This window comes from Ranitomeya variabilis, chromosome 3 (genome assembly GCF_051348905.1).
Source record: "Ranitomeya variabilis isolate aRanVar5 chromosome 3, aRanVar5.hap1, whole genome shotgun sequence".
Lineage (NCBI taxonomy): Eukaryota > Metazoa > Chordata > Amphibia > Anura > Dendrobatidae > Ranitomeya > Ranitomeya variabilis.
This window is the reverse complement of record NC_135234.1, coordinates 746,365,961-746,438,049: the sequence shown is the minus strand read 5'-3', so window position 1 is coordinate 746,438,049 and position 72,089 is coordinate 746,365,961. Positions and strand designations below refer to the sequence as shown.

Below are 72,089 nucleotides of genomic sequence, written 5' to 3'. Positions count from 1 at the left end.
AGACACATGGACAACCGCTTGTGGCCAGGTACACTACATTTCACTGACCATACACTAGGTTAATGCTGTGGAGGCTGGGGCTGATTCCCACCCTGCCACGGCACATGTGCTCCTAATGCAGAGTTTTGCTGGCCCAAGTTCTATCAGCATTTCCGCCATCTCATAAATCAGTTCCTGGACCCTTTCCTGCTCATCCTTCATCCCCGATATATGTCAGATAACGTAGACCACATCAGCTGGAAGCTCTGCAGCACTGCCTCTGTGAAGCTGCAACAGGCTCTACGGAAGCTGATTTGTGTAGGAGATAAACCACACACTGCGGCAGTTAGTTAGAGGAATATCTGACCTGATCTGTGGCTTTTTCTGCTGAACCTCAAACAAGGCATGGTCAAGTGATAATGGCCTTAACTTGGTGGCTGTAAAACTTGGCAAGCTAACACATACCATGCTTAGCACACATTCTTAACTTGGTAGTTCAGCGATTTCCTAAAACCTACCCAGATTTGCGTGTTCTTCTGGTCAAGGTATGCCATGTCAGTGCCAATTTCTGATAGTCTGCTTCTGCTGCTGCCGCTTTGGCAGTACTGCAGTAGCACATGCAAGTGCCAGCTCACTGACTGGTGTGCGACGTGATCATGTGCTGAAACTTCACACTGACCATGCTGGCAAGGCTTTGACCAGCAGATGCCAGTTGTTGAGTACCAGCTCCAACACGCTTGCCCATATTCTGCTCAGCCTCCACACATAACTGAGTGGGCATGGATGTCTGACATTTGTACAGTTCTCGAAGACTTTGAGGACTCCACAAAGATGGTGAGTGGCTGATGCCATAGTCAGTGCAATGATCCTGCTTGTGTGTTTACTTAAACAGTCGCTGATCACAATTAAACATGAAGCTATGCATGCAGACCAAGTGCAGGAAGACATGAGACTGGTAGATGCTACGCTGCCCAGCCTCATCTCATCTGCTCAACGTGGATTGGGTAAGGCTACGTTCACACTTGCGTTGTGCGCCGCAGCGTCGGCAACGCAAACAAAAACGCAGCAAAACGCATGCACAATGCTGCGTTTTGCGACGCATGCGTCCTTTTTTTGGTTGATTTTGGATGCAGCAAAAATGCAACTTGCTGCGTCCTCTGCGCCAGGACGCGGGCGCCGCAGTGACGCATGCGGTCGGGAGCGCCGCTTAGCAACCCCACACATAAGACCCTTCCAGTTAGGCATCTTATGCCACTGTATGCCCTCAACAATCTGGCTCTTAAGTTTGTACCTCTTCCTACAAGGATTTTTATCCTCTCTTCTCTGCGTTTATAAGCGATTGTATGATTAAGGCCCTGGTAGGGCCGAAACGTCATAATTACTTCTGGTCGCTTTCACATCGCATTGTTGTTTCTTTAAATAAATTTTCACGGTTGCAAAATACTTATAGAGTGTGCGGTGTACTATATATTCCATGTATACGGGGCTCCCTACAGCCCACTACACCTGCACCTCGCTCCCTTATCATCCTGAGTGCGCGCCAATTTTCTTCATTCATTTGCAGTGACGCATGCGTCGCAAAACGCAAGTGCAACGCATGTCCATGCGCCCCCATGTTAAATATAGGGGCGCATGACGCATGCGGCGCCCGACGCTGCGGCGCAGACCGCAAATGTGAACGTAGAATAACAGAGTAAGAGTAAAGGTACCGTCACACTAAACGATATCACTAGCGATCCGTGACGTTGCAGCGTCCTGGCTAGCGATATCGTTCAGTGACACGCAGCAGCGATCCGCGCTTAGTAACCCGATGTTTACCCTAGTTACCAGTGTAAAATGTAAAAAAACAAACAGTACATGCTCACCTTCGCATCCCCCGGCGTCCGCTTCCCACACTGACTGAGCGCCGGCCGCAAAGTGAAAGTAAAAGCACAGCGGTGACGTCACAGCTCTGCTGTTAGGGCCGGGCTCAGTCATTGCAGGGAAGCAGATGCCGGGGGACGCGAATGTGAGTATGTACTGTTTGTTTGTTGTTTTTTTTTACATTTTACGCTGGTAACCAGGGTAAACATCGGGTTACTAAGCGCGGCCCTGCGCTTAGCAACCCGATGTTTACCCTGGTTACCCGGGGACCTCGGCATAGTTGGTCGCTGGAGAGCTGTCTGTGTGACAGCTCCCCAGCGACCAAACAGCAACGCTGCAGCAATCGGCATCGTTGTCTGTATCGCTGCAGCGTCGCTAAGTGTGACGGTACCTTAACAGGAATTTTTGGCTCTCAACAGCGGCCAGTAAACACACAACCTTTTGTCCCGTCTGTCCTACATGGATGGGCTGAGGAGGGTAGTTATGACAAGATAAAAATAGTCATCATCCTGTGGAGACAGGGAAATGTTGGTTGTAGGGAGCTTGGCACATATAGCTGACTTTATGTACCGATTGCCATTCCTGTGACCCTCACGTTATATTTATCTTGAAGAAAAAACAAGTACTGGTTGTTCATCAGTTCATCATGCTAGACCCATGCTACAAGAAGACTTAACATCTCTTTCCTGATGCAGAGAGGTCTTTTTAAATGTTGCAGTACCAGAAGGCCATTGTTGAGAAAATTCCCATCAGACAATGCTAGTGGCAGTGGGAAAGCCTCCTCCTTGCCCAACAAAGGAGGAGAGGCGAGGGAGGCGCACAGCAGAGGCAGGGGTTCACTGTCAAAGGCACGTAATCTCCGGTCCTCCCAAGACCTCCTTCTCTCCTCCACACTTATTCGCTCCTCATCCAACCGCCTCCAAGACTTCTCCAGAACATCCCCCATCCTCTGGAATTCTCTGCCCCAACACGTCCGACTATCAACTACATTTGAATCCTACAGACGGAACCTGAAAACCCATCTCTTCAGGAAAGCCTACAGCCTGCACTGACCCCGCTGCCTCCTCATCACTACCGGAGATACTGACTCGCCAACACCGGAGCTCCTGCAACCCTCAACCTATTGTCTCCTTCCCCATAATCGTGTAGAATGTAAGCCCGCAAGGGCAGGGTCCTCGCCCCTCTATCAGTCTGTCATTGTTAGTTTGTTTACTGTAAGTGATATCAGTAACTTGTATGTAACCCCTTCTCAAGTACAGCACCATGGAATCAATGGTGCTATATAAATAATAATATACCTGGGCCAATTTGATGACTGGGTATTTTTGATAAGGAGGGAAAAGTTTTTAAAGATGGTCAAGCAATACCTGACCAACCAAACCACCATTCTCCCTAATTCCTCTGTGACCTTCAATTATTGGGTCTCCAAGCTGGACACCTGGCACGAGCGGTCCTTTTATGGCTTGGAGGTGTGTGCTGCCCTGACACTAGCATCTTGTCTGAGCAGGTTTTGTAGTGCCGTTGGGTGGGGTCACAGCAGAGAATAGACATGCTCACACTATTAGAAATGAATAAAGCCTGGATTAGCCCCCACTTTCCCGCAGCACATACTGTTCTTAATGTTCAATATTTGAATGAGGCCTGACACTTGTTGCCTTCAAGGGTGTTTCCGTAACCATGATTATAATTTTTGGAACGATTTGCACTTGGTGCATAGCCTCTGAGTCTGATAACTTGATCAAAATGTGTGAAGCCCTCCTTGATGTCGAATACAAGGTGTATCAGAGTCCCTAATTTTTGGCAGTCCTTGCTTACTTCATTTTTTGTTGATTACTCACCTCACTTGTCTACAATTAATGAAGACGGCAATAGCAATTGGATGCTGTAAAACTTAACTTTTTAATAGGTTCTTTAAAAATGTAATCTTGAAAAAATACAAAAAAGGGGAGGGAAACCCTGGTGAAATAAGTGCCCTATTATCCGACACAGAAATGGAAGACAAAGCAAAAAACAGAAAACACACAACGTTATAAACTGACAGCACTATTGGTCTTTGAACAGGTGATGTCACGATCAGAGAGCTAAGACCAATCTCTACTAAGGAGGAATAATGTCTCTTTAGACTACTTTTCAGAGATCCAGATTTGAAGAGAAGCTACCAGTTGGACAGGTATCAAAAATGTATTGATCAAAGTTGCATACAGGGTATATCACTGTATGGGCTGATACCCTATCTAATATGTTAAATGCAACCCCGTATCTAATATTCATGCAACATCTTGCAGTCTAATCACCGAGTCTGACCGCCTATGTGTCTTTAGACTCTAATACTGCAGGTTGTTGCATGAATATTAGATACAATACGAGATTGGTCTTATCTCTCTGATGGTGACATCACCTGTTCAGAGACCAGTAGTGCTGTCAGTTTATAACGTTGTGTTTTCTGTTTTTTTTTGCTTTGTCTTCAATTTCTGTCGGGTAATGGGGCACTTCATTTCACCAGGGTTTCCCTCCCCTTTTTTTTTTTTTTTCAAGATTTTATTACCTTTTTAAAGAACCTATTAAAGGTTGGGTTTTTTTACAGCATCCAATTGCTATTACTTCATTAATTGCCCTGAATGTTCCAATTTTTTGATAAAAAAATCTATTTTGGTTTATTTTAAATGTGACATTATTGTTCTCATCACCGATCTGTGAGTCAGATGCCTTGGGTCTCCCCCTGCTGTTCTCCTTCCAGTCAGCACTTTTTCTACCCCTTTCAACATTTTCACTGCCCCACCCCCAAGACCACTGTTGTAGGGTCTGCTGGAAACATACTAAAATTTCCCATTTCATTACTCAAAACAAGCATTCAATCATTTAAAAATTGCTTGGTAAGAGTAATGAGCATCCAAGCACTTTACTGCTCGCTCATCTGTTCTTTACTCTGCACTTATCTTCTGTTTTATTTTTAGGAAATAAGAGGCATATTTTCTAACCGTACATAATTAATCCTGTATTTTGTGGTTCATTTTATGCACTCTAGTATTTTTTTATTTTTTCCTATTTCAGCACACTTTCCCATCTGTAGGTAATTTACACTCTGCTCTTCCCACCTCTTTAGGAGGAACGTGAAGTGCTAGATGGCCTTTCAGGCAGCATAGGTCCATCGTCTAGTCTCTGGTTTTAAGGTGTCTTGGCTCATGCAGAAACAACTAACTTCAGGGTCACTTGCAGTTTTTTCAGCTTTACCTATTTTCCCTGCAGAATTGCTACTGTCATAACACTGAATTTGCCATTTAATAATCGATATCAAGAATCCATTAAAAGTTCACAATTTTTCTGTAGTCTTGGCTTGTATGCTCATTTTGGTTCTTTCAACCACTGTGTTGGCTACTCTAGAGGTTGAAAATCTGTGGATAAATTAAAGGTTATCTGGTCTGAAGTCAGAACTTGAAGAGGGCTCACGGCGGTAAGACCTCAACTGCTATTAAACGTTCTAGAGGCCCAAGCTTTGGAATAGGAAACAAGGTATAGTGGTCCATAAAAATAAAAAATAAAAAAAAATCTCTAATCTCGCTAGTCCTTCTGCCAAGCTGGGTCTCAGATTCCATGGACCTTAGGAGATAATTGAGGCAGTCTGCCTGAAACCTCCTCCTTTTTTAAGATACCCAAAATATTTCAGAAGTCCCTCCTTAAGCCATATCATTCCCAGGTTCACCCAGTCTGAAATGCTCCGTCTCCTGTTTTAGCTAAAGGCAATTTAAAGTGAGGTGCAGTGAATCCTTGATTTTCATATGGTAAGAGTCTGTACAATGTGGTGCATTAAAGGGGTCATGGCCCAGAAGAGGGATCCTGGGTCCCGGCTAGTATTATAAATGCCAAAAATCTAATCGGGAAGTTCCATCTTCAGTTTCCTGGTTCTAAGGGATGGAGGCCCCTCATAAAAGGGAGGGTACTGTCACATCTCCATCTGTCACTATGCGCTGCCATATTCACTCTGCGGGTGGTTATATAATGTCAGAACCAGAAGCTTTGGATGACATGCTCAGTACAGCCACTAAGCATAGTGGCCTGCACCTCTAGTGCCATCTAGTCTGCCCATATAGGTGTGTGCACTGTCCAGCTGAAGTCATCAGCTCCCTGCTTCAGCCAACTGGAGCAGTTCTGATTGTTTGGTTTAGTGTATTCTTGCTCTGACCCTGGCTTGTTTGACTATTCTTACAGATCCTGATTTTTGTCCATGTGACCTCTGCTCTGACCCTGCTTGGTGGCCATTCCTACCTCTGGACGGCAGCCCTTCCATGGCGGCATTCCACTGAGTCCTATTGTAAATCCGGATCCCTGTACAGGGGTTAAAGGGTATTGGGATTTCTCTGGAGTCTGCCAGACGGAGTGGCTTGTGCCACCATTGTCCAAGGCAGTCTTTTGAGCATGTGACCTCAGGCAGATCTTGCAAAATTTTCATAGAATAGTTTGTGGACTCGTATGGAGCCCCTAAATGGCAGAAGAGCAAAATTACTCCTCACATTACACAATTTTTGAAATTGCACCCCCTATGGGAATTAATCTACAGGTGTAGTAATGATTTTTGACTCTATTGGTGGTTTCCACACACAAGCAGCAGTGGATGTTACGGAGAGAAAATTGCAAATCTTTCATTGGATTTCTCTTACATTGTAGTGCCCCGTACGTTGTGCACAGCTCTTGCTTCTGGAGACAGGCTCTCAGTAAATTTAACTATAGAAATGCTAGACACATAGATGTTATGTGGTTTAGGCACACAGGGGCTTAGAATGGATTGGGGCATTTGGATTTGGGAGTGCAGAATTGGCTGCATATATATATATATATTTTTATTTTTTTTTATTTATTTTTTTTGGCGAGGAGCAATGGCACTTTCCAGGATCTTTGTACTACTAAAACAAGGCAGGAGAGGGCAGCATAGAATTAGTTTACCTCCTCCCAAGGCAAGACAAGGAGCCGGTGTCGCAAGTGTAATCATGGAAGGAATAGAGAACACACTTACCATATGATATATAACCTACATTAGTAATGGCTTTCCTGGTCACGACACTTGAACTTCTGGAAAATATTCAGGCAAATGTCCACTTGTCTCAAAAGAAACTTTATAAAGCCCTTGACCAGCATTGTCTTGCAGGAAATAAAAGGAATTCAATGAGAAGTCTCCAGTTCTTCTATTCAAGTCCAGTTTAACCAGTAAACAAATGGTGTTGCCTACACCTGAGGCTTCGCCACCAGCCATAAGATTTTAACTTAACTCTTAACACCCAGGGAGACCCACCTCACCTTATAGATCATGGCATCTCCCCTCCCAGGTAAGAATGATCCACAATGGCCAGGGCCTGAATTGTGCCTTGGGTGAAACTGCTCTTCTTTCCCCACACCCTACTGACTTTTTATTTATTTTTTTTACCCAGTCTCTCAGAACATGAATGAGGGCAGGAGACTTTTTTTTTTTTTTTTTTTTTACCACCCCCAACATGTCTTTTGCGATAAACTCAATGTGCCGTGGAATCTGCATGTCAAACTGCCATCAATGCCACGCCATCTGAACTCCCCGTTACCCATCAGTGGACAAGGGCCCGGTGGGTTTGAGGCCCTGGGATGCCAGCCCTTACTTCAGCTGGATCTGCATCCTCAGTCACACATCCAGCTGAAGTGTATGGCAGCGCACGAATATGCCAGGTCAGTTCTCCTCAAAAGACTCAAAGGATACGATGGCTAGCACTCAACTACAAATTAAAATGACGGTGCTAGTTAAAGGGGCCCAATATAATCCATTATATGGCTATCAGTTTGCCTCCTTGACACTACATTTTGTGCATCCCTCCTTCTGCGCATTCGCTGTAGGGTGAGGTATCTAGGGGCAATGTAGGACTGCTGCTCTTCCTGCAGTGCTGCATCCTCTTGAGGGTTTGTTGGTCCTTGACCTTCCTCCTCTGATGGTCCAGGGACATCTTCCTCACATGGGCATTGAACCGCAGGTTGGGATGGCCCTGCCTCAGAGGCGGTGGCTCTTTCCTGTATGTTGGATTCTGATAGAGATCTATCTCCTCTTTTTTTTTTTTTTTTTTTTAAATCATTTTGGTTTGGTAACTACAAGTGTGGTTTTAAACTTTTTAACAATAAGGCTGAAACAGTACTTGCCATCTTGGGTCCATGACCGACTCATAAACAGGTAGGGACTTTTTTTTTTTTTTTTGCTGGTCCCGGAACCACTATGCTGGCGCTCCCTCCAGTATTTATCATGGCAGCTTCGCCATCTCTGGGTTACATGACTGCTACGACCCATGACCGTTTTACTCCCATCAAGTGACACACACGACAGTTATCGTAACATTTAAAACCTTTATTGGGAAATATACTCAAAACATTTCCATCTTTACTTTGGGTAAATATTTTTGGTCGCAGCTTAAACCGGCAGTATCTGCCAACAACAGGGGTGTAGGGAGATTACTGCCTTCCGGTCTCCCGGGCAGGTATCTTCACCACCAACAAAAACTCCACCCTTCCGCCAAGGAGGAGCGAACCTAGAGAGCTGCGACCCCCCCCCCCCCCCAATGAATGCACCGCCTGAACCACACCTTCTCTAATACCATTGAGGAAAATATCTATTCCCGCCTCGTTCAGATGAACTCCGTCTGGAAGCAAAAAAACGGAATTGTCCCCTTGCAGCCGATGATGCCGAACAACTATGCCATTTTTAAACCTTACAAAACGCGATATCCTCTGATTCAACGTGCGTCTGGATCTCTCCATAGCATTCAACTCCCTGGCCCCCCGCCACACCATCCTTGGGATAACTTCGGACCAGACCAGACGCATCGAAGGGAAAAAACTCGGAAACTTGTCCATGTCTGATCTGATCAGCGTAAGTAGTTCAGCCAGTGGGGACGAAGCCAAGTCATTTCCTCCGGCATGGATGACGACAATGGTGGGGGATGAAGCCACCCGTGCGATATGAACCACCTCCGGAAGGACTTGGGACCACATCATGCCTCTCATGCCACGCCATATCACATCGACATCGTTAAATCCCAGGGATCGCCCTCCTGGGCCCAATTCAGTGCGGCGGGCAGCCCAATAGACGTATGAATGACCCACTATCCAGACACTGGGTCGCACCCCATCTGGGAATAAAATGTATACAGTTAGACAATAACCAACAATCAAAGGAAATTACCCGATGCATTACCAAGGCTGCTCCCGTATTATGATGGTACAAAAAACAACCAAATTTTATAGCAATAAGTCAGGCCTGATGTATCTATTAAAACAGCGAGATCTCCATCTACCCATCCTTTGAATTTCTGAGTCGAACAAACCCGCTCTAGATGCTTCTGTCGCTGCGCCTATTCGAAAAGAGTGAGTCCCAAATTCTGCTGCGGGCATGCCCACCATTGACAACGTACGTCTCAATACAGCTAAAAATTGGCCCGACACTAGGGGAATCCCATTCTCATGTACGAAAAATTGAGAACCATCTTTTCTAACTCGCATGTAATTCAAGATTAGCATTAACGGGCATATGTCCTTGTTGATGGCAAATATAGGAAACCAAGTTCCCTACCTTCTTGATCCGTTTTGGATTTACGTATCCTAATCCTTAGACCGTCGTTGCAAATAAGAATGTCCTCACGCCTAAGGCCACCCGGTTTACTCAAAGCAGTAGGAACAATTTCGCTAACCCTCATGGCCCCCAAAAAAGCTAGGCCGAACGCCGCTGATGTTAGCGCAGCTTCGTACTTGGAATCGCAAACAGATTCCGTTGCCTTGACCAAGTTCCCTAGCAATTCAAAAGATATAGGACGCCTGTTATCGCCGTGTTTATTCGCCCGTCGCCAACCCTTTAGTATCTGGCTGACCAGAAAATGTTTCGTGGAGTCCGGCCAGCCTCGCAGCTTGAAATGAAACGCTAATGCAGACATACGGTTCCGCGCCACTGCACCCGACACTCCCATAGCATACATCTTGGATAAGAACACCATTGTCACCTGCATTTGAGCCGTCTCTGAAGACCCCACTGGTTTACCTTCTGCCAAAAGGCACCACTCCTCCCACACCTTACCATAGGCTTTCCATGTTGACGGGGCTATCGATGATCGTATTAGCGGCATCAGGTCCCCAGGACATCCCAGATCGAATGTGGGCAATCCACCTCCTCCAATTGCTCCTGAATGCGCCGTTCCAGTACATCCTGCGAGTGAAACCCAGTTAGTAACTCAGACACATTCTCATTGCTGCCGATTAGTGCATTCGCTTTAAACCAAACATTAAATGTTAAACATTTCAATACTATGAACCTAATTAAATCTAGCACCAACGATGAAGGAGATGCTAGGTAATTGATGGCATGAGCCCCGCTAACGGTTTTAAGGTGAAGACGAATACGCTTGTTGGCCAATTGTGAACCCCAGATTTCCATGGCCACCGCCACCGGAAGGAGGTCAATCAAGGTTGGCTCTGCATGCCAGTTCCTGGAAATCCAGAAAGCAGGCCAAATTCGCTGAACACAATTTGTTGCCCAGGCGAATGCTGAAACCAGTGTGGCTTGACGCTGCGAAAAACAAACCCATGTCCTCATTGGAGCATTCTGACTCCTGAAAGCAAGTCCTGCCATTGTAGTTAAGGAACAGCTTCCATGTGTTTAAATCAGAGCGTAGATGTGCTGTAATCCTGATTCTATGGTGGCTTTGTTTCACTCCTCTTGTGGCTAACATTAATCTGCGCGAACAGATCCTGCCCGCTGGCATGATCTTACAGGCAAAATTCAAGGAGCCCAGCATTGACTGCATTTGCGTCAAAGTGACTTTTCCAACCGAAATACACCCGCTGATAAGATCCAGCAGTTTTTTAATTTTCATCGGCAACCTAAATTCCATGGCGACCGAATCGATTTCGATCCCGAGGAATGTGATCACCGATACTGGCCCAATCGTTTTCTCAGGAGAAAGTGGGACCCCGAAATGTTCCATGGCATCTTTGAATTGAGCTAGGGTTGTGGAACAAACGTCTGATCCAGCTGGACCAACTATCAAAAAGTCATCGAGATAATGCGTGATGGCGGTTTGCCGAGTGATTTTGCGAGCAACCCATTCTAAAAACGTGCTAAATAATTCAAAATAAAAACAGGAAATAGAACACCCCATGGGAAGGCATGTGTCATAATAGTATCGATCCTCAAATTTAGCTCCCAGTAGGTGGTGACAGTCCGGGTGTACCGGAAGCAGCCGAAACGCGGATTCTATGTCCGATTTTGCCATAAGGGCCCCCGGGCCCGCGCTCCTGACTAAGTCAATCGCTTTGTCAAAAGAAATGTAAGAGACAGCTGTTTCATCCCTGGGTATACCATCGTTAACCGACATGCCCTTGGGGTATGACAGGTGATGAATTAATCGGTATTTACCTGATTCTTTTTTGGGAACTATACCCAAGGGTGAAACCCGTAAGTTAGGGAAAGGCGGGAAATTGAAGGGACCGCGAAAACGACCCAACCTGATTTCCTTGTCCAACTTCGCTGCTAGTACATCGGGTAAATCCTTTGCGGATTGTAAGTTTGTGGCCGATTGTGGCTCCGGGGACCACTTAAATGGGATGAAGAAACCATATGAGAAACCGAAACGCAGTTGCGCCGCAGCCGCCTTATTGGGATATTTGTCCAGCCACGGCTCCATTCTTTTTACGCTCACTGGCATCGTTAACCTCACCTGCAGAGGGATTTTTCCCGGAGTTAGCTTTTTGGGGTGGTCGCGTGCATTTTGCCACAGGGTGGGGGCCTCCGCACGCTGAACACTCGTGTCTATATTTGCAGAGCCCATAAAACTTAGTGTCCTTCATTAAATAACCAGCATGAACCTGGTCTACGCATGACTGTTGCTGCCGCGTTGTTACCGGACCCGGCAGCGGGCCCGTGAAAGGATTGGGTTGTTCTTTGCGCCATCATCAAGCGGAGCCACGAATCCGTGGCTTTCATACCCCAGCCTAATTGGGGGGTTGGCAGCCAAGCGACGGCGAAAATCTTCATCATATTTCCACCAAGCTGATCCCCCGTGTGCCTTATGAGTTGTAGATGCTATCTAGGTATATAAATAGCTCGGAGCACCTTTCAGGGTGCTTCTCCCCCATAACGCATCCCAGGACCGCAAACGCTTGCAACCAGTTATTGATGGTTTTTGCCACTTTTGGTTTACGTTCATATGTTTTTTTTCTCCCAACCGCCTCTCTCTATCTATCGAGTGTTGGTCCGTGGAGACCAGGAACCATATATCATAGCTACATAGTTACATAGTTAGTAAGGCCGAAAAAAGACATTTGTCCATCCAGTTCAGCCTATATTCCATCATAATAAATCCCCAGATCTACATCCTTCTACAGAACCTAATAATTGTATGATACAATATTGTTCTACTCCAGGAAGACATCCAGGCCTCTCTTGAACCCCTCAACTGAGTTCGCCATCACCACCTCCTCAGGCAAGCAATTCCAGATTCTCACTGCCCTAACAGTAAAGAATCCTCTTCTATGTTGGTGGAAAAACCTTCTCTCCTCCAGACGCAGAGAATGCCCCCTTGTGCCCGTCACCTTCCTTGGTATAAACAGATCCTCAGCGAGATATTTGTATTGTCCCCTTATATACTTATACATGGTTATTAGATCGCCCCTCAGTCGTCTTTTTTCTAGACTAAATAATCCTAGTTTCGCTAATCTATCTGGGTATTGTAGTTCTCCCATCCCCTTTATTAATTTTGTTGCCCTCCTTTGTACTCTCTCTAGTTCCATTATATCCTTCTTGAGCACCGGTGCCCAAAACTGGACACAGTACTCCATGTGCGGTCTAACTAGGGATTTGTACAGAGGCAGTATAATGCTCTCATGTGTATCCAGACCTCTTTTAATGCACCCCATGATCCTGTTTGCCTTGGCAGCTGCTGCCTGGCACTGGCTGCTCCAGGTAAGTTTATCATTAACTAGGATCCCCAAGTCCTTCTCCCTGTCAGATTTACCCAGTGGTTTCCCGTTCAGTGTGTAATGGTGATATTGATTCCTTCTTCCCATGTGTCCCATATCAATGAAATCATTGGCCCAAATTTGTTCCTTGATGGCGCTATCCAAGTGGGCTCCTAACGGAGGGACCCCACAGAATAGGCCATCCTTGTATACCTCTGGGCGGGGCGGAGGGGGTTGCCTGCAAGGTCCCGCTGGCTGTAGCAATTTTGGGTTGACATAAATCCTGCCCCCTGTGGCCGCACTTGCTACTGCATCTGAAATGTTGGTTCTCTCCCCTCCCCATGCCCCGATAAAGGGGTACTCACCAATCGGTGCATTGGCCTCCGGATAGCTTACTTCCCGTGCCACGGGAGTTGACGGACCTTGACGTTCCATGCGCTGTATGGACCTACGACGAGAGGACTCCTGCCTGTGTGACCTGCCTGAAGAACTATCAGATGAAGAAGGCGAGCGCCAACGCGAAGCTCTAGACCGTCTACTACGCCGGCTGGACCTAGATCTATATGAACGCCGTTTGCTACCATGACGATCGCGCTTCCTATGCCTGCTTCTGTGACGCTCTCTAGGGGATGACGATGATGACGATCTGCGCGCGGGGCGGATACCCGCACTCTGTCTGATATCCGCACTCTGTCTGATATCCAGAGCCGGGGTGCCAGCACCCTGATTTGGGGTACGAACACCGGTTGCCATCAGGGATATTGATGCTAAGGCGTTCTGGTGTTCCCCTACCGCCGCCTGCGAGGGAATAATTTGCCCGCCCGGTATTTGTGAATACGGTGTGCTAAAAATAAGCGGGTAAGGTGGCAACTGTGAATCGCCCCCTGTACTAGCCTGGGAGTATGCACCGTGCTGACTTGATGTTAATATTATGTGGGATGAGCCCATGTCCTGCTGTGCTACAGCTGCCCCATCCTTGTCCCTGACGGTATTACCATTGGCTTCCCTTGCGTTGCTTGAAAGCGGAGGAATACCTCCCTGCGGAGCCTCAGCCTCCTTTCCTGCCGTGTTCGAGTCCTGCGAGGAAGCTGATGTTCCCTGAACTCCCCCCATGCTGTTCCTAGTTAGGTGCCCAGCTCCGGCTAATACGGCTGGCACCTGCAGTCCTGCACTCCCTCTTATTGTGCCCAGGGCCGAAGAGGGAATAAAGCTTAATTCGCTAGTCCCCGACTCTTGTGTCTCCTCCACCCGCTGCAGTGCACCCGCTGCAGTGCACTTCCTCCCACTGGCGCCGAGAGCAGCAGGGGCGCGCGCACGAGAGCTGCGCGCGCTCTTTTTTGAAATCGCTGGCGGGCTCAGCCGTGCCGGAGGCCGGGTGGCTCTGCGAGAGCGCCGACCCTCCGGCGGCGCCGCCGCCTGCATCATGGCAGGGAAGGAGTCACTCCTGGTCAGCAGAGCTGCTAGCCAAGCGCTGCCTTCCCTGCCGATCCTATCCCTCACCGCACTCTCTCCAGCGGGTCCATCACACCGGCAGCCCAACAGGTCCGGGTCCTGGGATCGGATGTGATATCGGCGCTTCCTGGCGCCAAGAGCAGGGGATAAGCCCCGCCCCTTCCTCGGGGAGTTAACCCCGTATTCAGCCTTGCCTCACTTGATGGGAGATCTCTTACCATCAAGCGTGGGGAAGGCGCAGCAGTCAGGGGACAGCGGCATGCGCCGCAGTGTCCCAAACATTTACTGGCAAAAAACCCAAAAAACCCATTTCTATTTACACATGTAACTATAATACCGTGAAGACCACAATACAAAATGAGAGCTAGTTTAGCTAAACATAAACAGCCGAAAAATTAAAAGATCCAAGGTTTTAGCCCCCCAAAAAAGCATATTGTATAAAAAAATTTACTTTGTCCATCCCCATTTGGCCATCTGGTGTGCAGTGAGCATAATTTTGTAAATTGGTGACAAATATTGGTCCAGGAGGCGTCCTTAACTAGGCGATTTTGATATTTTGAGTCATGAAGATCTCAGAGTTCGGGGTGCCATTTCTCGTTTATATGTTTGGCGTGCCAACCTCCGCTGTCAGGCAGCCCTCCAGCAGAGGGTTCTGAGTGTAGTGAACATAGCGAGCACTATGTTTGCACAGTGATTGTCATCTGCCTATTTATTTTACAAGATGTTCTGAATAAGTTATATTTTTTTAATCAAAAATATATACCAGTGTGTTCTTCTCGTTTCTTTGTGTATTTTAAAATTCTGTAACTACAATCCATAAAAAACAGATGGCATCGGATTGTGTTTTTTTTTTTTTTTTTTTTTTTTTTCTCTCTCCTTGCATTCATTATCACACATTGGCGAGTCTTGTCAGATAGGCAGCATGCTGCAATTTTTTATTTTTTATTTTTTCAAAGTCTCTTGTGTGATGCCTAATGATTGGAAATATAAACGCTGAATCGTGCATTGTGGTGAGGACAGCCCGCGAGGTGGAGACCCCGGTCAGGTCCTTGATTGGTCCTGTTCAATCCGTCTAAGGCTATGTGCACACGTTGCGGATTTATGTGCAGATCTTTCTTCCAGATTTTGAAAAAAAATTCTGCAGGTAAAACGAAGGATTACCGCGAATTTCCAGCATTTTTGTGCGGATTTCACCTGCGGATTCCTATAAAGGAACAGGTGTAAAACGCTGCCGAATCAGCACAAAGAATTGACATGCTGCAGAAAATACAAGGCAGCTTTTCTTTTTTTTTTTTTTTTTTTTTTCTGCAGCATGTGCACTGCGGATTTTGTTTTCTATAGGTTTGCATGGTACTGGAATTCGCAACATGTGCACATAGCCTTAAATCTCTCAAGTAGTTGTATTGCCCACAACGGCGGACGGTATCTTTAAATCAGCCATTCATAGAATCATAGAATGGTAGAGTTGGCAGGGTCCTCCAGGGTCATGGTGTCCAACCCCCTGCTCAATGCAGGATTCACTAAATCAGCCCAGTCTGTCCAGCCTCTGTGTGAAGACTTCCATTGAAGGAGAACTCACCACCTCTTGTGGCCGCCTGTTCCACTCATTGATCACCTTCACTGTCAGTTTTTTCTAATATATAATATGTCTTGTCTTTCAGTTTAATTCCATTGCTGTTTGTGTTCCCATGTGCAAATGAGAATAAGGCTGATTCCTCTACACTGGCATCACTACAGATATTTGTAGACGGCTATTAAGTCTCCTCTTAGTCTTCTTTTTTGCAAGCTAAACATTCCCAGATCCTTTAACAGTTCCTCATAGGACATAGTTTGTAGACCGGTCACCATTCTGGTCGCTCTTCTCTGAACTTGCTCCAGTTTGTATATAGATATACAGAAGATATATCTATATAGATAGATATCTCCCAGAACTGGACACAGTATTCCAGATGAGGCCTGACCAAAGAGGAGTAGAGGGCGATAATGACTTCACGAGATCTAGAATCCATGCTTCTCTTAATATATCCTAGATCTGGATTTGCTTTTTTGCTGTTGTATCACACTTTTGCATAAATGTATCCCAGACCCAAGTTAAATGCCTGTGGGTCACAGCATGACTAGTATTATGTATCAAGTCCATCATGTTACACTCGGGAATTACAGAAACTTTGAAAATCCAAATCATATGAAAACTCTATTTTTGCCAGAGCTGTAGAAGTTACAATTAAGAGACCACCACATCAAAACCCTGTCATGGGCAGCCCAATCTCCAGACCTGAACCCCACTGCAAAGCTCTGGAATGAAATCAAGAGTAAGGCCGGAGACACACTGCTGCGAGAGACGGCCGAGTCTCGCTGGTTAAAAGCAAGCTGTGGCACCGGCACTCCGGAGCGGGCAGCTCCATGTATTGCTATGCGGCTGCACGCTCCGCTCTGGAGTGCCGGTGCCACAGCTTGCTTTTAACCAGCGAGACTCGGCCGTATCTCGCAGCAGTGTGTCTCCGGCCTTAGATGGTTACAAGCCATCAAACAAAACTGCTTACATTTATGCGCCAGAAGCAGTGTGAAACTGGTGGAAAGCATGCCGAGATGCATGAAAGCTGTGATTATAAATCATGGTTATTCCACAAAATATTGATTGCTGAACTCTTCCTGAGCTAAAAACACTAGTATTGTTGTTTCTAAATGATTATGAACTTGTTTTCTTTGCATTATTTGAGGTCTGAAAGCACTGTTTGGTTTTTTTGTTTTTTTTGTTTTGTTTTTTTTTTAATCTTGACTAATTTTCTTTGTCCGAATTTCCAAGCAATAAATTTTGCATTTTTATTAGGAGATATGTGGTCAGTAGTTCATAGAATAAAAGAACAATTTACATTCTACTCAAAAATATACCTATAGAGAGAAAAATCAGACAAACTGAACATTTTGCAGTGGTCTCTTCATTTTTGCCAAAGCTGTTTGTGTTTGGGGACAGTGAGTTACCAAAATTACAGCTCTTCTCCTAAAAACTAGCTCTTTATATAATGAAACCTTTGTGCCTAAAGGTTGCGGCTGTTTCACCTAGGAATGAAGAAACTATTGTCCTGCGATGGGAATAAGTGGATCACAGTCATGTTGTCATTATGTGCATGTTTTATATATTGTTTGTGCATGTGTAAATTTACTGTGTAAATGGGCATATTGTATTGTGCTTCCTGCGAATATACATGTAAATGTTCGTGTTTATATGGGTGGGGATTGATGGTGGGGGGGCTCGGATACAAGTCCTTCACAGGGGCCCTTCAGTCAGTGTCCTCACCTACATACATTTTTTTTTTTTTTTTCCTTAATTTGACTGCACACCTTTGATTTCAGCCATTTTTTTTTCTTTTTTCAATCAACCAGCTGGATGCTCGGCACTACTCTGTAGTGCACAGGTCATTGTGTAGCGCCCCCACTGCCGCAGGGCCGAGGGGTACCCGGTACCGGGCCTGTGAGTCTCTGCTCTGGGGGTTGTCACGGTGGCTAGGCCCGGTCCGTGACCCTGCTGAGGGGCGTACAGTGATAGATATGATGGATGATGGTGGTGGTGGTGCTGTAGTGGTAAATAATGAGGACACCAGGTTGCAGTCTCTTTACCTCTTTACTAGTGTTGAGCATTCCGATGCTGCAAGTATCGGGTATCGGCCGATACTTGCTGTATCGGAATTTCCGATACCGAGATCCGATATTTTTGTAATATCGGATATCGGTATCGAAACAACATTAATGTAAAAAGGTGTAAAAGAAAGAATTAAAATAAAAAATATCGCTATACTCACCTGTCCGACGCAGCCGGGACCTCGGCGATTGTAAGCGGCAGCGTTGTTTCTTTAAAATTCGCGCTTTTACATGCTTACGTGAATTCCCGGCTTCTGATTGGTCAGGGCGGCCATGTTGCCGGGACGCGGACCAATCACAGCAAGCCGTGACGAAATTACGTCACGGCTTGCTGTGATTGGTCCGCGTCCCGGCAACATGGCCGCCATTAACCAATCACAAGCCGTGACGTCACGGGAGGCTGGACACGCGCTTATTTTGAAAAGCGCGCGTGTCCAGCCTCCCGTGACGTCACGGCTTGTGATTGGTCACGGCGCCATATTGCCGGGATGCGGACCAATCACAGCAAGCCGTGACGAAATTACGTCACGGCTTGCTGTGATTGGTCCGCGTCCCAGGAACATGGCCGCCATTAACCAATCACAAGCCGTGACGTCACGGGAGGCTGGACACGCGCTTATTTTGAAAAGCGCGCGTGTCCAGCCTCCCGTGACGTCACGGCTTGTGATTGGTCACGGCGCCATATTGCCGGGACGCGGACCAATCACAGCAAGCCGTGACGTAATTTCGTCACGGCTTGCTGTGATTGGTCCGAGTCCCGGCAACATGGCCGCCCTGACCAATCAGAAGCCGGGAATTCACGTAAGCATGTAAAAGCGCGAATTTTAAAGAAACAACGCTGCCGCTTACAATCGCCGAGGTCCCGGCTGCGTCGGACAGGTGAGTATAGCGATATTTTTTATTTTAATTCTTTATTTTACACATTTATATGGTTCCCAGGGCCTGAAGGAGAGTTTCCTCTCCTTCAGACCCTGGGAACCATCAGGAATACCGTCCGATACCTGAGTCCCATTGACTTGTATTGGTATCGGGTATCGGTATCGGATTGGATCCGATATTTTGCCGGTATCGGCCGATACTTTCCGATACCGATACTTTCAAGTATCGGACGGTATCGCTCAACACTACTCTTTACTGAAGGTTTTAGAGTCCTCAGTCCAGAGCGCTGTCAACAGGGCTGTCTGAGACCGGCCGGTCCAAAGGCACATCAGGAGTTCTCTTTACAGGTGGGAATCAGTGTCTACCTTCTAGCGCTTGTGTGTTGTAGTTCTTCCCTGCTGAGCTCCCGGGATAGTCCTCACAACTGCTTCTGCCTGTCTCTGATGTTCGTTCTCTCTCCGTCCCCCAGGTGATATGGTAGGACGCACCCGTATGACGGGGTTGGCCTGGAGTTCTTCCGGGACCCTAGAGTCGCCCCTCTCCCACAGCTGCCTCCGTTGTCTGCTTAGGTGATTTGTGTGAGACAGCCAACCTATAATTGGCTGTCCTGCCGTGGTTTGCAGTAGTACTTAAAGTCTCTTACTTGCTCGGCGTTCCGGCCACCGACTGTTTGCGCCTCAGAAGGATGTTGCCTCGGTCTAACAGCACGACTCCTTCTGGTCCTAATGCCTCTTTTCTGTATTCCCGTTGTGCACTGGTTAGTTCTGCTCTGAGGAGTCTGCCAGGATCCCATCCCTGACAGGTCCTCTCACTAGCTCTTCCCAGTTACTTCTCTCTCTGTCTTCCTGTCCAACCCCCAGTTTTACCACAGTGTGAGGAGTGGCCTACTAGATAGAACCACCCCCCCTGGTGGCCGGAGTGTGAAGTGTAGTGAGGTGTTACCTGGTCAGAGAAACTCCTTTAGTGCAATCAGACATACCATAGCTCCCCATAGTGGCGGAGCCACAGTACTGCAACGACCAGGACTCTGGGGCGCTGCACTTGCATATAAAAATGTTTCATCATTAAAATCATCCCTTCATTGTTCTGCAGTGAAAATAGAATCTAAACTGTGACGTCCTTCGAGGTTTAAGTGCACAAAATCACCGGACTCCATTTCTCTGATCACTGAGTCCAGCTAATAGCACGGAGCTCACCGCCTCTACAAATGAGTGTAGGGGACATAAAATTCCCAAATCTAAAATGATCAATGTCCATGACTATATATAACAAAAAACAAAAAACAAAACCTAAACACTGATGTGTCATCAAGCCGTACAATACCATCCCGGCTGTCATATTGCGCACTTTCCAATAAATAAGGCAGCACACTGTAGCGCCAAAACCTGCAAACATGAAACATGACTGACAATTGAATTGCATTACTGCACTAGAAATATGAAAAACTGAGCAAGCTTAGAGCATAAATTGGCCAATTCCTGTGTACCTTGTAGCCACAATAAGGCATTTCTCGTATACCAGGGCCTAGCAATGCCTGTCCTCTGAGAATAAAGTCTTCATCTGAATGGAAACCTGTGAGTCCTCTCTTTGACTAATTCAGATGAAGACTCTAATTCTGAGGAAAGGCATCTCTAGGCCCTTGTATACGAGAAATGCCTTATCTTGGCTACAAGGTACACGTAAATTGGCCAATTTATGCACTAAAATGTCTCAATTTTTCATATTTCTAGGGCAGTGATAAAATTCAATTTTAATGTTTCATGTTTTGGCACCAGTGCGCTGCCTTATTTATTTGACTGTGTACAAGTTGGTTACTCTCGGTTCAGCACCTGTTCACACTTAGTCTATGTTTGGATGTGACGGCCATTTTTTTTTTTTTTTATATTGTGCACTTTGTCATGTCGATCTTCCTTTCGATCAGGCTTTCTTAAGTGTAGATTCTGCACTGAATGTTGTGCGTCTCCTTCATTGTCCCCAATCTGTCTTCAGCGTATTCTATCAGCTAATGACCCATTAGTGCTCACCAGCAGGTTTACGGCATAATTTACCCATCGCTCTATTAACCCCTCAACGACCGCCAATGCACCTTTTAATGGCGGTTAAGGGGCCTTATTCCTCAGCGCCACTTTATAAGGGCCCTGAGAAGTGAGGAAGTGGTGCCCCTCAGCATCAGAAAATCTCAGGCATCTCCGCTACCGGGGGTAGCGGAGATCCCAGAGAACACTATTTGGGTCGCTGTTACCATCCATGTTTTTCTCTCCTCTGATATGATCTGACATCAGTGAGGGGAGAAATGGGGTCCCCGAGCCCCCCACGGTACCTTAGGTACCGGATCAGTAATCCTCAGTCCCACAGCCCCTCCTTCCTTCTGCAGAAAGAAAATGGTGGGCACATGCGCAGTGCACCCAGCAACCGAGGAGAATTTTCTTTTGATTACTGTGATTAAAAGTCCCCAATATTTGTAAATATGGCAGCAAGTACCTGGGCTATGTCTCTCGCTCTTCTCTCCTTGTAGTTGTTCTGGGAGAGGAGAGATGCACTACGTCCAAGTGCTGCCCTTTCAGAAACAAAAAAAATCATAAAATTGTCCACAAACCTCCGATTAAAAAAAAACAAAAAAAAAACACCAAGTCTGCGTAATACCTGTTGTCAGGGGATTACAAAAAGAGTTTACATTTTATTTTCTATTTATTTATTTTTTTTATTTTTATTTTTTTTTTGTGGTTAGGCTGAGGGGTAGGCTTGGGCAGTAACAAAAATACTATTGTTAGATTAGGGTTGTTTTTTTTTTTTTTTTAGTTAGGCAGGTAAAGAAGTGTTCTGCAGAACATTTAGCGCTGAGCAAGCGTACAACCTGCTTTGCTCAGACAGTGAAACTGAATCTGCCTCTGAAATAGATCTATTTTCAGTAAGCGTTGATGACTCTTCCTCCACAGGATCCCCCAGCCTGATTGGTAGCGGAGTCAGTCATCACTGCTGAAGCTTCAAACGCAGGACCAAGTACCGCCACCGTGAACGAATCTCAAGTCCCTCAAGAACTGACCCCCAACTATGAATGGCTAAACATAGAGACCCCTAATTATCCTCTTACAACATTAATTTCTTAATAAACCTCAGAGCACAATGTGGCAGTCTGAGTCCTTGATGAGTTACAAGGGCGTCTGTTATTCCGCCAATTTATCCCCTCCAAGCGAGCCAAATACATCGTCCATACTGTATAAAACATGTGAGCGCACATCAGGCTATACATCCATCTTCCCAGCCTGTGAAAGTAGGGACCGCCACATCAACCTCCCAAACTGCCCCCAGACAATTGGCATCCCGGCAAAATTGTCTGGGAGCTAATGTCACCCTTTCTACATCAAGAGTACCACGTCTACAGACAATTACTACACGAGCATCCCCCTATATAAATCCCTCCATGCTGCAAATATAGGGGCCTGTGGAACAGTCAAGAAAAACGTAGTGGGGTTTCCGCCACAGTTGTCCAGACGTTTGTAGAAGGAGGCATCATTCTCACTCGCAAGTGACCAACTTCTTGCAGTGAAGTGGAATAACGGGAAGGACGTCTACATGTTGACCACACTGCATGCGGACACCACTGTGATGGGCAGACGGGTGCCACCAGGGACAAACAGAAACCAATCTGCATCAGACTACACCAAATTTATGGGTGGCATTGACCTGTCAGACTATGTTCTGCAACCATACCTGGTGAAGTGGAAGACCAGGGCCTGCTACAAAAAAGGTATCTATCTATCCAGATTACTACCTATAACCATTTCATACTGTACACCAGCAGCAGACCCCCCCCCCCCCCTCCATCCTAGCCTGCAACGGTACCTGTAAGCGGTATATCCACATTGTAAGACGCACACCCATTTCCCTCCCAAAAATCTTTTGGGAAAAAGTGCATCTTACAAAGTGAAAAATACGGTAGATCAAACTTTTGCCAATGCCAAATACCAGGAAGTATAAAAACAAAGCCTCTTTGTTCAAAACATGACACCGAAAAGACAAAAAAAGCAGCGTCTAAAATTAAACACGTTAGGAAAAAAAAATGCAAGGAACCTAATTTACTTAAGTGCAGGAATGCTGCGACATCAAAAACCAGGGCCGGACTGGCCATAGGGCAGTTCTGGCAAATGCCAGAAGGGCCGGTGGCAGTAGTGGGCCGCTCGAATGTGCCGCTGTCGGCACACTCCCCCCGCTGTCGCGGCACACTCCCGGCCCCGCATTCAACTATACCGGCGTCAGACGCCGGTACAGTTGAATGCAATGATGGAGGAGAGAGCGTCTGCTGACGCCCCCTCTCCCATCATTCCCCGCTCTGCCTGCCGCTGACACTGCGGGTGCGCGATGACGTCATATCATCGCGCACCTGCTGTGTGACCGGGCGGGCAGACTGCGACTGCTGAGACCAGAGCCAGAGCAGCACGGGACACGAGGAGAGAGGTGAGTAGAGTGTTTGGTTTTTTTTTATCAATGAGTGATGACTGGATTGTGGAGCTATTGGGGGGGGCTGCCTGCCTGCATTACTTTCTATGGGGGCTGCCTGCCTGCATTACTTTCTATGGGGGCTGCCTGCCTGCATTACTTTCTATGGGGGCTGCCTGCCTGCATTACATTCTATGGGGGCTGCCTGCCTGCATTACATTCTATGGGGGCTGCCTGCCTGCATTACATTCTATGGGGGCTGTGCTGCATTATATTGTATGCTGCCTGCATTACATTCCATGGGCCTGTGCTGCATTATATTCTATGGGGCTGGCTGCATTCCATTCCATGGGCCTGTGCTGCATTATATTCTATGGGGCTGGCTGCATTTCATTCTATGGGCCTGTGCTGCATTACATTCTATGGGGCTGTGCTGCATTACATTCTATGGGGCTGTGCTGCATTACATTCTATGGGGCTGTGCTGCATTACATTCTATGGGGCTGTGCTGCATTACATTCTATGGGGGCTGTGCTGCATTATATTGTATGGTGGCTGCCTGCATTACATTCTATGGGGGCTGGCTGCATTCCATTCCATGGGCCTGTGCTGCATTATATTCTATGGGGCTGGCTGCATTCCATTCCATGGGCATGTGCTGCATTATATTCTATGGGGCTGGCTGCATTCCATTCTATGGGCCTGTGCTGCATTATATTCTATGGGGCTGGCTGCATTACATTGTATGGTGGCTGTGCTGCATTATATTGTATGGGGCTGTGCTGCATTATATTCTATGGGGCTGTGCTGCATTATATTCTATGGGGCTGTGCTGTATTACATTCCATGGGGCTGTGCTGCATTTAATTCTATGGGGCTGGCTGCATTACATTCTATGGGGGCTGTGCTGCATTACATTCTATGGGGCTGGCTGAATTACATTCTATGGGGCTGGCTGCATTACATTCTATGGGGCTGTGCTGCATTACATTCTATGGGGACTGTGCTGCATTAAATTCTATGGGGCTGTTCTGTATTACATTCTATGGGGCTGGCTGCATTACATTCTATAGGGGCTGTGCTGTATTACATTCTATGGGGGCTGGCTGCATTACATTCTATGGGGGCTGTGCTGTATTACATTCTATGGGGGCTGTGCTGTATTACATTCTATGGGGGCTCTGCTGTATTACATTCTATGGGGGCTGTGCTGTATTACAGTCTATGAGGACTGAGCTGTAATGCTGGATACAGCTGTAATTATATGTTATATAGTCGTGTTACACTCACCCCACTTCTTGTAGCCTACAAGTGTACAAAGATATTATACAGTCACCATGCGACAAGTGGGCCTGTGTGACTTCAAATGCCAGGGCTGAATTTTAGTCCCAGTCCGGCCCTGTCAAAAACTCACCAAATTCTCCTCATCGGAACGTGGACATAAGCTTCTATTTTTTTATTATGCCATTTATTCCATGGCGCTCTACATGTGAGGGGGTACATAATAAAAACAAGAACAATACAAGTCACAAATGGTACAGGAGGAGAGGCGCCCCTGCCCATGAGGGCTCACAATCTACAAGGGGTGGGTGAGGATACAGTTGGTGAGGATAGAGCTGGTCGTGCAGTGGTTTGGTCAATCGGTGGTTACTGCAGGTTGTAGGTTTGCCAGAAGAGGTGGGTCTTCAGGTTATTTTTGGAGGTTTCGATGGTAGTCGAGAGTCTGATATGTTGTGGTAGAGAGTCCCAGAGTAGGGATGATGCGTGAGAGAAATCTTGTATACGGTTGTGGGAAGAGGAGATAAGAGAGGAGTAGAGAAGGAGATCTTGTGAGGATCGGAGGTTGCGTGTAGGTAAGTACCGGGAGTCGATGTCACAGATGTATGGAGGAGACAGGTTGTAGATGGCTTTGTACGTCATGGTTAGGCTTTTGTACTGGAGTCTCTGGGCAATGGGGAGCCAGTGAAGGGATTGACAGAGGGTAGAGGCCGGGAAATAGCGGGGGACAGGTGGATTAGTCAGGCAGCAAAGTTTAGAATAGATTGGAGGAGTGCGAGAGTGTTCGAGGGGAGGCCTCAGCAGGAGGTTACAATAGTCGAGGCGGGATATGATGAGTGAATGGACTAGGGTCTTTGCAGATTCTTGGTTGAGAAATGTACGGATCCATGAAATATTTTTGAGTTGAAGGTGGCAGGAAGTGGAAAGTGCTTTGATATGCTGTTTGAAGGAGAGATCAGTGTCAAGGATTACCCCGAGGCAGCGAGCTTGTGGGACTGGGGAGAGTGGGCAGCCATTTACTGTAATGGATAGATTCGTTGGAGGGGTCGCGTAAGATGGGGGGGGGGGGAAGATGATGAATTCTGTTTTGTCCATGTTACGTTTTAGAAATCTAGCAGAGAAGAAGGATGAAATAGCAGACACACTGAGGGATTCTGGTTAGTAGGGTGGTGATATCTGGTCCAGAGATGTAGATCTGTGTGTCATCAGCATAGAGATGATACTGAAAACCGTGAGATTCTATGAGCTGTCCAAGGCCGACTGTGTAAATGGAGGAGAGCAGGGGCCCTAGAACTGAACCTTGTGGGACTCCAACAGGTAGGTGGTGAGGAGGTGGTGTGTGAGTGGGAGACACTGAATGTCCGGTCAGTTGGGTATGACGAGATCCAGGATAGGGTCAAGTCTGTGATGCCAAGGTATGAGAGGGTCTGCAGCAACAGGGAATGGTCCACTGTGTCAAAGGCAGAGGACAGGTCCAGGAGGAGGAGGAGGATAGAGTAGTGTCGCTTGCTCTTGGCAGTTAATAGGTCATTGGTGACCTTAGTTAGATTCTGTTGAAACTTTATAGAGAAAATGAATATCACGGAATTACGGCAGTGTTATATTCTTGCGATACTCTGTGATCAAAACTCAGTGATTCAAGTTGATAAACTCTGATACACTATAATACTCTGATTTATACACAGTATCGATGTCTATGAATTTGGTACAATTTCATCAATATAATATACCGTTTGACACACATTAAACCCTCTGATACTTTTACACTTTTTGATACTGTGATAGTTTAACACACTACGATACACTTTAAATAGCAAAATCCTATAAAATGCAGGGACAGATGCTGCACTTTGATAGACTTTGGTCAATACATTAAGAAACACATTTATCCACTTTGATAGACCTTAATAAATTTCAATACTTTAAACCCCTTTGCTACACTGATAATTTTGTAAATTAAAGCATATTATCATCAATGCACTGATAGACTTTGATCAATACACTATAATACACAAATACTTTATTATACCTTGCACTTTGATGCACTTTAATACAAAGGATCTACTGTAAGTGTAACAAAGCCTAGCACTTTCATCTACATTGATACACACACTATGATTCGCTTTAAAGAGAACCTGTCACCAGCAGAAACGCTATTAACCTGCAGATATGGGGTTGATCTGTAGGATAATGGCATTGCTTACCTGCCAGGCACTTGCACTTTGCCGAACACTGCGGGGACAAAAATGTTATTCCTCTGGTTGCATTCGGTTTCAGTTATGGGGCAGCACCGGTGCAGGTTCAGTCACTGCTCTGAGTATACGGCTGTACCCCCACCCCCGGCCCTGACTGACAGCCGCCCTAGTGTAAGTCAGGGCCTATTGTCAGAATAAAATATTTCTCCCCGCCATGTTCGGCTATGTGCTGGCATCGGGCCGGTTAGTAACGCTATTAATATGCAGATTAACCCCATATCTACATGTTAATAGAGTTTTTGCTGGTGACAGGTTCCCTTTAATACATTTTGATATGCATTAATAGTTTTATCAATGCACTTTGATTCCCTTTGATAAATCTTGAAACACTTGAGCCATTTTTGTGCACTGTAATAAACATTAATACACTTTGATCAATATTCTTTCATACACTATGATGCACATTAAGGAAAAAAAAATCCTATAAAATGCAGGGACAGACAGACACTGCCAGATGGGCTGATGGGAGAGGGGCGCTGTGTGTGGATGGAGGACAGGAAGACTCGCACTCGCACACAACCCTTTGATACACTTCGATCAGTACACTTTGTTAGTTTTGTGCACTGATACTTTTGTACACTTGATTCACTTTAATATTTTAACTTTGATACTTATAATATACTTTAATAAACTGATGTGGTCCATGATGCGCCTCTGCTCTGACCCTGCTTGGTGGCCATTCCTACCTCTGGACGGCAGCCCTTCTATGGTGGCATTCCACTGAGTCCTATTGTAAATCCAGATCCCTGTACAGGGGTAAAAGGGTATTGGGATTTCTCTGGAGTCTGCCAGACAGAGCGGCTTGTGCTAAGTTTGTCCTAGGCAGCCTTTTGAGCACGTGACCTCAGGTAGACCTTACAAGACCATCAGAGAATTGTATTCGGATTCCATATACAGAGCTCCTAAATGGTGGCAGAGCAAAATTATCCTACAAATTACACCATTATGGAAATTGCACCACTATGGTAATTTATCTACAGGTGTAGCAATTTTTGACTCTATTGGTGGTTTCCACAAACAATCAGCAGTGGATGTTATGGAGAGAACTGCAAATCTTTAATTGCATTCCTTGATGCCCCGTACATTGTGCCCAGCTTTTGCTTCTGGAGACATGCACCCAGTAAATTAGGCGGCTCTCATCACTACAGAAATGCCAAACACATGGATTCTATATGTGATTTAGGCACACAGGGGCTTAGAATGGGGGCATGCAGAATCTACTGGATTTCTTTTGGCGGGGCGAGGAGCCATAGTGTTTCTCCAGAGCCTTTCTACTACCAGTAACGTGGAAGCCCCTCTTATTAACATTGACAGATGACGAACCTGAGTGGGGACTTATTTATTATTTTTTTTGGATTGAGTTGAGGCTTTTATTTATGGGGCCGTGCACATGTCAGATTTTTTTCCTTGGGTACGAAAAATTGCAGCATGCCCAAGTTTGATCTCATAGTGAGTTGCATGGCTGAGTGCAATCAGAATGAGTCTGTAGAAAACATCGGACTGCACTCAGATGTCAGTAGATTGCAGACATTGAAGGCCATCTCCACTATCTGGTTTTAAATTGGAGCAACAAACACCAAATATCACATATAAAAAATGTATACAGATGGATAAATGTATGTGTAATATTATGACTAGTCACACTTACAGTGCATGTGCAAAACATGTGAAGAAATCTCAATGTGCACGATTAAGTGTGGATATATCGAATAACAAATCAAATCATTACCACAAAGTGCAAGAGTGCAAAAAAGTACTGGAGGAATTGGATATGGGGGTAATATACTTTTTAAAGGTCGCCAGGTCAAGTATTCGGCACACCCCAACGTGCGTCTCGGTAAAACTTCCTTCATCAGGGTTTTTTTCCCAAAACGTGCGTGGTTACGGAACCAGGTGACCCTTAAGGGTATGTGCACACGTTGCGGATTTTGCTGCGGATTTTTCCACAGCGGATTTGGAAAATCCGCAGTGCAAAACCACTGCGGTTTTCACTGCGGATTTTCACGCGGTTTCTTCTACGGATTCCTCTGCGGGTTTTCAACAGCACTTTCCTATTGGTGCAGGTTGAAAACCGCTGCGGAATCCGCAGAAAGTGACTTGCTACTTCTTTTTTTTCCGCAGCGAATCCGCACGGAATATTCCGCAGCATGTGCACTGCGGATTTAGTTTTCCATAGGTTAATATTACTGTACACCACATGGAAAACTGCTGCGGATCCGCAGCTTCAAATCCGCTGCGGATCCGCAGCGTGTGCACATAGCCTTAAAGGTATATTACCAGTATTTCTAATTCCTCCAGTACGCTTTTCTTGCACTCTTGCACTTTGTGCATGATTAAGTGTGGATATATCAAATAACAAATCAAACTAGATGGGCATTTCCTGAAGGAAATACATGGTGCTTGAACAGCACTGCCAGCTTTACAGCAGCACTTACTTATCACACAAAGGACGGGGGGGGGGGGGGGGGGGGGGCACTTGCTTATCACACAGGACGGGGGGGCACTTGCTTATCACACAAGGACGGGGGGGGCACTTGCTTATCACACACAGGACGGGGGGCACTTGCTTATCACACACAGGACGGGGGGCACTTGCTTATCACACACAGGACGGGGGGCACTTGCTTATCACACACAGGACGGGGGGCACTTGCTTATCACACACAGGACGGGGGGGCACTTGCTTATCACACACAGGACGGGGGGGCACTTGCTTATCACACAGGACGGGGGGGGCACTTGCTTATCACACAGGACGGGGGGGCACTTGCTTATCACACACAGGACGGGGGGCACTTGCTTATCACACACAGGACGGGGGGCACTTGCTTATCACACACAGGACGGGGGGGCACTTGCTTATCACACACAGGACGGGGGGGCACTTGCTTATCACACACAGGACGGGGGGGCACTTGCTTATCACACACAGGACGGGGGGGCACTTGCTTATCACACAGGACGGGGGGGGCACTTGCTTATCACACAGGACGGGGGGGCACTTGCTTATCACACAGGACGGTGGGGCACTTGCTTATCACACAGGACGGGGGGCACTTGCTTATCACGCAGGATGGGGGGGCACTTGCTTATCACGCAGGACGGGGGGGCACTTGCTTATCACACAGGACGGGGGGGCACTTGCTTATCACACAGGACGGGGGGCACTTACTTTTCACACACAGGACCGGGGGGCACTTACTTTTCACATACAGGACCCGGGGGCACTTACTTTTCACACACAGGATGGGGGGCACTTACTTATATACAGACATCCCCCCCCCCCCTATTTACAGACAACCCCCCTATATACGGACACTGTACATTTGCCTAGCAGCCATCTTTGTAAGGTCAGTGCACCTGTGCTGTGGCTTTAATCCATGTCAGTTGGGGGTCAGGGAAAGGTTGCCATTAATTCCTATGGGAAATTTTTTTTTAATGCGATTTTTAAAAAAACAAAAAAAACCTACAAATCGGATCAACTCCTAAAATACATAGCACACCTGTCCCCACCGAGGGCTTCGAAACGCTGCCTAAACGGGGTCTCTACGCCGAGCGGTTTGGGCCGCATTAATTGCAGAAAACGCGGAGAAGAATAAAATATAAGAAATCGGATTACAATATGTTGCTTGAACCATAATCATTACCACATACATTTTTTATTTTTTTTTAAAGTATTTACAAAGTTTATTAAAATAATTTTATTTTTTTCTGTTTTCAGATGACACTTAAAATAAAAAGATAAAAAGTGCCCGGTGTACATAGTGAGAAGTAATATATACACACAATGTAACAGTTACAATACATTTATTGCACAGAGGTTACTCTTTTGTTTTTGTGAAATCAAAGGGCTTCCACCACTGTGCAAACTGTAAAACCTTTTTCCTCTGATCGTCAAAGTTCTCTCGCACGGCTTTTCTCCAGACTCTGGGCTCCAGATCCAGCATGCCACCGATGATTTCCTTGCCAAGATAATGTGGGAACTTGTTATGGTCTTCGATAATGTGAGCAAAACCTCCTTGTAGTCCAAAATCCACTGAGAAATAAGGCAAGCCTTTTGGAACAGATCGCCGAACATCCTTTGTAGACAGGTCTATTAGCTTCTTATTCATAGACCATTCCTCGTCAGATTCCAGAATTGCTTTCTTGAAATAAATGGGTGCCATATCTCCCACCTCCTTCGGCAGGGGAATACATTCATAGACCAGATGAAAGCGTTTTTTTAAGTTTGTGTTTGTTTCCAGAAAGACGCAGTCCAGTCCGTTATCGGCAAATAGCCTGACTAATGTTTTACGGAACATCTGAATTTCATTCCATAGGTCTTCATCCAGAAGCGTCGCTGCAGTGTAGTGTTGTAAAGGAACGATCAGACAATGTCCCTCCGTGAGGGAAAGGTGGTTGGGAAGACACAAATATACCTTCACTCCTATAGCAATGATCAGGTGCTTTGGCAGCTCAGCATTATCAAAGCAAAATGGACATTTTTCCATTCTGGCAGCCAGTCTCCGATGCTCGGCCATGGCTTGCTGCCTCTCTCTTTCCTCTTCCTCATTTGCTCGCTCTTTCTTTGCAGCTTTTGAGACAAACATATCGTCCAGGGTGTAGTAATCCCGGTCAGTCTTCTCTCTGAGCTTGGCTGCCATTCTCAGGTATAGCTTGTTCTGGTCTTCGGCAGTTCACATCTTTTCTCTCTTGACCAGATCTTGAAGGCTCTGATGGTCGTCATCATGGAAGTAACGCACCCTCTCCTTGTCCACGTGTGTCTCAACCAGTTGTCTTTTTCGCCTTCCTCTCCGCGGCTCTGCAGGACCCACCATGGAGTTCACTGGCCACGCTCTACCAGATAGGTCGGTTTTCACCAGCAGAACTTCTTGCTCTTCTCCAGCTTCGGATTTCTGGGATTTTTCTCTCCTTTCTTTCTCGTAGTCTTCCAGTCGATTTTGCTGACGAGCTTCTTCCAGTTGAGCTTTGAGTTTTGCAGCCATCTCCGTGTTCCCCATTATTTCCGCCTTTACAATCTTAGCACCGAGCTTGTTCATCTCTTCCTCACTGCGTATTTGGACAGGATGTGGTTTTGCTTCGGGTCATGAGGATGTTGGTGGGCTTTCTTGGATGCTTTGAACAATGGCAAGTGCTCCTTCACTTCTGGGATTCACCTGTCTCTCTTCAATAAAAGGCCTAATTAGCCATACGCTTTGGCAATGCTAATGTGTACTTAGTCCTGCCAATAAAGCTCATTTGAATTGAATTGAATGTCCTAATTCTTCAGAAACAGTCTTATTTTATGTAGATTCTCTTGAATGACAAAGAATCAATCAACTTGAACATATGTGCCATGCAAGCTGTAAAAAGTGATTGCCATCATTGCACACAAGCGGGCAGTGACAATTATCTTACATCATGGCAGTAATCAAACAATGCATAAGCAATATGAAAATAATTGTTGCTTTACAATAAGAAAACTAAGCAACAGAAATGAATAATTTGAGAAGAAAAGCATAGTTTAGAAGCCTCATGCCTGTATAGATTTGCATTCAAGGCTCAGATTTCTCCAGATATTCTCTCCAACAAAACTGGGGCTGAAATGGCTAGCTGAACGGATTACTTACTGATTACATAACAAGAGACACCAGACACCACCCCCCCTGGAATGTTGAGATAAGAGGGAAGAAAACAAATAGCTTTTCAGGTTTGCTTTGAACAGTCAGAGAAACAGCACAAGGAAAAAAAAAATTTTCTTTTACAATATCCAATCTTGAGAACTGAATGTATTTATTTTTAGAGGAAAAGCAGGGAAATAACAGAGAAAAAAAAATTGCACAGAACTGTACTGAAAGCCAATGCGTATGGTTTGTACTGAAAGCATGTGTAAATCTGCACCTAAGGCAACTGTTTACTTCATAAACAATAGTAGATTCAGTAAAAATACTGTCACACTCAGCGATGCTGCGGCGATGTAGACAACGAGCCGACCTAAACTAGATCGCTGGAGCGTCGCTGTTTAGGTCGCTGTAGAGACGTCAAACACAGCAACTCCAGAACGTTGCAGGAGCTAACCGGTGACGTAACGGCAACTCACTTCTCGTTCTCGCTGGTTGTTAGCTCCATGTCAAACAGCCGGAGTGTACCGACTGCCTAGAAGGAGACGCTGCGACGCCCCCTATGCTCGTTGCTGGCGTCGTTGCTTTTGATGTCAAACATGACGATACACGCCGACCTGGCGACAAAATAAAGTTCTGGACTTCTAGCTCCGACCAGCGATGGCACAGCGGGATCCAGATCGCTGCTGCGTGTCAAACACAGCGAGATCGCTATCCAGGACACTGCAACGTCACGGATTGTTGTCGTTCTCTTTGCAAAGTTGCTGAGTGTGACGGTACCTTAAGTAAGTAGTCTCAAAAGAAATTATAACTCATTTGTTTTACTCCAAAAATGGCTGAAATTAGCATAAAATGCTATTCGTTCATTTTTTACCGGAAAAGTACAAGTGTAAAAAAAAAAGTGGAGCAAAAACTAAACCAAAAAAAGTACCCTTAGAAAGAACCCCTCTAATTCCCTCTTTGACCGCTTACAATCTGGCTTCCGGTCACACCATTCCACTGAAACTGCCCTAACTAAGGTCACCAATGACCTCTTAACCGCCAAGAGCAAGTGCAGCGCCCCCACTGCCGCAGGGCCGAGGGGTACCCGGTACCGGGCCTCTGAGTCTCTGTCCTGGGGTTGACACGGTGGCTAGACCCGGTCCGTGACCCTGCTGAGGGGCGTACAGTAATAGATGTGGATGGTGGTAGTGGTGGTAGTGGTGCGGTGCAGTAAATAACGAGGACACCAGGTTGCAGTCTCTTTACCTCTTTACTGAAGGTCTCAAAGTCCTCAATCTGGAATACGGTTAACCAGGCTGTGCAAGTCCGGCCGGTCCGATGGCACCTCCAGAGTTCCCTTTGCAGGTGGAAATCTGTGCCTTCCTGCTAGCGCTATGTGTTGTGGTTCTCCCCTGCTGAGCTTATGGGATAGTCCCCACAACTGTTGTGTCTGTTTCTCGTGTTCCCTCACAACTCGATTAGATGATCTTCTGCTAATCCTCCGTCCCTCCCTGGTGTTATGGTTGGGACGCACCCGTATGACGGGTAGGCTCGGAGCTCTTCCGGGACCCTAGAGTCGCCCCTCTCCAAAGGTTGCCCCCTATGTCTGCGTAGGTGATTTAGGTGAGACAGCCCGCCTGTGACTGACTGTCCTGCCGTTGGTTTAAAGTATGGCTTAGAGCTCTGTACCTCCTCGGCGTTCCGGCCGCCGGTTGTTTACGCCTCAGTAGGATGTTGCCTCGATCTTACAGCACGACTCCTACTGGTATTCTCCTTCTTGCTTTGATCTCGTTTCTCACTCAGCACAATAAATCTCGCTTCTTGTCCTTTCTTAGGGCACCGCCGCTATGAAGTACAGGCACGGTCCCGTAGCTTTCTCTGTTTGCCAGGCCTGTCAGGATCCCACCCCTGACAGGGACCCTACCGAATCTTCCCCTACAACACCCTCTGCCACAAGGTGTTGCCTGGTTCCAACCCAGTCAGCGTTCTCTCTAACTTCCTGCCTAACCCCGAGTTTTACCAGACTGTGAGGAGTGGCCTAATGAATAGTACCCTTAGCTCCCCCTGGAGGCCAGACTGTGAAATGTATTGGTGTCTGTGATACCTGGTCAGATGAACTCCTTCAGTGCCATCAGACGTACCATAGCCCCCCTTAGCGGCGGAGCCACAGTACTGCAACGACCAGGACTCTGGGGCGCTGCACAAGCGACACTACTGTCCTCCTCCTCGACCTGTCGGCTGCCTTTGACACAGTGGACCATTCCCTATTATTACAGACCCTCTCATCCCTTGGTATCACAGACTTAAGGTACCGTCACATTAAGCGACGCTGCAGCGATATAGACAATGATGCCGATCGCTGCAGCGTCGCTGTTTCATCGTTGTGTGGTCGCTGGAGAGCTGTCACACAGACAGCTCTCCAGCGACCAACAATGCCGAAGTCCCCGGGTAACCAGGGTAAACATCAGGTTACTAAGCGCAGGGCCGCGCTTAGTAACCCGTTGTTTACCCTGGTTACCAGTGTAAATGTAAAAAAACACAAACACTACATACTTACGTTCCGGTGTCTGTCGTGTCCCCCGGCGTCCGCTTCCCTGCACTGTGTAAGCGCCGGCCCTAAAGCACAGCGGTGACGTCACCGCTGTGCTTTGCTTTACGGCCGGCACTGACACATTCAGTGCAGGAAGCTCTGAGCAGCAGTGCGGACGCCGGGGGACGTGACAGACATCAGAAGGTGAGTATGTAGTGTTTTTTTTTTTTTTGTTTTTTTTTACTTTTACAATGGTAACCAGGGTAAATATCAGGTTACTAAGCATGGCCCTGCGCTTAGTAACCCGATATTTACCCTGGTTACCATTGTAAAACATTGCTGGCATCGTTGCTTTTGCTGTCAAACACAACGATACATGCCGATCTGACGACCAAATAAAGTTCTGGACTTTCTGCTCCGACCAACGATATCACAGCAGGATCCATATCGCTGCTGCGTGTCAAACTCAACGATATCGCTATCCATGACGCTGCAACGTCACGGATCGGTATCGTTATCGTTGGAAAGTTGGTCAGTGTGAAGGTACCTTTAGCCCTATCCTGGATCTCATCATACCTAACAGACCGGACATTCAGCGTCTCCCACTCACACACCACCTCCTCACCTCGCCCCCTATCTGTCGGAGTCCCACAAGGTTCAGTCTTAGGGCCCCTGCTCTTCTCCATTTACACCTTTGGCCTGGGACAGCTCATAGAATCTCATGGCTTTCAGTATCGCCTCTATGCTGATGACACACAGATCTACATCTCTGGACCAGATATCACCTCCCTACTAACCAGAATCCCTCAATCACTATTTCATCCTTCTCCGCTAGATTTCTGAAACTTAACATGGACAAAACAGAATTCATCATCTTTTCCCCATCTCACACGACCCCCCCCCCCCCCCCAGCGAACTACAGTCAATTACAGTAAATGGCTGCCCACTCTCCCCAGTCCCACAAGCTCGCTGCCTCGGGGTAATTCTTGACGCTGATCTCTCCTTCAAACCACATATCCAAGCCCTTTCCACTTCCTGCCACCTTCAACTCAAAAATATTTCATGGATCCGTACATTCCTCAACCAAGAATCTGCAAAAACCCTAGTCCATGCCCTCATCATCTCTCGCCTTGACTACTGCAACCTCCTGCTCCGTGGCCTCCCCTCTAACACTCTCGCACCTCTCCAATCTATTCTAAACTCTGCTGCCCGACTAATCCACCTGTCCCCCCGCTATTCTCCGGCCTCTCCTCTCTGTAAATCCCTTCACTGGCTCCCCATTGCCCAGAGACTCCAGTACAAAACCCTAACCATGATGTATGGAGGAGACAGGTTGTGGATGGCTTTGTACATCTGTGACCTCGTCTCCTGGTACTTTCCTGCACGCAACCTCCGATCCTCACAAGATCTCCTTCTCTACTCCCCTCTTATCTCCTCTTCCCACAATCGTATACAAGATTTCTCTCGCGTATCACCCCTACTCTGGAACCCTCTACCACAACATATCAGACTCTCGCCTATCATCAAAATATTCAAAAAGAATCTGAAGACCCACCTCTTCTGACAAGCCTACAACCTGCAGTAACCACCGATCGACCAAACCGCTGCATGACCAGCTCTACCCTCACCTACTGTATCCTCACCCATCCCTTGTAGATTGTGAGCCTTCGTGGGCAGGGTCCTCTCTCCTCCTGTACCAGTCGTGACTTGTATTGTTCAAGATTATTGTACTTGTTTTTATTATGTACACCCCTCCTCACATGTAAAGCACCATGGAATAAATGGACACATACTGTAGATACCCAACAAGATGAAAAGTAATCTACCAGGAAGGAAAGTTACCTTCCTCAAAGCTTTACCCTTTTTAAACTTGTTTTATTGAAGGAGAAAAAGAATAAAAAAATCATATAATTCGGTAATTTTACAATAGCACAATGGAGCATCAAGGATGGAAATAGGCAACAGTTATGATATAAAGGCAATATAATGCCGCACATTGTGACCAGATGTCCCAAACAGAAATGAAGGTATAAATCTATGATCCAGTTTACCTAGAATGTGATCCACAAGTTACTTCTATATTGAACAGTAAGATCTGGAATCGGTACATGTCAAAGAGAATAAACAGACTTGATGTGATCGGATGTCGATCGCTATTCCATCAAACCGCAAGTAGAAGCAACTAATTCTCGGGATGATAGTACCGAACAGAGCTTTACCACTGACCTCCCACATGATAGAGTATATCAGGACAATTCTAATGTATATAATCCAATATTTCAGGTTGGCTAACAGTATTTACAAGGCCTGTCCAAGATTAATTGACCTTTTATCCTTCCATTGTGAAGCTGTAGGGTTGTTGGTTTTTTTAGCTAGAAAGTTTCTTTAAGCACATGTTCACACTTTCAGTATTTGGTCAGTATTTTACATCAGCATCTGTAAGTCAAAGTCGGTAGTGGGTGAAAAATGCAGGCATGGTGACATTTTTCTATTATACGTTTCCTCTGGTGACCAGAAAATTGCCCAAAGGAAAATTGCCAATTGCGCATCACAAAGTTTCAGATCTATATTTGAGGTGCAAGGTGAGGATGTTCCCATAATATGTGAAAAATGCCCAGACATGAATATCAGCAGGAAAAACAGTATAGAGTTATAGGTGAGATGCTCTGCAGAAGAATAGTAGTTAGGCCGGCGTCACACTAGCGAGTTTTACGGACGTATGAGAGGTGCAGAAAATACGGATTGCACACGGCCCAATGATTCTCCATGTCCCAGCTCCTATCAGCCGTATTTTACTGATCCGTATTATACGGTCTTCTACTGCTGTAGAAAATCGCAGCATGCTGCGTTTGTCACCGTATTGCGCAAAAAAAATCGCCAATGAAAGTCTATGGGGGCAAGAAAAATACGGATTACACACGGACCAGCAGTGTGGCTTGCGAGAAATACGCAGTGGTGTTCTGTAGAAAAGCCGGTAATTCAATTGCCGGCTTTTCCTATCTCCTTCACAAACCCGACAGGATATGAGACATGGTTACATACAGTAAACCATCTCATATCCCTTTTTTTGTTTTTCATATTCCACACTACTAATGTTAGTAGTGTGTATGTGCAAAATTTTGGCGCTCTAGCTATTAAATTAAAGGGTTAAATCGCGGGAAAAATTGGCGTGAGCTCCCGCGCAATTTTCTCCGCCAGAGTGGTAAAGCCAGTGACTGAGGGCAGATATTAATAGCCTGGAGAGGGTCCATGGTTATTGCCCCCCCCAGCTAAAAACATCTGCCCCAGCCACCCCAGAAAAGGCACATCTGGAAGATGCGCCAATTCTGGCACTTGGCCACTCTCTTCCCACTCCCATGTAGTGGTGGGATATGGGGTAATGAAGGGTTAAGGTCACCTTGCTATTATAAGGTGACATTAAGCCAGATTAATAATGGAGAGGCGTCAATTATGACACCTACCAGTGGGATCGCATTTGGATTTCCGCACTCTAATGCGCAGAGTGTCGCCACATATAACAAGGTCTTCCTTGATTTAAGCCGCCTACCAATGCTTTATGACTGCAGCACTAGTTCACTAATGCCAAGTGCCCCGAAGAAGGCTATTGCGAACTCTGCAGATATTAGTGTTGACTTGTATTGTGACTTGCATACTGATGAAGAAATTTCAATAATGTTGTGCAATAGCCTTAACGAAACGGAGCGATGGCATTCCTGACTAGGTTGAAGCCTTTTCCAGTTTTTAACGGTTTGCTTGATTGAAAAAATATTTAGTTACGACCGCCCACCCCATTATCTGCAAGAAGGCTATTCCCGATAGATGCCGTTAATGTACCTGACGCTTGAGCCGATTTTAAGAGTTCTACTAACACTTCGCATCTCACTCGGTTGCACCTATCGACTGGTCTTCCTTGAATTAGCGAGCACCACTCTTCCCATGCCTTACCGTAAACCCGCCAGGTAGCCGGTGTCACTGAAAGGTGGGTTAAGGGCATCAGTGATTGGCCACCATGTCCCAAAGTGAAGGAGGACACTGTAGGCCCGATGGCTGCACGTTGGGAAGGAAGACTTTGAAGGCCTGCCTATCAGAAGATAACAGTTAACAATGTTCTCATCTGCAACTGATGTAAATGTGGCACAGCACCAGATGTTTGATGCATAATAGCGCTAGGCGGTGCAACAGCATGAGTAAGGGTGGGCAAGAGGAGGACATGCTGTTCAAAGGGAACCTGTCACCTCAAATTGGCGGGATATGTAAATGCCTTTTTTTTCGGTCTGATGGGTGGCGTTTCGTCTTAATTTCTCCACCCCATCCGTCCCTGTTGTCCGCAATATGTTTGAGACTTAGAGTACTTGTCCTCTATAGTTCGCGCGTGCTCAATGCAATCTTCGCTCGTGCACACGCAGTATGCTTTGCCCAACTGTGGGCAAAGCCGAAAAGCATTACTGCGCATGTGCCAGTGCACTGTCCCACAACACGGCGAAATACTTCTGGGACATAGTGCACAGGCATGTAATGTTTTCGGCTTTGCCCGCAGATGGGCAAAGCATACTGCGCGAACGAAGATTGCATTGCACACACGCGAACTATGGAGGCAAGTACTCCATTTCTCCACCCAATCCGTCCCTGTTGTCCGTAATATGTTTGAGAATTAAAGACGAAACGCCGCCCACCAGACCGGAAAAAAGGCATTTACATATCCTGCCAATTTGAGGTGACAGGTTCCCTTTAAGGTTTTTCCTGTTCTCGGGTGTTTGGTTAAAAATCTATGTTTGTATTTTTCAATTGGCACCCCAAAGCTCGACTGATGTTACTATAGAAAAAGCTTCTACCAGTGCTGGGTCGTGGCCGTGGTCCATAAGACTGGCCAGGTGCCTTTGCACCATTGGTCCTTGTAGATTGCCACAAAACCATCTGTGATATTTCCACCCACCACTAGGCCTAGATCTTTGCTTGGCGTCTCTCGTGCCATGACGCATGTATGCCCATTGTAGGATTCTAGGAATGTCCTCCAGACCAGCAAGTCCGCCTTCAGGGAGCGGTTGAGTCTAATTCTGTGGCCCTGCTGGGCGATGCCCTTGGTTGCTAGCAACAATCGGCATGAAAACTCTGCCCACTGGCATTGCGCGGCAAGCAAAATTGAGCAAACCTAGCAAGGACTGAATCTGCTGTAGGGTGCCTTTTTTTGCTTCGTGGAAATTTTCTACCATTTTCAGGTTTTTTTGTGATTTTTTTTATCAGCTGGTAATCGAAAAACAATTGCATTGGTGTCTATTTCGATGCCGAGGAAAGGCAGCACGTTACACTCGCCGACTGTTTTTTCTGGTGATAGTGGTACTCTGAATTGACGAGATATAAACTTTAAACTTTTGGAGAAGGAAGGAGCAGTGTTTGGAGTCCCTGGGTCCAATGAGCAAAAAATCATCGAGGTAGTGCACAGGCAATAGGCGTAATGCTAATGATTGCCCTGTCAAATGAAGCGTAGGTTAGACGTCTCTTCCGCGGGTATCACATCATTAACCTATGCGCCTTTTTGAGTAGGAAAGGTGATGTATCAGCCGATATTTTCCGGGTTCTTTTTTGGGAACAATACCTAGTGGCGAGATTCTGAAATTCCTGAATGGCAATGATTTAATTGGGCCCGCTATCCTGACTAGTTCTACCTCTTTTTGGATTTTTGATGTAAAATCTCGGAATTTGCACACCAAAATTTAGTCAAACACCGACTACGGCAAATCTAAAAATCGAAGGGGATAAAATGGTATTTAAAACCGTAATATAGCTGCTGCGCAGCTTCTTTATTGGAATAAAGGCTTAGCCATGGGCTTATTGTGGTTACGTTCACCGGGGTTATGCTTTGCAAGCACTGTTTGCTTGGCAGCAGGATGAGCATTCGTGTCTGTATTTACAGGACCCGTGGAATTGGCAGTATCCTTCGTTAAAAAGTAACCAGGCCCCCGGTCCATGTACGACCACTGAATCCTGGCCTGTGGCTGCTGAGTAATAAATGGTCGCTGCTGAAAAGGGGGACTGTTTTTGGGACCCCATGAGTCGTAATCATACGTCTGTTGCTTTTACACCCCAGCCCAGATCCGCTGAGGCCAGCCGCCTGCGGAACTCCTCGTCGTACAGCCTCCATGTAGAACCACCGTGGGACTTAGATTAGCGCAGTATAAAGGCAAATCCAGCTCTCTGGAGCAGAGCGAGCGCAGGAGGAAACTGCTGGAACTACAGAAACTAAAGCACTTGAACTATATCAACCATGCTCGCCGGCTCGCATCTGGGGATTGGACAGACCAAGATGAAGAGAAGGATGAGGATGGGAAACAAACTAAGACGTAGATGAAGACGCAGAGGACATGGATGTGGAGCCTTGCAAAAAGTTACCCAGACATTATGCTAACCAGATTATGCTTTCTGAGTGGCTAATAGAAATTCCTCCAGATCTGGCTGATCTTTGGATTCTTGTAGTCTGCCCCACTGGAAAGCGTTCTTTAGTTGTGGCTTCACGGGGTTCTACTGCAGCTTACACTAAAAGTGGGTACTGCGTGAACAGGTTTCCATCATTACTACCAGGTGGAAATCGGCCTAACAGTGCTACTGGTAAAGACCATACTATTCTAGACTGCATATATAACGAGGAGTCTCACACATATTACGTGTTAGATGTCATGTGTTGGAGGGGACACCCAGTGTACGACTGCCACACTGACTTTCGCTTTTACTGGCTCCAATCAAAGCTGCAGGAAGAAGATGGGTTGTGTAATATTTCCAAGATCAACCATTTCAAGTTCGTTGGTCTGCCGAATTTCCCCTGTTCGTTGGATTCCATTCAGAGTGTCCTCACACAGTCCTATCCCTACAAGGTGGACGGCCTGTTATTTTACCACATGCACACACTATACTCCAGGTAGTACTCCGCTGGTTGGGTGGCTCCGTCCATACATGGCACCTGAAATTCTAGGATTTCCTGCCCCACCAGGACCCCTTACAGAAAAGCCAGCATATGCACAAGAGCAAATGCGACAGATTCTTGAACACAAGAAGGATGGGAAAGGAGCAGCGGAGGGTGGACGTTATGAACTGGAACATCTGTCAACAATCCCTCCATCCGAAGAAAAGACTGCTGGCACACGCTCTCCTGGATGGTGCGCACATTCATTGCTGCTGTTCATATAACACCACCTGTGCTTTGACCTTAATATTGTTCTGGACCTGATATGGAGTTAATGTACAGCAGTGCACTATTTATAAACCTGCAGAATACATTTTATAGCTTTTTTTTTTTTTTTTTTTTTAATAAAAATACATTTTCATATTTCTCATTACTATGTATGCATTCCTCTAGCTCTTATGGGTATGGTGAGATTGCGGTCCCAGTCCATGTGTTGCCAGTAGGTACGTCGTCGTCTTTATTTTTTTTTAGTTATTTTTTTTCTCATTCCTTTTGTTCTTTCCTTCCCCTTTTTTTGCATCTCTTTTCCTTCCACAGCTCTACCTAGGAGCCCTTTTCATAATTGTTTTCCTTCTGCGGTGTTTCCTTACTTATCCTCTACGGTGTTTCTGGAGCGCCCCCACGTGTAGGGCAATGGGGTACTCGGTACTGGGTCTATCTCTCTCTCGGTTCTGGGAATGTCACGGTGGCCCGACCCGGTCCGTGGCCCTTCTGAGGGGCGTCCAATTAAAGGAGTAGTTGTTACGGTGTTCGTGACGCCACCTGTTGTGAATTCTGTTCTCGAACTCCCTCCTGTGGTCATGAATGGTACTTCGGCGAGTTCTGTCCATGGACTCCCTCTGGTGGCTGAGAGTGGAGCTGCTGGTTCTGAGGTTCCTTCTCCAGCTGATCTCGTTTAGGCCTTGGCTGGCTGCTCTATTTAACTCCAGTTAGATCGTTACCTGATGCCAGCTGTCAATGTTCTAGTACTGGTTCAGTTTTCTTGGATCTTTCAGATGACCTGTCTACTTCAGCAAAAGCTAAGTCCCTGCTAGCTTATTTGTTACCATTGTGTTTTTGTCCAGCTTGCTATTATGATTTTGTTCTGTTAGCTGGAAGCTCTGGGATGCAGAGTGGCACCACCGCGCCGTGAGTCGGTGCGGTGCTCTCTTTTGCACACTCTGCGTGGTTTGATGATATGGATAGGACAACCCGTATGACTGGGTAGGCCTGGAGCTATTTTATAGGGACCCTAGAGACGCCCCTCTCCCACAATTTGCCTCCGTTGTCTTCATAGGTATTAAGGTCGGGCAGCCAACTTGGAATCGACTGTCCTGCCGGTCTCTGAAGTAATGCGTAGAGCCTATTACTCCCTCGGTGTTCCAGCCACTGGCTGCGTGCCTCAGAAGGAGGCTGCCGATCTTGGGGCAGAACTCCTCCCGGTATTATCTCCTTGTGCTGTGACTTCGTTTCTCACTCTCCACAATATACTTCGCTTCGTGTCCTTTCTTAGGATGCTGCCGCAATGGGTGCAGGCGCAGCTCTGTAACATTCTATCTCGTGCTTGCTCTCTGCCAGGATCCCACCCCTGACAGGTCCTCTCTGGGTCAAACCCAGGTAGCTTCTCTGACTTTATATCCAACCCACCAGTTTAACCCGTGTGTGAGGAGTGGCCTAGTAAATAGCACCTTTGCTCCCCCTGGTGGACTGGAGTGTGAAGTGTAGTGTGTGACCTGGTCAGGTGAACTCCTTTAGTACTATCAGACGTATCCCCTGGTGGAAGAGCGACATTACTGCAATGACCAGGACTCTGGGGCGCTGCATTTCCTTTTCATAATTGATTCTACAAGGTCAGTTCATTTATTTACACTTCCCCTGTATATTGACTTGTCAAATTATCTTTTGTTGCATATTTTAGACTATATGTGGTGCCCTCTGCCTGCGCTTATGAAGCGCCCCACGTGTAGGGCAATGGGGTACTCTGTACCGGGTCCTTCTGTCCTCGATAGGGATGTCACGGTGGCTCGACCCGGTCTGTGGCCCTTTGAGGGCCGTCCAATAAAAGGAAGAGTTTTTATGGTTTAATGTTCGTGACGCCACCTGTGGTATTCGGTCAGGGTGACCGACGCTGCTTTGGGGTCCGCTGGGGTGATATTATGGCAGCTAGATGGTATACCTTCCCACAGGTGAAGTATGTCCCCAGGGCTTCCCAGAAGTGTAGATGGTGAATGGTGCAGGACGCACTAAAGAACGAGGACACAAGGTTGCAGTCTCTTTACCTTTTACTGAAGGCTTCAGCATCCACAGTCCAGAGCACCAGATCACGGTTAGGCAGAATCTGGCCGGTATGAAGGCAAATCCAGAGTCCCCTTAGCCAGGTGGAAATCAGTAGCCTTCCTCTAGCGCCTGAGTGTTGTAGTACCTCCCTGCTGAGCTTCTCGGTGAGGTTCTCACAACTGATGTTGGTGTTCTGGATGTTATGTCTTTCTCTCTGTCCCCCGGATGGATAGGAACAACCCGTATGACTGGTGGCCTGAGGCTTTTTTACAGGGAACCTAGAGACGGCCTCCACAGTTTGCCACCCTGCCTTCTGGGTAAAAGGTCAGACAACCAATATGGAACTAGCTGTCCTGTCGGTCTCTGAAGTAAAGCATCTGTACTCCATCGGTGTTCCGGCTACCGGCTCCTGCGCCTCAGAAGGAGGCAGCCTATTACAGGGCAGAACTCCTTCTGGTTTTCCTCTCCTTTTGCTAAGACTTCGTTTCTCACTCTCTGCAACGCAATTCCCTTTAATGTCTTTCTTTGGAGTCTGCCGCACGTGGGGCAGGCGCAGCTCCGTGGCCTTCTGTCTAGGCCTCTGACAGGATCAAACCCTTGTCAGGGACCACACTGTCAGCAGGTATTCGATGTTCCTCCTTTCCCTCTGTCTGCCTGACAGGGACTGACGAACTCCTCCCTCCAGTCAGCTTCCGTCTGTCTAACTTCCTATCCCAAGCCACCAGTTTTTCCTAATTGTAAGGAGTGTCCTAATAAATAGAAGCAAGACTCCCCCTGTTGGCCTGGAGTGTGAAGTGTGTTGGGATGTATGTGATACCTGGCAAGCGTTCTCCTTTATTGCCTTCAGACATAACATCACTCCCCCTGGTGGAAGAATGACATTACTGCAACGACCAGGACCCTGGGGTGCTGCACTTACGCACATCATGCTTATATCTGCTTATGTCTGCATCATTGATTGCAACCTACGTTCACCCTTATATGGGCATTGTGTGTATATATTGTATATATTATACATGTATTTTATGTCACTGTATGTAGTTCCACATGCATTTTTCTGTTGGTATCGGATCTTTCTATTTGATATCGGAACTTATTCTATCCGATTGGCATGTTTGTATATCGCTTTTGTATATAGTTCTGGCACATTACTTTTTACTTCAACATCCAATGTACTGTATCTTTGTTTTTTCCAGTGAGGTTTGATAAAGGCCCATTATGGGGTCGAAACTTTACCTCAACACCCTTATGCTACTGTTTTGAATACAATAAAATATCACTCAATTTTTGCATTTGAAAACCTATACCTTTACATCTGGATGCCTGACATCCAGATGTAGCAGAGCCTGTAGATCGCCGGAGATAACTCTCCAGCGATCACCTACACTACACGAGAACTCCCGGTCACGAAGGCCTAAAATCGGGAACTTGACCTAGTTTTCTGAAAGTGTACCTTAGCCACCGGGTCTCCTGCTGTATTCGAAATAATAAAAATAAAAATAATTTATTTGTAAAGCACCAACATATTGCGCAGCGCTTTACAACTTATAGAGGGGACTTGTACAGACAGTAGACATTACAGCATAACTGAAATCACAGTTCAAAATAGATACCAAGAGGAATGAGGGCCCTGCTCACAAGCTTACAAACTATGAGGAAAAGGGGAGACACGAGAGGTGGATGGTAACAATTGCTTTAGTTATTTGGACCAGCCATAGTGTAAGGCTCGGGTGTTCATGTAAAGATGCATGAACCATACTCTATAGTTTGTTTGAATGCATATTTCTATGATTATGCTATATATTTTTTCAATATACTATTGTTGGCGGTTTAGTGTTTAACAGACTGACCTGTTGGTTTCTTGTGCACTAACCTTTTTCACTGCTTTCAGGCTGTTACACCCGACTGGGGTAAGTACCCAAAAAACAAGAAGAGAAATTTTTCCTAATTTTTTTTTATTTATATTTTCTTCATTAATTGATTTCATTTTTTTCATTTTATTTTTTTTTACTCTCTTTTTCATCTTGTTTTCATTTTTTTTCACTTGCTCTCTTTTTTTTTTCCCTTTTTTCATTTTATTTTTATCTTCATTTTTTTCCATTTCTCCTTTTTTCATTTTAGTTTTATTTGTATTCTTATTTTTGACTCCCACTTTTCATCTTATTTTTTAGTACTAATTTTCTTATTGTTTTTCATTTTTACTTCTATTTTTCACTTTTCCATTTTTCATTTACTTTCATTTTTTCTAGGTTTTCTATGTTCACTGCTTTTCATTTAATTTTTTTATTTAATTATTATTTTTTTATCCCACTCGCCATCCTTATTATTTATTACCTTTCATCACATGTTCATCATTCATTAATCTAGTAGTCCCCTTCCCCCCCTCTTTTTCAATCATTTTTCGCTATTTTTTTTTCTTTTCTTTTATTTCCTTTCCTTCTTTCAATCTCTATTGTTCATATCACCTTTTCACCTTATTTCTTGCGTTCATCTGGCTCCTATCCTTTCTTTCATCTACCATCATACTTCACTCTCATCTCCCCCTCTATCTTGCAAGTTACATTCCCAGCGCTTCTCTTCAGTGTGCTTTGCGCACGCATACACAGTTCCTCCTGTGGATGCCCGCCTCTCCCAGCGCCTCTTCGCCTTTGGCTTGCTGTGCGCACGCGCACACTCCAGCCATTCTCCTTGCAATCGCGCAGGCGCCCGCCTGGTTGAGCGTTCCAAACCTCTCCCTCAGGCTATCCACTGCGCGTGCACCATCTCCACGCGATTTCTCTGCATTTCCTGCCCCGGCACTAGAACTTCCCGCTGACCACCAATGCCAGCGCACATCACCACAGGGATCTTAACGCCCAGACCCGCAGGTACAGCGCTTGCCCTCCACTTGGATTCTTATTACTACACTTCTGGGCCATATTTCTCATTACTGGAAACGAAACCTCCGCTTGTGACCTGTCACATGGCGCAATCATGTGACCGTGACGTCATGAAGGTCCTTCTGAGGAAATGTCCTGAATAGTTGGTGCAGCTGTGTCTGTGACTGGTCACCGGCGGACACTGTGCAGCCTCCTATCAGGCAGGCTCTAGGACAGGGTGAGCTAACTGGCCAAGTGTGTGGGCCACTGTCAACTCTGTAACTTGTTCAGATATTGCATCTGTCTCCAAGGGTTCCAGAAAAATTGGGACTCTTCCAGCTGCATAAATGTCTGGCCCCATAGCCTGGCATCATGCAGTTGCGGCAGCATTTACCTCTGGAGGAGTCCTCCTGGGTGTGAATGTACTGAAAGCATGATGGACAATATTCCGGCTGCCTTGGGTAGAGGACAAATGCACGATAACCTCCTATGGATAAGGTGGCTGGTTCTATTCTGTAATTGTAATGCTCTTAGTTTTGATTCCATATAATTCACCAAATATCAAGGTGACCGTTGCTTCACCTCCACTAAGCTCCATCAAACTATGACCACTGTAATGTATCCCCTCGCCTTATCACACCCTGTCAGATTGTCCAAGCCGGCTAATTTTCCCCATCTCTAGCAATACATATGAGATTATCCAAGGCCATCTTTTAAGTTGACAGTTCCATTGTTTTCTATAGTGTTTTGTCATGCATGTAATACTTTATGGCCCCTCCCCTCCAATTTTATCCCTATTCATAAAGTTAGGGTTTTACCCTCAATTACATAAAATAAACACAATATTGTAAAATATATAAACTTTATCAAGTATGAATCAGACACAGGACATTTCAGAATGATGGAGAGCAGCACAATTAATGTGCCAAATGATTTGTATTAACATCGAGCAGCACAATTATTACTTTATATTATTCTGTAATGGTTGTATAAGAATATACAGCAATCTGTATTTAATATAGGCCATAACATTTTCTTACAGAATAATAAAGTATTACAATACAAGTAGATCACTTGGTCATCACATCAGTTACATTGTCGGCCATGTGGGTTATAGCATCAGTAGAGTGAGTTTTTTTTTTTGTTTTTTTTTGCTGCAAAGTCCATTGCGTGATACCTAAGGCCTGCCTACGAGGTGTAGACCCCAGTCGGGTCATTGATCATTTTGGTATATTTAAATCAGCCAATAATGGAATTTTAGTTGGAAGGGACCTCCAGGGTCATCGTGTCCAACCCCCTGCTCAATGCAGGACTCACTAAATCATCCCGGTCTGTCCAGCCTCTGTTTGAAGACTTCCATTTAATGAGAACTCGCCACCTCTCATGGCAGCCTGTTCCACTCATTGAGCACCACCACTGTCAAAGCTTTTTCTAATCTCATCTGTATCTTCTCAGTTTCTTTCCATTGCTTCTCGTGTTTCCATGTACAATGAGAATGATGATCCCTCTACACTGTGACAACCCTTGAGATAGTTGTAGATGGCTATTAAGTCTCCTCTTCTCCTTCTTTTTTACAAGCTAAGCATTTCCAGATACGTTAACCGTTCCTCATAGGACATAGTTTGCAGTCCGCTAAAGATCCTGTTAGCCTTTCTCTGAACTTACTCCAGCTTTTTTTATGTCTTTTATAATGTGGTGCCCAGAACTGGACACGCTATTCCAGATGAGGTCTGACCAAGGAGGAGTAGAGAGCAATAATGACTTCACGTGATCTAGAATCCATGCTTCTCTTCATACATCCTAGAACTGTTTGCCTTTGTTGCTGCTGCATCACATTATCTGCATAAACATATCCCTTCCCTGAGGTAAATTCCTGTGGGTCACAGCATGACTGTGTAGTATATTACATACCATGTCCATCATGTTACACTCGGGAATTACAGAAACTTTGAAAATCCAAATCCTATGAAAACTCAATCCGAACACTTATATATTGTGTTTTGGAAAGTGCCAGTTACCAAAGTTACAGCGGTCTCCTAAAAAAACAAGCCCTTATATAGTGAAACACGTGACTAAAAGGTGCGGCTGTTACACCTTGGATTGAAAAAACAAAAAACTATTGTCTTGTGATGGGAACAAGTGGATCACAGTAATGTCCTCATTATGCGCATTTTTATATCGGCTTTTGTGCCCGTGTTTACTATGTACTTGTGTAATGTGTAAATGGGAATGTGACTAGTTTATTGTATTGTTTAATGGGAATATACATGTAAATGTAGGTGTTTTATATGGGTGGGGATTGATGGTGGGGGGCTCAGTCACAAGTCCTGCACAGGAGCCATTCACTGTCCATGTCCACACCTGCATGCTACCATCTACCTTAATTTGACTGTACACCATTAATTTCAGGCAATTTTTCAGACAATCACTAGCCTGATGCTCCGCACTGCTTTGTAGTGCACGGGCCACTGCATTTAAAAATGTTTCAGCATCAAAGTCCTCCTGCGATTGTTCTGTTGCGATAATAAAACCTCGGAGATCAGTTTAAACTTTAAGTGGACAAAATCACCAGACTCCATATCTGTGATCACTGAGTCCAGACAGGACTGAATGGCGTCATGCACAGAGCTCACCGCCTCTACAAATGAGTGTAGGGGACGTAAAATTCCCAAATTTAAAATGATCGATGTCCATGACTCCATTAAAGCTGTTGTCTTCTTTGCCTTTAAAAAAAAAAAAATGCTGCAGAAACACGAAGGTGACATCAGGCCGTACAATACCGCCCTGACCATCATATTGTGCATTTTGTCATGTGTCAATGTTACTTTCCAGCAGGATATCTTCTGTAGATTCTGTGCTGAATGTTGTGCCTCGGTTCACGACAAATCTTGTGTATGGATTTATGACATCTGGCTCACTCTAGGTGATTAGTCCGGCATCTTTCTGTCCCTCTTCACAAATTGACGGTAATTATGTAAAGTTCAAAGCTTGGTCTTGTAGTGGTGATGCCGGCAGTGTTATATTTCTGTTGCAGGTTCCTGACCCAGTGGTGCAGTTCTATATAGATGTAGGAATCTTGTAGGTTGTGCCTAAAAGAGACTGATGTAGTGCAAGGACCGCAAACAGGAGGCCCCTATAGCTGTCATTTGTGGCCCTTGGGGTACTGGAGTGCCCTAGACATGGTTGGGACACCAGATAGCCAGAGCGAATGAAGTGTCGGTACGGTACCCCTTAATGAAGTGACGCCAGAGCAGTGTGTGTCGGATCAGATGCACAACTTTAGTATTTTGGCCAAAATACGCAAAGTTGCGAACCAAGTCAATTGTCTACAGTGTCTTTCGAGTTCCTACACTATTGTAGAATAAAAATCACAGCAAAAAAAACTTTTAAAAATTCCCAAAATAATACAATTATAGACATAACAGAAAGCAATGATATTTACCAGCCAATGTCACAAGGAAATTGCATAAAAATAGTGTTGCAAAAAAATGTACAGATGTGAAGTCTTGCAGCGCTATACACTACTTACATGACAGGCTTGCACTGCTAGTCCCCGGGGTTTAATAATAGCATTGCGTGTAATGCTCAGATGCAGGTATTGGTAAAATTCTGCAACAGTTAGGGACACAACTTTCAGAAGAAAAAGCCAACAGTTTACCAAATTTTCACATTGTAAAGAAATAATGGACAAAAGGTGCATAAATCAGTACAAAGTAATGTTGTGTGTTTTTTTTGGTTTTTTTTCTAATCCTCAGTAGAGCTGGGCGAACCGTGAACCTGAACAGTGAAGTTCAGGGTCCATACTGAAAACTTGGTGTTCATGCACGGTCCATGATACTGTTTTGGTTTGGCAGAGAACGTGTGCTGTTTTCCATGCTGTTACCTGCATAACAGCTCTCCGGCAGCTCTCATTGGTGCTAAAATATTTACCGCTGGCCAGAGAGCTGTGGTTCCCACCAGGCACAGGTGTGGGCTGATGAGAGTAGTACTCCCTTCAGCCTGCGCCTCTGCGCTATAAATAAATAAATTACAGGGTTTCTACTATTTTTGATAACCAGTACAGGAACTGACAGATGTGGGCTGCAACCCTCAGCTGTCAGCTTTAGCATGGCAGGTTATCAAGAAGAAAAGGATCCCTCCCACGCTGGGTATTTTTATTTTTTTTTATTTTTTTTTTCAGTCCGAAGCCTGTTTTCAACTTCCTGACCAAGCCAATTTTTTACAAATCTGACCACTGTCACTTTGAGGTTATAACTCTGGAACGTTTCAATGGATCCCACTGATTCTGAGATTTTCTAGTGACACTCTCTGTACTTCATGATAGTGGTTAAATTTCTTTGATATTACTTGCGTTTATTTGTGAAAAAAATAGCAAATTTTGTAATTTTCAAACTTAATTTTTATGCCCTTAAATCAGTCATATTGCACAAAATAGTTAATAACATTTCACACATGTCTACTTTAGCACAATTATTAAAAAATAACCTTTTTGTTAGGCAGTTATAAGGGTTAAAAGTTGACCAGCGATTTCTCATTTTTACAAGAAAATTGTCAACATTTTTCCTTTTTTTTTTTTTTTTAAGGACCACCTCACATTTGAAGTGATTTTGAAGGGCCTATATAAAAATACTCAAGTGACACCATTCTAAACTGCACCCCTCAAGGTGCGCAATACCACATTCAAGAAGTTTATTAACCCTTTAGGTGCTTCACAGGAATTTTTGGAATGTGGAAGGCAAAAATAAGCATTTACTCTTCTTTCACAAAAATCTTTCCATTTAGACCTAATTTTTTACTTTCGCAAAAGTAACAGGAGCAAATGGACCATACAATTTGTTGTGCAATTTATTCTGAGCATGCCGATACCCCAAATGTTGAGGAAAACAAATGTTTGGTGCAGGGCTTAGAAGGGAAGGAGCGCCATTTGACTTTTTGAATGTAACATTTGCTAGAAAAATCAGCGGATGCTATGTTGCTTTCGGAGAGCCCCTGATGTGCCTAAACAGTGGAAACCCCCAACAAGTGACACCATTTTGGATACTAGACCCCTTTGGGAGCTTATCTAGATGTGTATTTAACACCTTCAACTCCTATGCGCTTCACAGAACTTTATACACTCACCGGCCACTTTATTAGGTACACCATGCTAGTAACGGGTTGGACCCCCTTTTGCCTTCAGAACTGCCTCAATTCTTCGTGGCATAGATTCAACAAGGTGCTGGAAGCATTCCTCAGAGATTTTGGTCCATATTGACATGATGGCATCACACAGTTGCCGCAGATTTGTCGGCTGCACTTCCCAAAGATGCTCCATACAAGGCAGGATGGATCCATGCTTTCATGTTGTTTACGCCAAATTCTGACCCTACCATCCGAATGTCGCAGCAGAAATCGAGACTCATCAGACCAAGCAACGTTTTTCCAATCTTCTACTGTCCAATTTCGATGAGCTTGTGCAAATTGTAGCCTCAGTTTCCTGTTCTTAGTTGAAAGGAGTGGTACCCGGTGTGGTCTTCTGCTGCTGTAGCCCATCTGCCTCAAAGTTCGACGCACTGTGCGTTCAGAGATGCTCTTAGGCCTACCTTGGTTGTAACGGGTGGCGATTTGAGTCACTGTTGCCTTTCTATCAGCTCGAACCAGTCTGCCCATTCTCCTCTGACATCAACAAGGCATTTCCGCCCACAGAACTGCCGCTCACTGGATTTTTTTTCTTTTTCGGGCCATTCTCTGTAAACCCTAGAGATGGTTGTGCGTGAAAATCCCAGTAGATCAGCAGTTTCTGAAATACTCAGACCAGCCCTTCTGGCACCAACAACCATGCCACGTTCAAAGGCACTCAAATCACCTTTCTTCCCCATACTGATGCTCGGTTTGAACTGCAGGAGATTGTCTTGACCATGTCTACATGCCTAAATGCACTGAGTTGCCGCCATGTGATTGGCTGATTAGAAATTAAGTGTTAACAAGAAGTTGGACAGGTGTACCTAATAAAGTGGCCAGTGAGTGTAATTAAATAAATAAGACTCAAGGCGCGGTACACATAAATAGAGAGGGGGAAAGAATGTATATCACCACCTAATGTGCACCAATAAGGAGTATAACGGACTAATCGGAATAACACCTAAAATATTAAGCAAAAGAACCGAAACGAAGTCCAAAATGAAATATAAATACCAAAATTTATTAAAATATGTGATATAGTGGCACGGTGGAAAGAATACCATAACAAGCACACCACCAGGGACATATGAATAATACTAAAAATAAAATAATTTAAACATATAATCACAATGGAGGTACAACATATGTGTATACCTATGAATATAAATCATATAGGTATAAAAAGCAGGTATACCAAATCAATATTATAGAGTGCATGTGCAAAAATAGAATAACATGATTGGAGGCAAAAAGAAGAAGAAAAAACCAAAATGGAATTGACGCAAAATATTGGCGCTCAATACTGGCATTTAGAAAAATATTATAAAGTGCATGTGCAAAGAATCAAATAGGTCATAGCAAAAGGAACAAATAGAATTGTTAAAGCCAGGTACTGGTGCTAAATGCTAGCATAAACAACGGCCGATGTGTGACATGAAGCACATGGTGACCAGTAAAAGGTAAAGTGTAGAGGCGCCAAGCGGGCAAAAAAAACTTTAAGACCAAAGCCACCTGGTATTTACCTGCTATATAGAGTAAGATGTCCCAGGGATGTCCCAAGCCCCGACGCGCGTTTCGGCATCTGCCTTCGTCAGGGGGGGTGTCTATGGTAGCATTTAGCACCAGTACCTGGCTTTAACAATTCTATTTGTTCCTTTTGCTATGACCTATTTGATTCTTTGCACATGCACTTTATAATATAATACACTTCTTTTTGCCACCAATCATGTTGTACCTCCATTGTGATTATATGTTTAAATTATTTTATTTTTAGTATTATTCATATGTCCCTGGTGGTATGCTTGTTATGGTATTCTTTCCACCGTGCCACTATATCACATATTTTAATAAATGTTGGTATTTATATTTCATTTTGGACTTCGTTTCGGTTCTTTTTCTTCATATTTTAGAACTTTATAATGTAGAGCCGTGAAAATAAAAAAAAATTTCCGGCAAAATTTTTTTTTTTGCTCAAAATTTTGTCTTTTCACAAGGCTAACAGGAGAAAATGGACCCCAAAAATTGTTTTTGCAATTTCTCCTGAGTTCACGGATACCCCATATGTGCTCAAACTACTTTTGAGGCACAGTGCAAAGCTCAGAAGGGAGGTAGCGCCATATACAGTGCAGATTTTGCTGCACTTGTTTGAGGGTGCCATGTCACATTGACAGAACCCCTAAGGTGCCAGAACAGCAGAAACCTCCGGTAAGTGACCCCATTTTATAATCTAAACCTCTCAATTAATTCATCTAGGAGTGCAGTGATTATACTGACACCACAGGTATGTCACAGAATTTTATACCATTGGGCAGTGAAGGAAAAAAACATTTACGTTTTACCACCAAAATTCTTAGCCTCAAATTGTACTTTTTCATACTGGGAAAACGGTAAAAATGGCACCAAAATGTGTCCAACTTTCGCTGAATGTAGCAATCCTGCATATGTGGCTGTACAGTACTGCTTAGCCATAAGGATACTCGTGAGTAACGGAGCGCTATTTGCCTCCTGGAGCACAGATTCTCCTAGCATAGTTTACGGACTCCATATACAGTTTGCAGACTCCATATACAGAACCTCTAAGTGCTAGAAAAGCAGAATCCCTCCTCAAGTGACCCCATTGTGGAAATTATACCCCTTTGTGAATTTATCTATTTTGTCCCCATGGGTGTTTTCCAGAAACAAGCAACAGTGGATGTTGCAGAGTGAAAATTGCAAACTGCCTTTGTAGTGTCCAGTACATTATGCCCAGCTCATGCTTCTGGAGACCTGCACCTGTAAATTACAGAAATGACAAACATGGATGCTAAATGTGGTGTAGGCACACAGGGTCTCTGAAGGGAGGGGGGCATTTGGATTTGGGAGCGGAGAATTTGCTGAATTTCTTTTGAGCCTTCTTCAGAGCCTTTGTGCTACCAGTAACGTGGAAGCCCCCTATATTTCAGTTGGCAGATGATGGACCTGAGTGAGTGATTGCTTTTTTTATTTTTATTTTTCTTGTGGATTGAGTGGAAGCATTTATTGGGAACATTTTACATAACATTTGGGAGCACATTTTCCGGCACTCTACTCTGAGCACTTACGTCACCTAGAGATTTAGATGGAAACCCCCATGTGACAGATGAAACCCCTGAAGGATCCATTCACTATAATGAGGCAGCAGAGTTACTCTGGACTCCGTCTGGCTTCTGTTCAGCGATGTCCTTCTTTTCAGAAGTGCACAACACTGGCCGATGGCACTTTTATGCAATCCTAAGAAGACGGATACTGCCGGATCCCAGGTCCTATGGCATCCACAGTGCCTCCATCTGCCTCATTATAGGGAATCTCCTGCCGGGGGTTCTGTCTGGCGTATTTCATAGCTTTACACGGAAACCCCAATATAAGGGCTGAGCGCAGAATAAATGTGCCCTGAGCCTTCTTGCGATCTTTGGGAGGCAGAATTAAAAATAAAAAATAAAAATCAACGGCATGTGAAGAATTGGTTGTATTTTATTTGTTACGCCATTCCCTGTGGTATAAGGCTATGTTCACACTTTGCGGGTTTTGCTGCGGAACCGCAGCGGATTTGACACTGCGGATCCGCAGCAGTTTTCCATGCAGGGTAAAGTACAATGCTACCCTATGGAAAACAAAACCCGCTGTGCCCACGCTGCGGATTTCCGCGGAAAAAGCCGCGCGGCTTTTCTGCGGAAAAAAAGGAGCATGTCATTTCTTGGTGCAGAATCGCAGCGATTCTGCACCCATAGAAATGCATTGATCCGCTCACTTCCCGCACGGGGCTGTGCCCACGTTGCGGGAAGTTAAGCGGATAATGTGCCGATGGTACCCGGGGTGGAGGAGAGCAGACTCTCCTCCAGACCCTGGGAACCATATTTTGGTGTAAAAAAAAGAATTAAAATAAAAAATGAAGCTATACTCACCTCTCAGCGCTGCCCGCGGCGTCCGGTCTTCGGTTTGCTGTGCCGAGCAGGACCTGTGGTGACGTCGCGGTCACATGACCGTGATGACACCGCGGTCACATGACCGTGACGTCACGAAGGTCCTTGTCGGCACAGCCGGGTGCAGCGCCGAGGAGATCGCGACGTCAGAGGGTGAGTATAAGGCCAATTTTTATTATTTTTTACATTGCTATTGATGCTGCATATTGCTGCATATGCAGCATCAATAGTACAGGAGTAATCCCGCAGCGGAAACCGCAGAACAAACTGCGATAAATCTGCAGGGATAACCGCAGCGGGTTTGCCCTGCAGATTTATCAATTCCGCTGCGGGATTAACCCGCAGAGGAACCCGCAAAGTGTGAACGTGGCCTAAGTGATAAGGCGACTTTATTCTTCGGGTCAGTGCAATTACAGAGATGCCAGATTTATATCGGATTTTTATGTTTGGCTTCAGTCACACACTAAAAGACGCTCTATTTGCGAAAACTAGTCTTTGCATCAGCACGTTTTGAGAGCTAAAATGTTTCCAACATTTTGGCCAACAGTCATGTGAGGTCTTGTTTGTTATGATACCAGCTGACGTTTTTATTGGTACCATTTTCGGACCCATTAAATTTTTAGATTTTTGTTTATTCTGTCTCCTAAAAATCAGAATAGAAAGCAAACCGCAATTCCAAAACCAGCAATTGCTTCTGGGGGTGTTCATTTTATTTAAATACCATTCTGCATGTGGCCAAATTTATAAGGCAGATCTATTATTTGGGTCAGTAAGATTACTGCGATATTCAAATTATTTTTCTTTAACCCCTTCGCGACATGCGCCGTACTAGTATTGCGCTGCCGTCACTGCATTAGTGCCAGCAGCAGTACTAGTACGGCGCATCGATCACCGCAGTCTCGCGCTGAGCGCCGCGGTGATCGGCTGCAGGTGTCAGCTGTATATGACAGCTGACACCCCGCAGCAATGCCCACGATCGGCGCTGTCGCCGATCGCGGGCATTTAACCCCTCTGATGCCGCTGTCAATAGTGACAGCGGCATAGAGGGGGATCGCGCAGGGACGGGGGCTCCCTGCGCTTTCCCACCGGAGCAGCGCGACGAGATCGCGCTGCTCCGGTGACCTGGAAGGAGTCCCCGGATCCAAGATGGCCGCCGGACTCCTTCCGGGTCATCAGATGACCCTGCTTGCCGGCGCCTGCAGAGAGCTGCTGAGTGCAGGCGCCGGCAAGCCTCTGGAGCGTCCCTGTCAGATCGGTAATCTGACAGTGCTGTGCACACTGTCAGATCACCGATCTGTGATGTCCCCCCCCTGGGACAAAGTAAAAAAGTAAAAAAAAAAAAATGTCCACATGTGTAAAAAAAAAATAAAAAAAAAATTCCTAAATAAAGAAAAAAAAAAAAATATTCCCATAAAGAAATGTATTTATCTAAATAAAAAAAAAATCACACAATAAAAGTACACATGTTTAGTATCTCCACGTCCGTAACGACCCCACCTATAAAACTATATCACTAGTTAACCCCTTCAGTGAACACCGTAAAAAAAAGGCAAAAAACAACGCTTTATTCTCATACCGCCAAACAAAAAGTGGAATAACACGCGATCAAAAAGACAGATATAAATAACCATGGTACCGCTGAAAACGTCATCTTGTCCCGCAAAAAAAAAGCCACCATACAGCATCATCAGCAGAAAAATAAAAAAGTTACAGTCCTCAGAATAAAGCGATGCAAAAACAATTATTTTTTCTATAAAATAGTTTTTATTGTGTAAAAGCGCCAAAACCTAAAAAAATTACATAAATGAGGTATCACTGTAATCGTACTGACCCGAAGAATAAAACTGCTTTATCCTTTTTACCAAACACGGAACGGTATAAACGCCCCCCCTAAAAGAATTTCAGGAATTGCTGGTTTTTGTTCATTCCGCCTCCCAAAAATCGGAATAAAAAGCGATCAAAAAATGTCATGTGCCTGAAAATGGTACCAATAAAAACGTCAACTCGTCCCGCAAAAAACAAGATCTCACATGACTCTGTGGACCAAAATATGGAAAAATTATAGCTCTCAAAATGTGGAGACGCAAAAACTAATTTTTGCAATAAAAAGCGTCTTTTAGTGTGTGATGGCTGCCAATCATAAAAATCCGCCCAAAAAAACGCTATAAAAGTAAATCAAATCCCCCTTCATCACCCGCTTAGTTAGGGAAAAATAATAAAATTTTAAAAAATATATTTATTTCCATTTTCCCTTTAGGCTACTTTCACACTAGCGTCGGTACGGGGCCGCCGCGCTGCGTCGGCCCGACATACCGACGCATACTGTGCAAGCGCCGCACAACGGTGGCAGCGGATGCTGTTTTTCCACGCATCCGCTGCCCCATTGTGAGGTGCGGGGAGGTGGGGGCGGAGTTCCAGCCGCTCATGCGCGGTCGGAAATGGTGGACCGTCGGCACAAAAAGTGTTACATGTAACGTTTTTTACTGCCGGCGGTCCGCCACAACACGACACAACCGTCGCACAACGGTTGCGACGTGTCAATGCGTCGCTAATGTTAGTCTATGGGGAAAAAACGCATACTGCAGATGACTTTGCAGGATGCATTTTTTCGCCAAAACGATGCATTGCGACGTATGCAAAAAAACGCTAGTGTGAAAGTAGAACTAGGGTTAGGACTAGGGTTAGGGTTAGGGCTAGGGTTGGGGTTAGGGCTAGGGTTAGGGCTGGGGTTAGTGTTGGGGTTAGGGTTTCAGTTAGAATTGGGGAGTTTCCACTGTTAAGGCACATCAGCGGCTCTCCAAACGCGACATGGCGTCCGATCTCAATTCCAGCCAATTCTGCTTTGAAAAACTAAAAAGGTGCTCCTTCCCTTCCGAGTTCTCCTGTGCGCCCAAACAGTGGTTCCCCCCAACATATGGGGTATCAGCGTTCTCAGGACAAGTTGGACAATAACTTTTGTGGTCCAATTTCTCCTGTTACCCTTGAGAAAATAAAAATTGCGGGCTAAAACATCATTTTGTGGAAAGAAAAAATGATTTTTTTAATTTTCACAGCGCTACATTCTAAACTTTAGTGAAACAATTGGGGGTTAAAAGTGCTCACCACACATCTAGATAAGTTCATTAGGGGGTCTTCTTTCCAAAATGGTGTCACTTGTGGGGGTTTCCACTGTTTAGGCACGTCAGGGGCTCTCCAAACACGACATGGTTTCCGATCTCAATTCCAGCCAATTTTGCATTGAAAAGTCAAATGGCGCTCCTTCCCTTCCGAGCTCTGCCATGCGCCCAAACAGTGGTTTATCCCCATATATGAAGTATCAGCGTACTCAGGACAAATTGCACAACAACTTTTGGGGTCCAATTTATCCTGTTACCCTTGGGAAAATAAAAAATTTTGGGCAAAAAGATCATTTTTTTTGAAAATTAATATGATTTTTTTTTTACGGCTCTACATTATAAACTTCTGTGAAGCACTTGGAGGTTCAAAGTGCTCACCACACATCTAGATTAATTCCTTAGAGGGTCTACTTTCCAAAATGGTGTCACTTGTGGGGGTTTCCACTGTTTTAGGCACATCAGGGGCTCTCCAATCGCGACATGGGTTTCGATCTCTCAATTCCAGCAAATCTTGCATTGAAAAGTCAAATGGCGCGCCTTCCCTTCCGAGCTCTGCTATGTGCCCAATCAATGCTTTACCCCAACATGTGGGGTATCGGCGTACTCAGGACAAATTGTACAACGACTTTTTGGGTCCACTTTCTCCTGTTACCCTTGGTAAAATAAAACAAATTGGATCTGAAGTAAAAATTTTGTGAAAAAAAAGTTAAATGTTCAATTTTTTTTAAACATTCCAAAAATTCCTGTGAAGCACCTGAGGGGTTAATAAACTTTTTGAATGTGGTTTTGAGTACCTTGAGGGATGCAGTTTTTAGAATGGTGTCACTTTTGGGCATTTTCTTTCATTTAGACCCCCCAAAGTCACTTCAAGTGTGAGGTGGTCCGTAAAAAAAAAATGGTTTTGCAAATTTTGTTGCAAAAATGAGAAATCGCTGGTCAACTTTTAACCCTTATAAGTCCCTAACAAAAAAAAATTATGTTTCCAAAATTGTGCTGATGTAAAGCAGACATGTGGGAAATGTTGTTTATAAACTATATTATGAGATATAACTCTCTAATTTAAGGGCATAAAAACTAAAAGCTTGAAAATTGCTAAATTTTCATAATTTTCGACAAATTTTTGTTTTTTTCACAAATAAATGCAAGTCATATCGAAGAAGTTTTACCACTATCATGAAGTACAATATGTCACGAGAAAAAAATGTCAGAATCAGCAGGATCCGTTGAAGCGTTTCAGAGTTATGACCTCATAAAGTGACAGTGGTCAGAATTGTAAAAATTGGCCGTGTCACTTAGGTGAAAACAGGCTTCGGAGTGAAGGGGTTAAATGTTATGACACATTTACAGGGTAAAAACTAACCTATTACAGAAAATTAATTTTTTGATTCTCTATGGAGAGCTATAACTTTTATATTTCTGCTGATGGAGCTGTATGGTGGCTTTTTTGTGGGACAAGATGACATTTTCAGCGGTACCGTGTTTATTTACATTTGTCTTTTGATCTCATTTTATTACTTTTTGATCGGTGTTATGATAAAGCATTTTTTTTGCCTTTTTTTTTTTAAGGTGTTAACTGAAGGGGGTTAACTAGTAAGACCGTTTTATAGAGTAGGTCGTTACGGACTTTTATTTATTTTTTATTGCATAAATGTATTTGTTGGAAAAATATATATATTTTTCTTTAGAGATAATAAAAAAATATTTACACCTTTTTAATATATACTTTTTTTTTACATTGTCCCATTCTGGGACATCACTCTATGGTGTCAGATCTCTGATCTGATGTTGTGCACTCCAAAGTATCACATTGGCATCTGACAGGCAGGGAAGGAGAATGTCAGCACCTACTGTCAGCAGGCGCTCACAAGCCAACTTCCCTTAAGGACCCCGCAGCCATCTTGCAGCTGGGGGTCTTCATAGAGACCATCAGGACAACGTGATTGCATGGTGTTGTCCTGATGGAAGCGCGCAGGGAACTCATTCCTTACACGATCATCTATGCTGCTGTCAATACTGAAAGCGCCATCAGAGTGGTTAAATTCCCGCGATTGATGCTAGCCCCAATCTTGGGCATTGCTGCAGGGAGTCAGCTCACATAGAGCTGACACCCGCACCCAATCGCCGCGGCGCTCAGCGTGAGGCCACACAATCAGTGCGCTGTACCTCTACTGCTGTTTGCGGGAACACAGCTCCCGCAGAGCAGTACAGATATGGTGCATGTCAGGAAGGAGTTAAAGAACCTTGAACAAGTTCCATCTTTTTCATGATGTGCATAAAAAAAATATATTGTGGTACCGTGTTACTGACAGAATTGATAAGAGAATTTTTTCAGACTGGATTATATCAGATCAGAGAATATGTGCTCATCTTCACCTGTCCTCAGAAAGGATCCAGCAGCAAGCTGTTGGTAAAAAAGTTGTACAGACAACTGTTTGTTTTGTATTTTATGTTCTGCTAAAAAAAACCTGATTATCAACTGGATCCGTTTTTTTAACAATAAATTCCATGGGAAAGGGATTTTTGAAATGACAATCTGTTTTTCTTTGAAAATATATTTGTTTTTTTTTTTTGTTTACTGGATACACTTCAAATGGAAGAAAAGGTATCACTCAGAATATTTTTGTCATCATTGGGTAGAAAAGTATTCACAGAAATGGAAGAAAACAAATGGATATTTAATGGATGATTTTACCATAGGCTTCAAGATAAAAAAGATTAAATAGTTTCAGCTGAAATCCGTTTTAACCAGACAAAAAACTGGTATGCAAAACTTTTTTGCTAATGGATTATTGCTGGAACCTTTCTAAGGGCAGTCTCACACGTCCAGATAATTCCGGTACCGGAATTACCCTTTTTGGAAGTGCATCTGAACAGCAAGGTGGATTGCTGTTGAGGGGAGATAGAGAGAAAAAAAAATAAATCTATAAATCTTCAGCACAGCGAGTGTGAGCGAGCTGAGTGTGACCTGAGCGTAAGTGTGAACGGCGGTAAGTGTGTGACTTGTGATTCAGTGAAGAGGTATTTGGAAGGCCTTTAACAAATACCTGTGTGAATTGGTGTGTGTTGCTGAATTGGGAGTAGCTATATTCATAAGGAGTTAACTTAGGGTGGGGTCTCATAATTAAGGGGATATAAGGGGCAGCTGCTTGGGGCTCAAGTTCTTTTTGGAAGTGCATCTGAACAGCAAGGTGGATTGCTGTTGAGGGGAGATAGAGAGAAAAAAAAAAAATCTATAAATCTTCAGCACAGCGAGTGTGACCTGAGCGTAAGTGTGAACGGCGGTAAGTGTGTGACTTGTGATTCAGTGACTTTGGAATCAGGGAGTTTCCAAGGGAGGAATTGCTTCTGATTTTTTTTTTTTTGGTTTAATTATTACTTTGAATTTATTTTTAATTAACGTTTCTGTGTGGTGCAATCCCCATTAGGAAATGTGCTCCACAATTGTTAATGCCATCCGGTGCACATCTTGCCACATGTATGCAGTCCTTGACCAGCCGGTCGAGGGTGCATACTGCTGTGCGAGATGTGAGCACATTGTGCATTTGGAAACCCAGATACTGGATCTAAATGTGCAGCTGGCAACACTGAGATCCATAGACAATATGGAGAGGAGTCTTCTGCTCACAGAGCAGACGCTCAATGGTATAGATGAGGAGGGGGATGGTAGGATGGAGCTGCAGGACAGTGTGGCAGTTAGCTGGGTGACAGATAGAAGGCGGGGCAGAGGGAAGAGTGCCAGGGAGGCTAGTCCTGATCTGGCACACCCCAATAAGTTTGCTAAGTTGGCAGATGAGGGGGGTGCCAGTACAGGGGTAGCATTGCTGCAGCCAGGCATGTCCTCTGAAAGCCGGAGGAGTGACTGCTCCAGTAAGGAGGGAAAAAGGAGAGCAGGGCAGGCCAGACAGGTGCTGGTAGTGGGGGACTCAATTATTAGGGGAACAGATAGGGCAATCTGTCACAAAGACAGGGATCGTCGGACGGTGTGCTGCCTACCTGGCGCTCGAGTCCGACACATCGCTGATCGGGTGGACAGATTACTGGGAGGGGCTGGTGAGGACCCAGCGGTCATGGTGCACATTGGCACAAATGACAAAGTTAGAGGTAGGTGGAAGGTCCTTAAAGATGATTTCAGGGAATTAGGCTGCAAGCTGAAAGCAAGGACCTCCAACGTGGTATTTTCCGAAATACTGCCTGTACCACGTGCCACGCCAGAGAGGCAACGGGAGATTAGGGAGGTTAATAAGTGGCTCAAGAATTGGTGTAGGAAGGAGGGGTTTGGGTTCCTGCAGAACTGGGCCGACTTCTCAGTTGGCTACAGGCTCTACGCTAGGGACGGGCTGCACCTCAATGGGGAAGGTGCAGCTGTGCTGGGGGAGAAAATGGTTAGAAGGTTGGAGGAGTGTTTAAACTAGGGATTGGGGGGGAGGGTATTCATTTTATAGGAGGGGAAGATAGTGCAGATAGAGACCTGGGCACAAATAAGGAAGTTGGGGGTGGCAGTGGCATGGGAGGTGGGGTTAGAACAGTTAGTAATTTAAGAAAGAATAGAGGTACAGAGAGTAACATCAAGTGCATGTATACTAATGCCAGAAGCCTCGCCAACAAAATGGACGAATTAGAACTAATGTTGTTGGAGCATAATTATGATATGGTGGGGATATCTGAAACATGGCTGGATGAGAGCCATGACTGGGCTGTTAACTTGCAGGGCTATAGCCTGTTCAGAAATGACCGTACAGATAAGCGAGGGGGAGGGGTGTGTCTATATGTAAAATCTTCCTTAAAACCCATCCTGCGTGATAATATAGGTGAATTTAATGAAAATGTAGAGTCCCTGTGGGTGGAGATAAGGGGAGGGGGAAAAAATAATAAATTACTGATAGGGGTTTGTTATAAATCTCCAAAACTAATGGAAGCAATGGAGAATATCCTCGTAAAGCAAATAGATGAAGCTGCGACTCAAGGAGAAGTCATTATTATGGGGGACTTCAACTACCCTGAAATAGATTGGGGAACAGAAACCTGCAGTTCCAGTAAAGGTAATCGGTTTTTGACAACTATGAGAGACAATTACCTTTCACAACTGGTTCAGGACCCAACAAGGAGGGGGGCACTGCTAGACCTAATATTAACCAACAGGCCAGACCGCATATCAAATATAAGGGTTGGGGGTCACTTGGGGAATAGTGATCACAAAATAATAAGTTTTCAGGTCTCCTTTAATAAGATGGGTAGTAGGGGGGTGACAAGGACACTAAACTTCAGGAGGGCAAATTTCCAACGTATGAGAGAGGATCTTGGTGCAATTAACTGGGACGATATCCTGAGACATAAAAATACACAAAGAAAATGGGAAACGTTTATTAGCATCCTGGATAGGACCTGTGCACAGTATATACCGTATGGGAATAAACATACTAGAAATAGGAGGAAACCAATATGGCTAAATAGAGCTGTAAGGGGCGCAATAAGGGACAAAAAGAAAGCATTTAGAGAATTAAAGGAAGTAGGTAGTGAGGAGGCATTAAATAAATACAGAAAATTAAATAAATTCTGTAAAAAGCAAATCAAGGCAGCAAAGATTGAGACAGAGAGACTCATTGCCAGAGAGAGTAAAAATAATCCCAAAATATTCTTTAACTATATAAATAGTAAGAAACTAAAAAATGACAGTGTTGGCCCCCTTAAAAATAGTCTGGGTGAAATGGTGGATGAGGATGAGGAAAAAGCCAATATGCTAAATGACTTTTTTTCATCAGTATTTACAAAAGAAAATCCCATGGCAGACAAAATGACTAGTGATAAAAATTCCCCATTAAATGTCACCTGCTTAACCCAGCAGGAAGTACAGCGGCGTCTAAAAATAACTAAAATTGACAAATCTCCGGGCCCGGATGGGATACATCCCCGAGTACTGCAGGAACTAAGTACAGTCATTGACAGACCATTATTTTTCATCTTTAAAGACTCCATAATAACAGGGTCTGTACCACAGGACTGGCGTATAGCAAATGTGGTGCCAATATTCAAAAAGGGGACAAAAACTGAACTCGGTAATTATAGGCCAGTAAGCTTAACCTCTACTGTGGGTAAAATCCTGGAGGGCATTCTAAGGGATGCTATGCTGGAGTATCTGAAGAGGAATAACCTCATGACCCAGTATCAGCACGGGTTTACTAGGGACCGTTCATGTCAGACTAATTTGATCAGCTTCTATGAAGAGGTAAGTTCCGGACTGGACCACGGGAACCCAGTAGATGTAGTGTATATGGACTTTTCAAAAGCTTTTGATACGGTGCCACACAAAAGGTTGATACATAAAATGAGAATAATGGGGATTGGGGAAAATATGTGTAAGTGGATTGAGAGCTGGCTCAAGGATAGGAAACAAAGGGTGGTTATTAATGGAGCACACTCGGACTGGGTCGCGGTTAGCAGTGGGGTACCACAGGGGTCAGTATTGGGCCCTCTTCTTTTTAACATATTTATTAATGACCTTGTAGGGGGCATTCAGAGTAGAATTTCAATATTTGCAGATGACACTAAACTCTGCAGGGTAATCAATACAGGGGAGGACAATTTTATATTACAGGATGATTTATGTAAACTAGAAGCTTGGGCTGATAAATGGCAAATGAGCTTTAATGGGGATAAATGTAAGGTCATGCACTTGGGTAGAAGTAATAAGATGTATAACTATGTGCTTAATTCTAAAACTCTGGGCAAAACCGTCAATGAAAAAGACCTGGGTGTATGGGTGGATGACAAACTCATATTCAGTGGCCAGTGTCAGGCAGCTGCTACAAAGGCAAATAAAATAATGGGATGTATTAAAAGAGGCATAGATGCTCATGAGGAGAACATAATTTTACCTCTATACAAGGTAACTAGTTCGACCACACTTAGAATACTGTGCACAGTTCTGGTCTCCGGTGTATAAGAAAGACATAGCTGAACTGGAGCGGGTGCAGAGAAGAGCGACCAAGGTTATTAGAGGACTGGGGAGTCTGCAATACCAAGATAGGTTATTACACTTGGGGCTATTTAGTTTGGAAAAACGAAGACTAAGGGGTGATCTTATGTTAATGTATAAATATATGAGGGGACAGTACAAAGACCTTTCTGATGATCTTTTTAATCATAGACCTGAGACAGGGACAAGGGGGCATCCTCTACGTCTGGAGGAAAGAAGGTTTAAGCATAATAACAGACGCGGATTCTTTACTGTAAGAGCAGTGAGACTATGGAACTCTCTGCCGTATGATGTTGTAATGAGTGATTCATTAATTAAATTTAAGAGGGGACTGGATACCTTTCTGGAAAAGTATAATGTTACAGGGTATATACACTAGATTCCTTGATAAGGCGTTGATCCAGGGAACTAGTCCGATTGCCGTATGTGGAGCCGGGAAGGAATTTTTTTCCCCATGGTGGAGTTACTCTTTGCCACATGGGTTTTTTTTTGCCTTCCCCTGGATCAACATGTTAGGGCATGTTAGGTTAGGCTATGGGTTGAACTAGATGGACTTACAGTCTTCCTTCAACCTTAATAACTATGTAACTATGTAACTATCCGTGTCCGTGTGCCCCTACGTTTCTTGTGTACATCAGTGTGGCACACTTGCGGCACACGTGTGCCGCCCGTGTGCCCACTGGGTACCACACGCACCGTGCTGGGTACCACACGTACCAGCATCTGGTGCTGAAGCCGCGATTCATATCTTCTCTGCAGCAGCATTTGCTGCAGAGAAGATATGAATAATAGTGTTTAAAATAAAGATCTATGTGTCCGCCGTCCCCCCACCCCCTGTGGGCCCCCCCACTGTTCGGAAAAAACTCACCCGCTTCCTCGTTGGCTGTCGGTGCTTCCTGGTCTGGCCGCAGCTTCCACTGTATGCGGTCACGTGGGGCCGCTCATTTACAGTCATGAATAGGCAGCTCCACCCCTGCTGCAGAGAAGATATGAATCGCGGCTTCAGCACCATGTGGGGGGGACAGCGCTTACTGTAGCGCTGTCTCCTGCACGCACACGGACTGCAGACGGACAACGTCCGTGTGCAGTCCGTGTTTTACACGGACCCATTGACTTTAATGGGTCCGTGTAATACGTGCGCTCCCACGAACACTGACATGTCTCCGTGTTTGGCACACGGAGACACGGTCCGCAACAAATCAATGACATCTGAACAGATGCATTGATTTTAATGGGTCTACGTGTGTCAGTGTCTCCGGTACGTGAGGAAACTGTCACCTCACGTACTGGAGACACTGACGTGTGAAACCGGCCTAACAGAGGATTACGGGACATATGGACACAGCAGGCAGCTCAGTTTGATTGAAATCTGCTTTTCCTTTGCAGCCAAACCTTCACCCTTCCCACCTAAAAAATCATTTTCACTTTTCCCATCATCCACACATTTACACATTCCCAAAATCATCCTTCTGCCTACACCTCTAGTCTAGAGCATTGAAGCCCATTTCCAGTTTCTGGTTTTCCAGCATATGAATAAACATTCCGCTTCCAGACACCTTTCCATACCGTCCTCCCCCCTCCAAATCACTTTCACATCTCACACACTCATGTGTAAAGGCCCCGTCACACATAGCGAGATCGCTAGCGAGATCGCTGCTGAGTCACAAGTTTTGTGACGCAACAGCGACCTCAGTAGCGATCTCGCTATGTGTGACACGTACCAGCGATCAGGCCCCTGCTGTGAGATCGCTGGTCGTGTCAGAATGGCCTGGACCTTTTTTTTGGTCGTTGAGGTCCCGCTGACATCGCTGAATCGGTGTGTGTGACACCGATCCAACGATGTCTTCACTGGTAACCAGGGTAAACATCGGGTTACTAAGCGCAGGGCCGCGCTTAGTAACCCGATGTTTACCCTGGTTACCATCGTAAATGTAAAAAAAAACCAAACAGTACATACTCACCATCTGATGTCCGTCAGGTCCCTTGCCGTCCGCTTCCTGCTCTGACTGAGATCCGGCCGTACAGTGAGAGCAGAGCACAGCAGTGACGTCACCGCTGCGCTCTGCTCTCACTGTACGGCGGCTCAGTCAGAGCAGGAAGCAGACGGCAAGGGACCTGACGGACACCGAAAGGCGAGTATGTACTGTTTGTTTTTTTTGGTAACCAGGGTAAACATCGGGTTACTAAGCGCGGCCCTGCGCTTAGTAACCCGATGTTTACCCTGGTTACCCGGGTGCTGCAGGGGGACTTCGGCATCGTTGAAGACAGTTTCAACGATGCCGAAGTCGTTCCCCTGATCATTGGTCGCTGTGTGACAGCTCCCCAGCGACCACACAACGACTTACCATCGATCACGGCCAGATCGTATCGCTGGTCGTGATCGTTGGTAAATCGCTATGTGTGACGGGGCCTTAAGCCACAATTCAAGTCCCCCAACAAGATGAAAAGTAATCTACCAGGAAGGAAAAAGTTGTTTCTCAAACGAAGCTCTATGTTCATTTTTTTTTTCTTCACTTTTTAAACTTATTTTATTGAAGGAGAAAAAAATATAAAACATCGTACAAATCGGGGGGCGTGGCTATGGAGTGAGAGAGGAAGGACGCATACTGGGAGAGCTCCTAGAATCCTGTCATAATCCTGCCTATTAGACCCCTTTCTAAGCTTATATTCTCCTGCTGCCGGGACCCCTGGAGACGTGGAGACTGCTGGCCCCTGGAGAGGGCCGTGGCGGTGACTGGAAGGAGCCGGTGAGGGAAGCAATATACCGGAGCGGTGAGCCCCACGTGTTGGGCGGCGGCCATCTTCTGGGAGGACGCTCCATCGGCAGACAGTGCGACGCTGTCTGTATCTGCAGCTGGAATCCCTCCCCGATCCCCGGGAACACCGGGCGCCTGTAGGTGAGAGCTGCGGGTCCCTGGCCCGACGTGGAGGAGGAGAGATTTGTACCGGCGGCGGCTGCTGTGTGGGCGGCAGCCACCATTGAAGCGCGCGCTCCTGCAGCAGGAGACGCGGCACAGGACAACATCGCTGCAGCGTGGCTGAGAGATAAACGTCTACCCTGCACAGACTACAGGGAAGCGCGGTGAGTGCTCTGAAAGATTGGGCCCCACGCTCCCTTATTAAACATAACTCGGCTGGCTGTACCTCTGACCGGAGATCCACCAGACCCCCCTTGCTGTTACCGCTGCTGCCACAGAGTTTCTCTGCTGTAGAGATCACCGCCAAACTCTCAGCTTGCACCTCCTGATAATATATCAGCGCACCTCCTGGCCATAGAGGCTCCCAACAGTGCCACACAATATATATAACAGTCTTGGTGAGGCCGCATGATACTGTAACAGACCCGACTTGGATTACCTTGCTGTGCCACATAACTACTAATCATGCACCGTACAAAGAATACGACTGCAGCTGACAGGCTAAAAGAATTCGCTAGGAGTGATGCCCCGGATGATCACAAGCTCAGCGGGGGAAAAACCGTCTTTCTGATAGTATCGACGAGAGTGAGCAAGATGAACTGACTCTTAAGCAAGCATCTGCACAATTAATGCAAGCTATATCTGACTAGAACGTCCCTCTCTGAACAGATAGAAGATGTGCACACTGAGGTGGGGCGTTTGAGGCAGGACATGCAAGCCATGAAGGGACGGAGGTGGAGACAAGGGTGTCTCAGGTAGAAGACACTAATAAACCTATGGAGGCAAAATTGGCAAAAGTTTCTGGTTCTGCAAACACCTGGAAACAAAAGGCTGACAATTTGGAAAATAGAATGCGCCAAAATAATATCCACATTATCGGTCTCCCGGAACGCTCGGAAGGCCAGCAGCCTGAAAAGTTCCTGGAGGACTGGCTTAGATCCTCTTTGGGGGACGCATTTTCTCCAATGTTTTCGGTGGAAAGAGCCCATAGAGTCCCCCAAAATCTCTCCCCCATGGAGCCCCACCCAGACCTTTCCTAGCACGCATCCTTAATTGTAAGGACAGAGATGCTATCCTACGACTGGCACGACAAGAGTCCCGTCAAATTCAACAATGCTACGATCTCGATATTTCCAGATTTCTCAGTTGAGCTCCAGAAACAGCGGGCAAGATTTATAGATGTTAAGAAGCAACTCAGAGACAAGAATATTATCTATGCCATGATCTACCCGGCGCGTCTCCGGGTTGTCAGCGACGGCTCCTCCCTGTTCTTCACTGACCCATCAAAGGCAGCGGACTGGCTGCGATCCTGTGGGAAGTCTAATGCAACAGAGCCCTGATATATTCCCGATTTAATAAATATCTAATTTCTGAAATGGAGCTCTCTCTGCGAGTGTTAAATACACCAACAATACCGGACGCTGGAGTCAGCGGGGGTATCCCCAGGTTAATTTGAGGATGGGAGCATTAAATTCTGCTCCTGGATTGTTCAGTTCTTGTTAGGTTTTTTTTTCTTGTTAGAATTAACTAGCCTTAGTAGGTGTTTAGGTAAAAGCCGCCTCCAGAATTATTATAACTGTCTATACGTAATCTGTAGACCTTTCTCAATCCTCAATGTATACCATGTTTTAACGAGTGAATATGGGGTCTGAGTTGATATGTATGACGTGGAACATACGGGGTATTAAATCACCCCGGAAGAAAATTAAGGTGTTCTCTCAAATCAGGCGGTATCACCCTCATATTGTGGCCCTAGTAGAGACTCATTTGACCAGAGATACGGCTAGAGGTGTACAGAAACCTTGGATACAGTGGCATGCTCACGCGTTTCATACGAGCTACTCGAGAGGGGGTATCATTATTAATACACAGAGATGTTCGATGGGGGGCCCGGACAACCCGGCGTGACGTGGAGGGACGTTTTGTTTTTGTTCATGCATTAATTAATTCTCGTGAATATGTCATACTGTGCATTTATAACCCCCCTCCGGCTAATATCTCAACACTTAAGATGGCAATGAGCTTTGCGTTGAATTACCCAGATGCACATGTTATCTGTATGGGTGATTTTAACTTAGTCATGGACAGTGGTCTTGATAGATTGAAATTGGGAGATGGGTCGCCTGGGAAACCTGTCTTCTTCCCCTACCTTGACCCCGACACAGTTAGCACTGTTCATAGGAAAAAGTGGCTGGATAGACCTGTGGAGGATGCGTCACCCTGGGGAAAGGGGATATACCTGCCACTCATCCACTAAAAGCTCCCTGTCCCGTATAGACTATAGTTTTGGATCCGGCAGCTTGGTACAGTGGGTGGATAGTGTGGAACATGGTAATAGAGGAACCTCAGACCACAGCCCGATTATACTTAAACTTGTGTTTGGGAACTTAAATAATGGTAGAATATGGAAGCTGAATCCCTTGTGGCTTAAACTAATTGACTCGAATGATAGGACAGTTGACCAATTGAAGTGTTATATTCAGTCCCACTCAGAACTTCAGAATGTTAATTTATTCTGGGACACCCTTAAGGCATATCTAAGGGGCTGTCTGTCTTCTACGATCTCTTATGTAAAAAGGGTAACATCGAGGGAGGACGATGAGATTGAGCAACGTTTGAAAGATGCTGAGGCCGCATATACAGCTAACCAAACTAATGATAACAGGGTTGAATGGTTGACTCTACAAAGATTATACACCCAGCACCTAGACACTAAGTCTAAACATAAGCTGTTTTTTACGCGACAGTCGTACTTTGAGATGGGAAATCAGGCGGGGAAGTTTCTGGCCTTCTTGGTACGTCAACACAATACATCTAATATGATAATACAAGTTTGTTCACCAGACGGCTCATTGAATTCCGCCACCGAGGAAATACTTTGGTGTTTTTATAACTATTATAAAGGGTTATATGAATCTAAAAGTGGCTTCAGTGTTCCAGATTGTTTAGGATATCTATCCGATATAGCTTTCCCCATACTGAGTTCCACTCAACAGGCCTTTATGGATGCTGAATTTACCTTGGAAGAAGTGGAGCAAGCTATAAAAGATATGGCCTCTGGGAAGGCCCCT

The 72,089-nt window shown here is 45.3% G+C and overlaps 2 pseudogenes; one reads left to right on the top strand and one right to left on the bottom strand.

Annotated features, from left to right (window-relative positions):
- Positions 1–30,492: 30,492 nt before the first annotated feature.
- LOC143817795 (CWF19-like protein 2 pseudogene) lies at positions 30,493–39,816 on the bottom strand (annotated as a pseudogene).
- Positions 39,817–40,296: 480 nt separating this feature from the next.
- LOC143817794 (snurportin-1 pseudogene) lies at positions 40,297–42,520 on the top strand (annotated as a pseudogene).
- Positions 42,521–72,089: the final 29,569 nt, after the last annotated feature.